This window comes from Helianthus annuus, chromosome 14, assembly GCF_002127325.2.
Source record: "Helianthus annuus cultivar XRQ/B chromosome 14, HanXRQr2.0-SUNRISE, whole genome shotgun sequence".
In the NCBI taxonomy this organism is placed as follows: domain Eukaryota; kingdom Viridiplantae; phylum Streptophyta; class Magnoliopsida; order Asterales; family Asteraceae; genus Helianthus; species Helianthus annuus.
In genome coordinates this window covers 17,152,226-17,224,314 of record NC_035446.2, presented here as the reverse complement: position 1 = coordinate 17,224,314, position 72,089 = coordinate 17,152,226, and the positions used below count along the sequence as shown (strand labels likewise).

The following is a 72,089-nucleotide window of genomic DNA, read 5'->3' as shown; positions in this document are numbered from 1 at the left end:
TCTCTTCAGATTCAATTGGCGTCTGATCTGTTGGTGGCACATACCCCATTTTTCGTCTACCCAGCTCAGCAGCTCTCTTTGCTATCTCCTTTGATCTTTGACATCGCTTGTACCTCTTCAAGAACTCATCAATTTCAATGTTTCTCTATTTGCTCTTCCAATATCTACCAGAATTGATGTCTTGAGCGAAGCAAACATCCACTATCGATTGATACTGCATTGCTTGAGCTTTGTCTATCTTCTCATAAACAATCTTGTTAAGAAATAAACAATCATTGTCTTTCTTTGAGCAATTAACAAGCCACATAGGATCCAATATACTGATTCTTCTAGATTCTCCAGTGGACTTGTCAAAAAGAGATATCACTGCCTCAACCGTTGTTTCATTGTAAAACCAACCTTGAAATATATCGTGAAAATCTTGCTCGATGGCTCTAAGAGGCATATTCTTCAAACACTTGGGCAACTTTACATCCAGAGTTATATCCTTTTCTCGTTTTCCAAGATTATACAATCTGCTTCGGATACTGTGGTTTCCAATCAGGATAACCATTATTTGCTTGCAACTTGATGTAGTTCCACAAATCTTGATCATGTAAACGAACTTCAGGACCAAAGTAGAACTGTTTGATATTCTTAGTCTTTACCAATTCATCCACATCCCACAAAGGTAGAGAAGCAATATCAGATAAGAACTCAAAGTATTGAACTCCTTCTTCTCTCCTGATTGCATACACTTTCAGATCTTCAAGATATCCTCATGATAAAATATCTCCCCATGACAGATTTTTGCTGTGAGTAAAGTACTGGAGAGCTCTGAGCGTCTTTCTTTCCTTAGGCATATTCTTGAACCATTTCTTTCTTTCTTCTGCAGAAATTTCTCTCGGATCAGGAACACCTTCAGTAGAGATCTTTTCAACAATCTTTCTTTTGATCTCATCTTCATTTCTGTCTTTGAACATCTCAGCAAATGAAGGAAACGTCTCATCAATCCCAGCATAATGAAAATCAATATCTGAAGCATCTTCAATAATCACATCATCATAATGATCTGCTTCAAATGCATATCAAGGCTCGAAGTCTTTAGCTGGTGACTGAGGAATTTCATCCTCAATATCAAACTTGAACTTTCCTTCTTCTAATCCCAACTCCTCTAACATTTCAGCTCTTGTTCTTCTCACCTCTACCTCTCCTTCTTGTGGAACATTCAGATAAATAACAGTTGAGTTTGAGAGAAGTACCTGATCATCATGTTGTTTTCCAGATGATGATGCTTCATTCTGTACGTCATCCTCTTGCTCATTGATCTCGTCATTCAATAGCTCTTCTATTCTTTCTTGAACAATTGGATCTTTGACTAATAACCCAGAAGCACCTTGATCATTGTCATCATCTCCTCTGTCATCTTTATCATTATCATCATCAGGCTTATCATCTATTTTATCATCAACATTATCTTCATCTTCCTCAATTTGCTTAAGCCTGGGAGGTTTCGATTTATTCTGATGGTAAATTGCTTTCTTGTAGTAATCTTCTCGGAACGGATTAGCAGAATCGTCAGCATAATCATTTCTGCACTCGCGTTTAAAGTGACCTTTCTGTTTACATTTGAAGCATGTCACCTTTGATTTATCAAAACCTAACTTGGTAGAAGGTCCACCAATAGATTTTCTCCCAGTTATTTCCATGAAACGCTGTGCCCTTCTTACAGCACTGGCCATACACCACCTTATGTCGATCAATTCCATCTCCTCTGGATCTAACTGATCATAGTCTTCTTTTGTAAGGTTGGTGTTGCCTATCTTCCCTGCTACAAGACTTTCATATGACTCCAATACAGAGGCTAGGAAAACCATCTGTTGTTTTGCTGACTCCTCACTGAAATTTTGACCATTTTTCAAATCCGCAACGATATTGCATTGAAATACATTCTTTGGTGTTGATTGCTTTTGGCTTGAAGTACTAGAAGATGGTCCTTGACTTGAGGTATTAGAAGACATTCCTCCATGAAAACCACTGTGTAAGGTCTCTTGATTCTTTGGTTGTGAACTTTCTGCTGTGAAGGCCGTTTTGGGAGATGTTGTCTTTGGAATCATGCTCTTTGGATAATAGAGTTCCACATTTTGCTGATATAATGAGTGATTGACTTTATGAGTTTTCTTTATTTCCAGCTCATGACTTTCTAGTCTCTCTATCAGCAAATCAACCGCTAACTCTTCTGGCTTGATTGTATTCTTGATCATCAATGCAAAATATTGCCAATACATTTCGTCTGGCAAAGAGTCAAATAACTTGTCAACTAGCTCTTCTTGAGAATAGATGACCCCATGTCTTGCTAACTCCAGCTTTAGATGCCCAAATCGTTCAATCATTTTAGGAACAGACTCATTTTTTAGACATCCGAACAAATCAAATTCCTTTCTTAGTAATTTCTTTTTGTTTTTGATGATTTCGGCAGTACCAACACATTTAACTTTTAACTTCTCCCAAAGATCTTTTGCGTTTTCATATCAATGAGATTATGTCTTCTCTCACTGACTGGTTTATCAATGCTATGCACTTCTGCTCAGCCACGAAAGTTTCTATTTCTTCAGTTTCTGACAAGTTTTCAAAGTCTGCTCTTCCATGGTTGAAACCGTTCTTTAAGCTTTTCCAGCTCGGGTACGCGAAAGCTCTCAGCCATTCATCGAATCTTTTGGCCCACCTGTTATACTCTTTGATTGCCATCAGCTTTGGTGGTTTATTATACGTTCCATACGCACTTTCTACGCTTAAGGCATTGGACAATGTCTTCTTTGCACTTAGAGAGTTTTCATTCGTTCGGCTTGATGTATCATCTCCAGAATTTCCAGCGAATGCATAGATCTCACTAAAAGGATTCATGAATTCTTCCATTTTCAAAGTACCTGAAACAGTTAAGAAACACTTAGAAAATTTTTTGTGATTTTCAAAAATCTAACACAAATGCACTTGGATCGAATGGCTTGTTCGATCGATCAGCACACCCTTAATCGGTTGTCTCGTTCGATCGGTTAGCTAGTTCGATCGAATGACAAACAGAAGAATATAATCAGCAATCAATTACTGTCCGATCGATTGGCTTATTTAATCGGCTAGCAATATGACGTCAGCAAAAGATATCAAATATCAACAATGCTGTCCGATCGATTTGCTCGTTCGATCGGCTAACACTGATGATGTCAGCAACACTTTCTGAATGCAATATTATCTGAAGGTTATACACCCAAGTTGATGATGTCAGCAAGTCTAAGAACAGCTAGGTCGTTCGAACGGCTGACATCAGCGAACAAGAACAATTTTCATAGTTTTTAATTAATTTGAACAAGTTTTAAGTTGAATTTAGTTATGAAAACTTGAAGGATTGTACTTCTGATGATTGCGAGTCAATCTGTAGCAGATTTATCAAATTTTAACCGTAAAATCACTCTGAATTTTAAGTTTTTCCGATTTTATGGTGACAAATTGAAAAATAAAGCTAGATCTGAGTAGAAAGTAGAAGAATCTGTCAAATTTCCAGTGAAATTTGAGTCGAATCGGCAGAAATAACAAATTTCCGGCAAAATTTGTCTCTGAAACAGCAAACACGTCTTGAATTCCGATGAATTCATCTCTAAATCAACAAGCACGGCTCGAATTCCGGTGAATTCGTCTTCGTAGATCTCGATTCAGCTTCCTGATGCTCTGATACCACTTGTTGGTCCCTCGGATGGGATCTTCTTCTTCGGAAACTAAGTTGAATCGGATATGATTAATGCGCGGAATTCATGTAATCACACAACAGATATACGAGAACAAATTCTACTCTGAATCACTGTCTGATCTTCTATTGATAGAATATGAAAATGTACAGGCTCCTTAGAGAGTTCAGACGGACATGAGTTTGCTAGAAAGTGAAAGTGTCAGAAGGTTCCAAATGAGGTGATCGAGTAGATATATATAGGCACAGTCAGGATAGACTGAATGCTGGCCGATCGGCTGGGCTAGCCGATCGGCAGACCTGCTGTTCGATCGAACATGCTGTTCGATCGGTTGGCCTGTTCGATCGGCTGGGCTAGCCAATCGGTTAGCATGGTCAACAAAAGTCAGCACTTAACAAAATAACGCGCCATATCATGACTTGCTTTACAAACATACAAACAAACATAAACTATTCACAAATATACAAAACATGACTACACGCTGACGGAAGCTACAGACGTTATTGTACTAACAAAAATTCAGATGATGGTTTTCGAAGTCGTATAAATGTTCCATAAAATCTACCAATCTAATACTAATAAAAATTCAATTGTAGTGATGTGGGTGCTCTAAGCCCTTTGGTGTTTAAAATAATCATTAATCAAACATAGGCAAGTGCCAAGTCACTCCAGCCCTTTCTTCCCAAATCCCTAATTCCCCCCCTAATTCGGTCCCAAAACCCTTACCTACTCCCATTTTCCCTATCAGCTGCCATTCCAAAACCACCAACCATCCCCACCATAATAATGAACTGAATATATAAATGATTTGTAAAAATAGCAACAAACCTGTGGAACACTTGCTGCTTCAATTTAAGGCTCCGTTTTTTCGGTGAGAGGACACATTGGAAGGTCGATCATTTGGAAACCGCTGTAACTGATGAAGGCTCTATTTTTTTCAGCGAAAAGAACATTGGAAGGTCGATGATTTGGAAGCCAGTTACACTGATGAATGTCATTGAAACAGTACACGCGGCAACCATAGGAAGAGAACAACACAAAAGGTAAGAGATACGTAAGCTAATAGTTAAAAAAGTTAGATCTGAGATTTATATTAATATGTATAAAGTGAGCTCATTAAATTAAAAGCCCGTTAAAACCCAAGAAAATAGTAATTGTGAAAACTGTTCATGAGCAATTTGTATTGATATGTATAATAATTTTGAAAAATGATAAAAAAAGTCTAATTCAACTATTTTCGTAAAAGGCAACTTAAGAAAAGTCACACAAATAATAAAAATCAAAAGTAGACATGAGAGTACAATTACATAAATTGAATTAATACTAATTTGTAAGTTTTGTCCTTTATCTATATAGCAAATTTCAGATGGTATTCTTTGTCTTTAAAATTGATGAGCTTTGTATTCATCGTTTTAAAATCTTGCACGATATGTTCTTTGGTACTAACTTAGTTATTTTTTTTCTGTTAAATCAAGTAACACAAGAGTATTTTAGTCTTTTTACCCATTTAATTAAAAAGATTTTAATAAATAAAACCAAATTAATATAGTATTATATATATATATATATACCACTCTCTCTCTCTCTCTCTCTCTCTCTCTCTCTCAAGCCCACCAACACCGCCACCACCACCATCATCATAATCCTTAAATAAAGGTCATCCAGTTACCAATCCCAATCTATATAACTCCATCACCCTCTGGAATTCACGTAATGCGAGTACTCCACTATTTATTCAATAAACGCTTCTTATTCTATTTGTAACAGTCACACATTAATTGAGTGTACGTTTTTTGATGTGCGTGTAGTGTAATATATTTTTAATGTATATTTTAAGCCCTTTTTACACTTTTAGCCAAGTTTTAAATTTATAAAACACGATATTTACTAACACTAAACACACATATGGGCAAGTGCACCCATCGTGGACGTAGTATAGTGTTGGTAAGATACCGAGGTCGTCCAAGGACACAAGAGCTTTTAGTACCGGTTTATCCTCAACGTCTAATCAAATAAAAAAGTTAGAAAAGGTTTTTAAACTAAGAAAATAAAAACTAACTAAATGCTGAAAAATAAAATAAAAATAATAACAGATAGACAAGATGAATCACTTGGATCCGACTCGTGTATTAGTATAACCTTTGATTATTTTCGCACTTTTGCACTTGTTTAAGAGATTATCTTAGTTATTGTAGTAGGCCCCTCTTTTGAAGGCGACGTTACCCTCAACCCAGTAGTTTGAGTCAGCAAGGATACAATCCTAAAGGGTCGGATTATTGAAAGATAATGAATTAAGTTATTAATGCAAATTATGGTAGGCCCCGCTTTTGGCGGTGACGTTACCCTCGACTAAATAGTCTGAGTCAGCAGGGATACAGTCCTAAATAGCCGGGTTATAGTATTAATAGTAGTTAACTTATGAGGGGGTCAAAGAGTTTGGATCCCCGCCATCCAATACCTATGGGCATTGAAGGAGATCCTACTAAATTTGACCCAGGTCCCTTGCAGGACCTCTAAACGCTGAACAAGGGCAAGACCCTTACCAAACCGTTCCCTTAACCCCCGACCAGGTAGCCAACATACCTCCATATAGACCGTGGAGATATGAATGATGAAAATCTTTTATTTTATATAGACAGTAAAATAATGCCAAGACACCACGGACAAACGATAAGGAAAGATCACCTTCAACATAAGCAACTAGTTATTAAAGTCATTAATACAAAACCAAATAAAAAGTGCAAAAGATTGAAAATAAAAAAGTATTATACTAAACACTTGTCTTCACCAAGTGATGTAAGAGACTTAGGCAAACATGGCCTTGATTGTCAAGAACTCTTACGATCAATCTTGGATCCCGAGACGACTCACACACTCTATGATGGACAATGGATGATGGTGGTGGATGATGGTGTTGTGATGGTGGTGGGTGGTGGATGAAGTGTGAGAGAGGTGGTGTGCTAAGGGATGAGTTGAAATGAAACCAAGCACTCCTATTTATAGGCTGAACAGAAGGCTGGGCACGGCCCCGTGTCCGCTGGACACGGCCCAGTGCCCGTCTGACACTCTCTCTCTTCATTAATTGTAATTCGCAATTACAATTAATGCGCCTGCTGTACTTTTGCCACGCCCCCGTGCTCACTGGACATGGCCCCGTGGTGGGCAATAGAAGCTTCTATAGGTTTGTCTTTTCTGCTGCTTCTTGGGCACGGCCCCATGCTGGCTGAGCACGGGGCGTGTTCAGTCTTCTGACTTCTCTTTTCTGCCTGGGAGGATGCTGTTGAGGGGTCGGGCAATCCACTTTTGTTCCTTTTCTTGTATTTATGTTAGATGTAGCTGTCTTTTGGCTTCTTTTGTGAATTTGAGCTCATTTCATCCTAAAAATACAAAAGGAAGACAAAAACACTTTTTTTCCAACATTAGTACTTAAAAAGGGTTAGTTTTATGCCTCATTTGATGTAATTTATATGTTGCATTTTACACACATCAAATACCCCCACACTTGAACTTTTGCTTGTCCTCAAGCAAAACTCTTTAATATGTGGCTTACACTCCCAAATGGAATGGGTAGAAGAGAAGGTTTTTGGCTTGTCATAGAGTGTCGGGAATCCAAGATCTTTTTTTTGGTTTTATTTTTATTTATTTACAATCCTATTCGTTATGATTTATTTAGAACGTTTCATAAGAGAAATTACTTATTTGGGCATAACATGTCTCTTTAAAATTTCATTTATATACAAGTTCACATACCTCACGGGAGAAATCACTCACACTCGGCCGAAGGTGTATTTTTAGTGAATCACTCGAGAGCGGCACGGAACTTATTCCTACCATAAGCTTGCCAAGCAATCAATCCTCCTCCTTTTTAACTATATACCTTTGTAAATATCAAGAGGACTTTTTGGGTGAAGGGTTAGGCTTGGGCTAAAGGTGGGTGGTTGGGTTAGTGGTTAGTAAAAGGGCGAAAAACGTAAAAAGCGTCGGTTTTCGTAAAACACTTTGTTTTAGTGACTTTTTATTTCGAAGTATTTCTCCAAACAAGATTTTGTTTTAATAGCTTTGTTTGTTTATTTCTTACTTCATCATCATCATTTTTTTTAGTCACACGAAAAACCGAGCTTGTTACTAAAATAAAGGGTGAAAAATAAAAAGGTTTTTTTTTTTGGTGGGTGAAAAGGTTTTAGGGTAAAGAAATGAAAGGTTTAGGCTCAAAGGGGTTAACTAGGGGGATTTTGGGTAGGTGGTAAAAAAAAAATAATGGTGTAGAAAGAAAAATGGTTAGTCCTAATGTCTCAATCATTTACTTACTTGGGTTTAAGTTGGTAAGGATCGGGAATGAGTCGTCGTGGCAAGTTTTAGAGTCGTAAGAACCAAGCGGCTATTCACACAAGAAACGAAAAATGAGCATTTAGTCTAAAGATGTAAATTTGTATGCTCAATAAAGGCTCAAAACTCACTTTTGTGGGAATGGGTTTTTATGTGATCAAGTATATATAATCAAATTTTAACTAAGCTTGTCATGCCGTTTCATAATTTTCTTATGTTGGTTCTTGTTATCACGACGCTATCGGTTGTAAATTTGTAAAAATATAACCTTATTAAAACTTGTTATTCCCAAATTAAACCAAGACAAGTAAAAAAAAAACGAAAAGTTTTTGAAAAAAATTGGGGTGATTAGCGGTTCCAAATAGAGTTTTGTGTAAGGCTTGTTAATAGGACTTGCAAAATTTCAAGGTTTTAGCTTCCCCCCCACACTTAAATTACATATTGTCCTCAATGTGTCCCAAAATAAATTTTTAGGTTGATTGGATGTGTAATGTGGTGTTAAAAAGCAAAGATTTATGTTACTGGCAGTCTGGACACGGCCCCGTGGGGACCGGACACGGCCCCGTGTTCAGGTGCCAGTAACAAAAATTAAAGAAATGAGACAGAAGCCTGGACACGGGGGCGTGTCTGGTGAACACGGCCCGTGTCCAGTTACCTGAACTGGGCGTTTTTCTGCAGGGGTTCAGCACGGGGCCGTGTTGGTTGGACACGACCCGTGTTGAACCTTCTGTAATGGAGAAATTTATGTCGGGTTGCCTTGTTCTTGTGCATGGGGCCATTTGTCTCATTCCCCTTTTCATCCTTTACCACCATGAGTGTGTTTTATTTGTTATGAACCATCACATTTTAAAAACCATCATTTCATTGAGTCATAGAGAGATACATATAATTCCTAAAAAAAAAACTTAACTAGCTAGGTCAGGAGGTACACGAGGTTATCATAAAGGGTTCTACTTCTTAAGAAAATTTCGAGAATAGTTTCCCGATATAGTAGGACCTTTGGCCGATGGTTCCCTTGACGTCGTTCAAAGCCATTCTTCTATCTCCCTTGGAAGGAAGAAGGCGGCTTCATTTTCCTCAGTGGCTTGTGGCTGAGGGGGAACATTCACCGGGACTCCTTGCACCACCCTTTGCGGAGGCACTTGGTGCATGGCATACCATTCGGCCGGAATGATGACCTCGGGCACTACGTTCCACGCTCTTTGGGTTATTATGGGTACCAAAGGCGGGGAAGCGAGAAGGTTTAACCTCTGGTGCAAGAGGTTCACCTCTCGAAGACAACCCTCCAGTCCCACCGTCAGATGGTTGATACGGTCGACCAACGCTTCCTCCACTCCCGTCATTTCGTCAATAGCCTCCCTTAAGGCGTAAACATAGTTCACAAGGGAGTCTTCTGCTGTTGACGATCTCCTCCCCTGTCGGTTATTTCTTGAAGATGTTCCGCTTGTTCTGCTTGCCATTTTCTGAGAAAGAAACCGAAGAGAGATAAATTTTTACAAAACAGTGCCTCGGACACGGCCCCGTGCTTGCTGAGCACGGCCCCGTGTCCATTTGTCTGCAGGATTTTGAGCTAAGGAGTCTTGGAGTTTTAAATTATTTTTATGATTTTTAGTTGGGTTTTAAGCTTAGATAATTTAAAACAAAGTTATACAACTAACTTTAAACAAGAATCCTTAACAAATGATCTTACAAACTTCACATAGAGGGTTGGAATCATGGAGTTTCCAAGCTTCCATGGAGGAAATGTTGAAAAAATTTTGAAAGAAAAGGAAATGAATAAAAGTGGAAGGGACAAGATGGTCCTTGGGAACCTTCTTTTAGCACTTACCTAGGGTGGTATAAGTGAAGATCCCAAGAATCTCTGTCTAGTGAAGTGGTCAAAAATGAGCAGGAATCAGGCTGCACTTAAAGAAAACGACAGCGCACTGGACACGGCCCCGTGTTTGCTGGACACGGCCCCGTGTGCAGAGGAAATCCTGACACATTTTGTCCGTATTCTGACAAAATCAGCAGAGAATATTTTAGGTGAGCACGAGGGCGTGTTGACCTGGACACGGCCCCGTGTCTGGAAGCTGTCTTATGGAGTTTTGTTACTCCTAAGGATCTCGTTGTTATCGGGTGGTTCCTTACTGGATGGAACAACCCCAAAGTGCCTAAGATACCTTAATTGTCCTAGACTAAGGCGAGAACGCAAGAGGTTGTCGGTGAGCGTAATTCCTATTTTCATTCTAGGTGGACAAGTCCAACCCTTTCCCGGGCTCTCGTTAAAGAAGGTGTATGCCGAATCGCTCAGGTCTATGTATGCACCGAACGAAGTCGATGGAGAGTCCTTCACGGCACAATCGGCACAGGGACGACTATCGTCCAAGTCTTTGCTAGGTATGAAGGTATTTTTGGGAGCAATGAGGTTGTCGGAATGCGGTTCCAACATTTCTTCATGGTCATCGTCTTGGGGCGGATCGATAAAATCCTTCCTAAGTTCTTTTGACCAATTTAGAATTAGCTCTTCTAGTTGAAATAACTCGTCAAGGAGCATTTCCCCTAGAATATCTGGCTGGGCGCATTCGAGGGAGAGATAGTGCTTATTTTTACTTTCGCCCCTCTTAAGGTTATAAGGAATTGGTGGGTCTATGTAGTGGGGCCTATAATTTAGAAAGTAACATTTTAATTCTTCATGTTCGCCTCCACATAATTGACACCACATACCATAAGAGTGCCGAAAGTAAAAAGAATTACTATCACTCATGTTTATGTCAGAAATTACCAACCGCCGGGATCTAACGGTTCTGTTTTCAGTAAGTGAATCTTGGGCACGGGGGCGTGTTGAGTGAGCACGGCCCCGTGTTCAGCTTACTGTCTGACTTAAAGCAGGATTGCCAGTTCCAATGATTAAGCACGGGGGCGTGTTCAGCGGGCACGGCCCGTGCTGAGCTCTGCAGAAGCTGAAAAACTAAGAAAATCCTAAAAAATTAAAATGAAAAAATAAAAATATGATTAGGCCGTTGATTCCTAACTTTCTTAAAATCCTTGTGTCCCCGGCAACGGCGCCAAAAACTTGATGTGCGTGTAGTGTAATATATTTTTAATGTATATTTTAAGCCCTTTTTACACTTTTAGCCAAGTTTTAAATTTATAAAACACGATATTTACTAACACTAAACACACATATGGGCAAGTGCACCCATCGTGGACGTAGTATAGAGTTGGTAAGATACCAAGGTCGTCCAAGGACACAAGAGCTTTTAGTACCGGTTTATCCTCAACGTCTAATCAAATCAAAAAGTTAGAAAAGGTTTTTAAACTAAGAAAATAAAAACTAACTAAATGCTGAAAAATAAAATAAAAACAGATAGACAAGATGAATCACTTGGATCCGACTCGTGTATTAGTATAACCTTTGATTATTTTCGTACTTTTGCACTTGTTTAAGAGATTATCTTAGTTATTGTAGTAGGCCCCTCTTTTGAAGGCGACGTTACCCTCAACCCAGTAGTTTGAGTCAGCAAGGATACAATCCTAAAGGGTCGGATTATTGAAAGATAATGAATTAAGTTATTAATGCAAATTATGGTAGGCCCCGCTTTTGGCGGTGACGTTACCCTCGACTAAATAGTCTGAGTCAGCAGGGATACAGTCCTAAATAGCCGGGTTATAGTATTAATAGTAGTTAACTTATGAGGGGGTCAAAGAGTTTGGATCCCCGCCATCCAATACCTATGGGCATTGAAGGAGATCCTACTAAATTTGACCCAGGTCCCTTGCAGGACCTCTAAACGCTGAACAAGGGCAAGACCCTTACCAAACCGTTCCCTTAACCCCCGACCAGGTAGCCAACATACCTCCATATAGACCGTGGAGATATGAATGATGAAAATCTTTTATTTTATATAGACAGTAAAATAATGCCAAGACACCACGGACAAACGATAAGGAAAGATCACCTTCAACATAAGCAACTAGTTATTAAAGTCATTAATACAAAACCAAATAAAAAGTGCAAAAGATTGAAAATAAAAAGTATTATACTAAACACTTGTCTTCACCAAGTGATGTAAGAGACTTAGGCAAACATGGCCTTGAATGTCAAGAACTCTTACGATCAATCTTGGATCCCGAGACGACTCACACACTCTATGATGGACAATGGATGATGGTGGTGGATGATGGTGTTGTGATGGTGGTGGGTGGTGGATGAAGTGTGAGAGAGGTGGTGTGCTAAGGGATGAGTTGAAATGAAACCAAGCACTCCTACTTATAGGCTGAACAGAAGGCTGGGCACGGCCCGTGTCCGCTGGACACGGCCCCGTGCCCGTCTGACACTCTCTCTCTTCATTAATTGTAATTCGCAATTACAATTAATGCGCCTGCTGTACTTTCGCCACGCCCCCGTGCTCACTGGACACGGCCCCGTGGAGGGCAATAGAAGCTTCTATAGGTTTGTCTTTTCTGCTGCTTCTTGGGCACGGCCCCGTGCTGGCTGAGCACGGGGCGTGTTCAGTCTTCTGACTTCCCTTTTCTGCCTGGGAGGATGCTGTTGAGGGGTCGGGCAATCCACTTTTGTTCCTTTTCTTGTATTTATGTTAGATTTAGCTGTCTTTTTGCTTCTTTTGTGAATTTGAGCTCATTTCATCCTGAAAATACAAAAGGAAGACAAAAACACTCTTTTTCCAACATTAGTACTTAAAAAGGGTTAGTTTTATGCCTCATTTGATGTAATTTATATGTTGCATTTTACACACATCATTTTTATAACAACCATTCTAAAAATATTTCCGACACCCCTAAAATATTTTGAACACCCCAATACGTCCTAAAATACACCCCATATACGTAAAATGGCCCTAAATATCTTTATTTTTACAAAAATTAAATAAAAATCAAGATCTAATGGGCGCTCGCGGGCCGCGAAGACTATGTCATCGGCTTATGCGGGCCGCGACAGATCAACATCAGGCCGACACCTGGTGCCGCCACGTGTCAGCAGCGTGTGGAGCCTAGTGGCCGAATCAGCGCGCGACAAGGTGGACGACCAGAATTATAAATAGAGGCCATCGGCTCTCATTTTCAGTCGCTCACAATTCGATCTTTCTCTCTCAATTTCTACATAGAAATTATAATACTCGGATATTATACCCACTAAATTAGCGAAGCTCTGCCTCGTTGTAAGTATTTTAACCCCCGGTTACGTATTAGATACGCCGCCCGATTGATCTAGTACTCCGTAACGGCTGTCGAGGCTCTACCCGACGTAGTCGTTAGAGTTCTGTCTCGGGAAGGGTATAACTAATGTAAATTTTGGGTTAATATACTAACACGTGTGCATTGTTTAATTATTAGATAATAACCAGGAAATCACGAAGAAAAACCCTAAAGTAGCAATGTGAGTAATCTCCTTTTTGTAAACCTTTTTGCAAACTATTTTTACAAAACCTTTATTTATTTTAAATTATAATTAGCAGTGATTGAGTCTTTGTAATTCTTCAATTACTGCCGGTATGTTGGGGTTTTGTATACAAAATGTGGAACACGTTACCATTGGACAACGAGATAGCCAATGTGTAATATGACCCACCAGTTAGGATTGACAGTACTGAATGATTAATTGTGTAGATATAAACATTGTAATCGCTCTCAATACTGTAAAATGATAAAACTTTTCTTGATGAAATTGGGATTCACTCGCTAGTATTTCCCACTGACAAAATGTTTTTAAATGCGTTCCAGGTAACAAAATGTGAAAGCCAAATAGAAGCCAGCTAGACAACACTGAAGGCTTGGAAAAAGTGGCTATAAAAGTTACCTAAATAAAGAAGATGTTTTATTTCAATAAAATAGGGTTTATCCCTATAATCCTGTTTGTAATGAAAACTTGGGTTTTATCCCAATATAATTATTATTATAAAATATGGTGCTTTACTCTGATAAAATATTTCCTAACTATGGTCCTGATGAAATTTCCGCTGCCAAATAATGATAAACACCGATACCACCATCTCTGAGTAGGCCGCGGCCGCCCGTCTCCCGAGGTAGGGGTCGGGGGTTGCGACAGAAGGTGGTATCAGAGCCACAACCACTAATTTCAGCCACAGAAGTGTTCTGCTCACACCAAAATTTTATTTGTTATGTTAGGAAATTATCTACGAAACTACGTGCATATATTATTGTTTTATGTTATTTGACAATTTGTTAGTTCACAGTATGAGTGACCTAGGAACTTCAGACGCTTACTGTCAACTATCTATTTCACCTAAGGACGAAGGAACTTCTTCCCAGCCTACTCCCTCGGGGTATTCGGCTGACACCGAACAAGGGATTTTCGTATTCAAAGCACAATCTGAAGAGCCATTCCCTCCCAAGAAGAGAGGATGGTTCAGTAGAGGAGCTCACGAGCGTAGAAAAAGGATGAGAAAGTTACAGCAACAGCGGACCTTAGCAGCGGCCAATAGAGACTAGCAAATTTTCATATCTTAGCCACCACAGCTGCATACCCAAATCTAGAACAACTCATAGCACCCCAACCATTACCACTATTTCCCACATAACCTATGGAAATTGAGCCAAACCCAGTAGACCAAATTCTAGTGCCTGCTTTTGACCCAGCTGAAATCCCTAGAGTCCCAGCACCCCATCCCCCAGATTATGACCCATGGTTTGATGACCACAGAGATTATTAGGAACTTTACCCAATAGAGGAACCCATGCAAAACCCAGTAGCACCCTATCCCAACCTAGACCCTCTGGATCCATATCGGGATAATAACCAGTATATCAGGGAAATCCTAGAGAACCCTTACCCACACGAAGAACCGATGCCCTAGTTTCCTGACCCAATACCAGCACCAGCCCCATTCATGAGTACTGAGAATGTGCAAGAACTCAGAATCTTTGGTGAGGAGATATTAGAAGGAAGTGAGAGAATGAGACAGATAGGTGAAAGGCTCGTTTGGAAATATGACGAGCATAACTTGCAGTTTTGGATGAACCCGTATCATTGGTAGTAATAATATATATATATATATATATAATATAGATAATAGCTACGGATACATAATAGTATTGTACTTTAGATTTCCGTTACGGTTTGTACTAGACGCATATATATATAAAATAGAGTAAAGGTCGCAATGTTCGACGATTTTGATCAATATGTTTGTTGTGTGATTGTTTGCATTGGATATTGTCTTATGATACTAATACGTGGTAAATGTTTATAATCCAGATGGACAACGGAGTGAATCAAGAAAATCCAAATAACAATAATAACGGAAACCAAGTAGATAACAATGCCATCCAACACATAGTGGCACAAGGGATTATAGACGCAAGGTCATATATTATCAAAACGATTAAGGAAATGGAAAATAATAAAAGTAACACTGGAAGTAAACGACCACCTACTGAACCTGATCACAGCGTAAACAATGGACCCTTACTTCAACTGCCAATTCCAAAAAGAAGAAGAACCATGTCTTATGGTTGTTCTTACAAGGAATTCTGGTCCTGTTAACCAATAGAATACTCTGGCAATGAAGGAGCCATTGCAGCTCTATGCTGGATAGAAAAAAGACTGAGGCAATTTTAAAAATAAGCAAGTGCGCGAAAGAGGATAAGATAATGTTTTCTTCCAATCTGTTTAAGAACTCATCTTTAGAATGGTGGAACACTATCCTTCAGTCTAAGGGAAGTGATAGAACCTATAATATGGAGTGGAATGAATTTAAGAATATGGTGGAAAGAAAATTTTGTCCTCCCAATGAAAAGGAACAAATAGCTAATAAATTCTTAAACCTTAGAATGACTGGAGTAGACAACAAGGGTTACACTACTACATTCTTTGAATATGCTAGAATAGTGCTAACCCTAGCATCACCAGAACCAGCATTAATCTCCCGTTACATCTGGGGATTAATCAGTGAGATTAGACATGTAGTCAATGCAGCTAGAGCACAAACCATAGAAGAAGCTGTAGAACACCAGAACTAGCAAATACCTTGACTGATGAACTGGTACGTACACAAGAAGAAAACCAGAGGAAGAACCTAGCTCAAAAGCTTACCCAATAATTTCGCTATGGAAATTCCAATCGTGGGAAAAATGTAGGTTCTACTTCTGCACCTTACTGCAAGTATTGCAAAAGGAAGCATTCTGGAAGATGCTCTATATACTGTAATTTCTGCAAAATATCTGGACACAAGGAAGAATACTGCAGGAAGAAACCTAACAATAGGATATGCTACAATTGTGGATAACAAGGTCATATCAAGCCGAACTATCTGAAACTAACTCCAGCCGTGAACAACAAGACTACTAAAAATGCTAGAGCATTTGTTCTGACTGCAGAAGAAGCTAAAATGATCCCGGACGTGATTGCCGGTACGTTTTTAGTTAATGATGTTTTTGCTAAAGAATTATTTGACTCTGGTGCCAACCAAAGTTTCATTAATACTTCATTTTGCAAACTTCTCAATCAACCATTAACAAAACTTCAACAAGAATGTCTAGTAGAAACAGCAAACGTGGAATCTATTAAGATTACTGAAATCTTGCAGGAAGCAAGAATAGAATTTTTGATTGAGTAAACTGCCATTTTGGTCCCTGTGGTTTGGGCACTTTTGCCATTTTAGTCCAAATCTCAAACTTTTTAAATCTGGGTCCCTGTGGTTTCACTTTTGTTGCCATTTTAGTCCAAAAGTTAAATTTGACCAGATTCCTCAACTAAAATCCTGATATTTTGTCTTCATCCTGAGGGGTATTTTAGTCATTTTTGTTTTATTATAATTCAATATTGATTAAAAATAATGAAACTAAATAAATCTTTGACCCTATTTAATCACATCATCTTCCCCATTTCACCCAAACCACTGCCACTCTCTCCCCATTCTCACCACCGCCACCTCCTCCCCCCTCCATTAACACCACCACTGCACCACCAGTTCTTGTTGCTCCACTCATATCTGAGTCGACACAACCGGAAGATCGTTGAGCGGATAGGGATGGTGATGACGATAATGAAAGTGTGGTGGTGCTTGATGGTCGTTGGTGTGGGTTTGAGAGAATGAAACATCAACAGTAGTAGTGTTTTGGTAGGCCAACAATGGTGTAGGGGATTGGAGATCGTGGTTGTTTGGTGGGGTGAGGGTGGTTCAGTGGTGGTTTGGTAGGACAGTGGTGGTGCAGGGGGTTGGAGATGGTGGTGGTTCTGTGGGTGTAAGTGTGGTTCAGTAGTGGTGCGACGATGGTGGTTTGGTAGGGCAGCGGTGGTGTAGGGGGTGGACTGTGGTGGTGGATGTTATCCGGTGAACATAAGGTGAGATATTAGGGTTTCGAATTGAGTGTTGTCCAAGCCGAGGATGGTTGTGATTTGAGCGAGGAGGGGGTTATCGGAGGAGGCGACGGTGGTTGTTGGAAGATGGTGGCGGCGGCAGTTTTGATAAGAGAGGGGTGAAGAGAGGGGTGAAGAGAGGGGTGCGAGATTGGAGTAGAGGTAGAGAAACATCGGTGACAGAACCCTAGAACTGTGGCTTTCTGAACATCATCTTCTTCTTCCAACAGTTGTGATGGTGGGGTTTGGTTTAGGTTAGAGAGAAACAAATGATATTGAGAGAGAGAAACAGTTGTGATGGTGGGGTTTGGTTTATGCATCTGGGGAAGATGATGTGTTGGTCAAACTGATTTATTTAGGTTTATTATTTTTAATTAATAATGAGTACAATAAAACAAAAATGACTAAAATACCCCTGAGGAAAAGACAAAATTTATGGGTTTAATTAGGGGAATCTGGTCTGATTTCTTTTTTGGACTAAAATGGCAACAAAAGTGAAACCATAGGGACCCAGATTTAAAAAGTTTGAGATTTGGACTAAAATGGCAAAAGTGCCCAAACCACAGGGACCAAAATGGCAGTTTACTCATTTTTAAATCAAAAGTTTATTTCAAATCTTTACCTAATGAATCTGGCAGGATTTGATGTTGTATTAGGAATGGATTGGTTAATAGCCAATAAAGCCAGTATTCTATGTGATCAAAAGTCAATACAAGTAAATTCACCAAAGGGTGAAAAGATTACAATTAAAGGAGATAAGCCATCTAGATCCACGAAATTCATCTCTGTAATGAAAACAGCAAGTTGTGCAAGAAAAGGATCACTAGTGTATATGATTTCCATAATCATTAACACTAAAGGAAAAGAATTAAAAGATATTCCCGTAGTATCTCAATTTTCAGACGTATTCCCAGAAGAATTACCAGGATTACCGCCAAATAGAGAAGTCGAATTCAGAATTCATCTGCTACTAGGAACAGCACCAATTGCCAAAGCCCCTTACCATTTGGCACCCGCAGAAATGCGAGAGCTAAAGAAACAATTGGATGAACTTCTGAAAAAAGGATTCATACAGCCAAGCTCATCGCCATGGGGAGCACCGATCTTATTTGTCAAAAAGAAAGACGGGTCAATGCGAATGTGCATTGATTACCGTGAATTGAATAAAGTCACGATTAAAAATCGGTACCCATTACCTAGAATCAGTGATTTGTTTGATCAGTTACAAGGAGCTCGATTCTTTTCTAAAATCGATTTACGCTCAGGATATCATCAATTAAAAGTACAGGAAGATGACATTCCTAAGACCGCTTTCAGAACAAGGTATGGCCATTATGAATTTACTGTCATGCCATTTGGTTTAACCAATGCCTCAGCCGCATTTATGGACATGATGAATCGAATATGTAAGCCATATTTGGATAAATTCATAATTGTCTTTATAGATGATATTCTCATTTACTCTAAGAGTAAAGAAGAACATGCAAGGCATCTACATGCACTCCTAAGTCTATTAAGAAAAGAAAAGCTTTATGCTGAATTTTCAAAGTGTGAGTTTTGGTTAGAAGAAGTACAGTTTCTTGGACATTTAGTCAATCATGAAGGAATTCATGTAGATCCCACAAAGATCAAGGCAATTACTAAATGGAAAACCCCTTAATCACCAACATAGGTTAGAAGTTTTCTAGGACTGGCCGGTTATTATAGACGGTTTATTAGAGATTTTTCTAGAATAACCATTCCCTTAACTAAGCTAACCAGTAAATCTGTTAAGTTTGAATGGGGACCAAAACAAGAAGAAGCCTTTAGAATTCTTAAGCAAAGACTAACCAACGCACCTATACTAGCATTACCAGAAGGAACTGAAGACTTTGTAGTCTATTGTGACGCTTCTAAGTTAGGTTATGGATATGTGTTAATGCAACGTCAAAAGGTTATAGCCTATGCTTCTATACAACTTAAGAATCATGAAGAGAATTATACAACTCATGATCTAGAATTAGGAGCCATAATTTTTGCCCTTAAAATTTGGAGACATTACCTTTACGGTAGTAAGTTTACCATTTTCACCGATCATATGAGTTTAAGATATGTTTTTGGGCAAAAGGAGTTAAATACGAGACAAAGGCGATGGATGGAAATTCTTAGTGATTATGATTGTAACATCCAGTATCATGCAGGAAGCTAATGTAGTAGCCGATTCTTTAAGTCAAAAGTATTATGAAAAGCCATAAAGAATACGTTCTCTTAAGTTAATTCTGCAGATAGATTTAAATGAACAGATTAGAGAAGCAAAAGAATCAGTAATCAAGGATGATACTGAAAAACTGAAAGGAATGATTAAGGAATTAGAAAAAGGAACATATAGAATTTGGAGATTCCATAAGGAAAGGATTTGGATACCTAAACGAGGAAACCTACGCCACCGAATTTTAGAAGAAGCCCATAAGTCTAAGTATACGATACACCCTGGAAGTGATAAGATGTACCAAGACTTAAGAAAGAATTTTTGGTGGATAGGAATGAAAAAGGATATAGCAGCCTATGTTGCTAAGTGTTTAACATGTTCGCAAGTTAAAGCTGAACATCAGAAACCCTCAGGTTTGTTGCAACAGTTAGAAATGCCAGTGTGGAAGTGGGAATTGATAACAATGGATTTTGTTACGAAACTACCCAAGACAAGAAAAGGTAACGATACAATCTGGGTGATTGTAGATAGATTAACTAAGTCTCCTCATTTCTTGCCAATGAAGGAAACTTTTAGTATGGAACAGTTAGCCAAGTTGTATGTAAATGAAATAGTTTCATTACATGGAATTCCTTTATCAATTGTTTCTGATAGAGATAGCCGTTTTACCTCTCATTTTTGGACTAGTTTCCAAAAAGCAATGGGAACCAAGTTAAATCTAAGCACCGTTTATCATCCTCAAACAGACGGACAAAGCGAAAGGACAATTCAGACGATGGAAGATATGCTTAGAGCTTGTGTAATTGATTTCGAAGGAAGTTGGGACGAACATCTACCATTGATAGAATTTTCTTACAATAACAGCTATCATACCAGTATTAATGCTGCACCATTCGAAACACTTTATGGAAGAAAGTGCCAAACTCCATTTTGTTGGGCAGAAATTAGAGAAAACCAACTTTCTGGACCCGAGATAGTGCAAGAAATAACAGACAAGATTATCCAAGTCAAGGAAAGACTGAAAGCAGCACGTGATAGACAAAAGAGTTATGCTGACAACAAGCGAAAACCGTTGGAATTTTAGGTGGGAGATAAGGCCTTATTAAAGATTTCTCCTTGGAAAGGAGTGGTAAGATTCATCAAGAGAGGAAAGCTAAGCCCCAGGTATGTTGGATCTTTTGAGATTATCAGAAGGATAGGACCAGTAGTTTATCAGCTACAACTGCCAGAAGAAATGGCAGGAATACATGATGTATTTCATGTATGCAATCTCAAAAAGTGTTTAGCCGGTGAATCATTAGTAGTACCTCTTAAGTACATAGAGGTAAATGAAAAGCTTAAGTTTGTAGAAAAGCCTCTACAAATTGAAGACAGAAAAGTCAAGAATCTCAAACACAAGAGACTAGTTCTAGTCAAAATAAAATGGGATTCCAAGAGAGGACCAGAATACACATGGGAGCTTGAATCAAAAATGCAGCGGAAATGCCCACACCTATTCCAGTAGATCTCGAGGACGAGTTCTAAAACAAGGTGGGGAGGATATAACAACCCTCCTAAAAATATTTCTGACACCCCTAAAATATTTAGAACACCCCAATACGTCCAAAAATACACCCTGTATACGTAAAATGGCCCTAAATACCTTTATGTGTTCAGATATGAATAGACTTTTCTTTCCAGATTTACTATTTGCTCATCTGTTCTTGTTGCTCCACTCATATCTGAGTCGACACAACCGGAAGATCGTTGAGCAGATAGGGATGGTGATGACGGTAATGAAAGTGTGGTGGTGCTTGATGGTCGTTGGTGTGGGTTTGAGAGAATGAAACATCAACAGTAGTAGTGTTTTGGTAGGCCAACAATGGTGTAGGGATTGGAGATCGTGGTTGTTCGGTGGGGTGAGGGTGGTTCAGTGGTGGTTTGGTAGGATAGCGGTGGTGCAGGGGGTTGGAGATGGTGGTGGTTCTGTGGGTGTAAGTGTGGTTCAGTAGTGGTGCGGCGGTGGTGGTTTGGTAGGGCAACAGTGGTGTAGGGGGTGGACTGTGGTGGTGGATGTTATCCAGTGAACATAAGGTGAGATATTAGGGTTTCGAATTGAGTGTTGTCCAAGCCGAGGATGGTGGTGATTTGAGCGAGAAGGGGGTTATCGGAGGAGGCGACGGTGGTTGTTGGAAGATGGTGGCGGCGGCAGTTTTGATAAGAGAGGGGTGAAGAGAGGGGTGCGAGATTGGAGTAGAGATAGAGAAACATCGGTGACAGAACCCTAGAACTGTGGCTTTCCGAGCATCATCTTCTTCTTCCAACAGTTGTGATGGTGGGGTTTGGTTTAGGTTAGAGAGAAACAAATGATATTGAGAGAGAGAAACAATTGTGATGGTGGGGTTTGGTTTATGCATCTGGGGAAGATGATGTGTTGGTCAAACTGATTTATTTAGGTTTATTATTTTTAATTAATAATGAGTACAATAATACAAAAATTACTAAAATACCCCTGAGGAAAAGACAAAATTTAAGGGTTTAATTAGGGGAATCTGGTCTGATTTCACTTTTGGACTAAAATGGCAACAAAAGTGAAACCATAGGGACCCAGATTTAAAAAGTTTGAGATTTGGACTAAAATGGCAAAAGTGCCCAAACCACAGGGACCAAAATGGCAGTTTACTCATTTTTAAATCAAAAGTTTATTTCAAATCTTTACCTAATGAATCTGGCAGGATTTGATGTTGTATTAGGAATGGATTGGTTAATAGCCAATAAAGCCAGTATTCTATGTGATCAAAAGTCAATACAAGTAAATTCACCAAAGGGTGAAAAGATCACAATTAAAGGAGATAAGCCATCTAGATCCACAAAATTCATCTCTGTAATGAAAACAGCAAGCTGTGCAAGAAAAGGATCACTAGTGTATATGATTTCCATAATCATTAACACTAAAGGAAAAGAATTAAAAGATATTCCCGTAGTATCTCAATTTTCAGACGTATTCCCAGAAGAATTACCAGGATTACCGCCATACAGAGAAGTCGAATTCAGAATTCATCTGCTACTAGGAACAGCACCAATTGCCAAAGCCCCTTACCATTTGGCACCCGCAGAAATGCAAGAGCTAAAGAAACAATTGGATGAACTTCTGAAAAAAGGATTCATACAGCCAAGCTCATCGCCATGGGGAGCACCGATCTTATTTGTCAAAAAGAAAGACGGGTCAATGTGAATGTGCATTGATTACCGTGAATTGAATAAAGTCACGATTAAAAATCGGTACCCATTACCGAGAATCAATGATTTGTTTGATCAGTTACAAGGAGCTCGATTCTTTTCTAAAATCGATTTACGCTCAGGATATCATCAATTAAAAGTACAGGAAGAGGACATTCCTAAGACCGCTTTCAGAACAAGGTATGGCCATTATGAATTTACTGTCATGCCATTTGGTTTAACCAATGCCCCAGCTGCATTTATGGACATGATGAATCGAATATGTAAGCCATATTTAGATAAATTCATAATTGTCTTTATAGATGATATTCTCATTTACTCTAAGAGTAACGGAGAACATGCAACGCATCTACATGCACTCCTAAGTCTATTAAGAAAAGAAAAGCTTTATGCTAAATTTTCAAAGTGTGAGTTTTGGTTAGAAGAAGTACAGTTTCTTGGACATTTAGTCAGTTATGAAGGAATTCATGTAGATCCCACAAAGATCAAGGCAATTACTAAATGGAAAACCCCTGAATCACCAACAGAGGTTAGAAGTTTTCTAGGACTGGCCGATTATTATAGACGGTTTATTAGAGATTTTTCTAGAATAACCATTCCCTTAACTAAGCTAACCTGTAAATCTGTTTAGTTTGAATGGGGACCAAAACAAGAAGAAGCCTTTAGAATTCTTAAGCAAAGACTAACCAACACACCTATACTAGCATTACCAGAAGGAACTGAAGACTTTGTAGTCTATTGTGACGCTTCTAAGTTAGGTTATGGATGTGTGTTAATGCAACGTCAAAAGGTTATAGCCTATGCTTCTATACAACTTAAGAATCATGAAGAGAATTATACAACTCATGATCTAGAATTAGGAGCCATAATTTTTGCCCTTAAAATTTGGAGACATTACCTTTACGGTAGTAAGTATAGCATTTTCACCGATCATAAGAGTTTAAGATATGTTTTTGGGCAAAAGGAGTTAAATACGAGACAAAGGCGATGGATGGAAATTCTTAGTGATTATGATTGTAACATCAAGTATCATGCAGGAAAGGCTAATGTAGTAGCCGATTCTTTAAGTCGAAAGTATCATGAAAAGCCATAAAGAATACGTTCCCTTAAGTTAATTCTGCAGATAGATTTAAATGAACAGATTAGAGAAGCAAAAGAATCAGTAATCAAGGATGATAGTGAAAAAGTGAAAGGAATGATTAAGGAATTAGAAAAAGGAACATATAGAATTTGGAGATTCCATAAGGAAAGGATTTGGATACCTAAACGAGGAAACCTACGCCACCGAATTTTAGAAGAAGCCCATAAGTCTAAGTATACGATACACCCTGGAAGTGATAAGATGTACCAAGACTTAAGAAAGAATTTTTGGTGGATAGGAATGAAAAAGGATATAGCAGCCTATGTTGCTAAGTGTTTAACATGTTCGCAAGTTAAAGCTGAACATCAGAAACCCTCAGGTTTGTTGCAACAGTTAGAAATGCCAGTGTGGAAGTGGGAATTGATAACAATGGATTTTGTTACCAAACTATCCAAGACAAGAAAAGGTAACAATACAATCTGGGTGATTGTAGATAGATTAACTAAGTCTGCTCATTTCTTGCCAATGAAGGAAACTTTTAGTATGGAACAGTTAGCCAAGTTGTATGTAAATGAAATAGTTTCATTACATGGAATTCCTTTATCAATTGTTTCTGATAGAGATAGCCGTTTTACCTCTCATTTTTGGACTAGTTTCCAAAAAGCAATGGGAACCAAGCTAAATCTAAGCACCGTTTATCATCCTCAAACAGACGGACAAAGCGAAAGAACAATTCAGACAATGGAAGATATGCTTAGAGCTTGTGTAATTGATTTCGAAGGAAGTTGGGACGAACATCTACCATTGATAGAATTTTCTTACAATAACAGCTATCATACCAGTATTAATGCTGCACCATTCGAAGCACTTTATGGAAGAAAGTGCCGAACTCCAGTTTGTTGGGCAGAAATTGGAGAAAACCAACTATCTGGACCCGAGATAGTGCAAGAAATAACAGACAAGATTATCCAAGTCAAGGAAAGACTGAAAGCAGCACGTGATAGACAAAAGAGTTATGCTGACAACAAGCGAAAATCGTTGGAATTTCAGGTGGGAGATAAGGCCTTATTAAAGATTTCTCCTTGGAAAGGAGTGGTAAGATTCATCAAGAGAGGAAAGCTAAGCCCCAGGTATGTTGGATCTTTTGAGATTATCAGAAGGATAGGACCAGCAGTTTATCAGCTACAACTGCCAAAAGAAATGGCAGGAACACATGATGTATTTCATGTATGCAATCTCAAAAAGTGTTTAGCCAGTGAATCATTAGTAGTACCTCTTAAGGACATAGAGGTAAATGAAAAGCTTAAGTTTGTAGAAAAGCCTCTACAAATTGAAGACAGAAAAGTCAAGAATCTCAAACACAAGAGACTAGTTCTAGTCAAAATAAAATGGGATTCCAAGAGAGGACCAGAATACACATGGGAGCTTGAATCAGAAATGCAGTGGAAATGCCCACACCTATTCCAGTAGATCTCGAGGACGAGTTCTAAAACAAGGCGGGGAGGATATAACAACCCTCCTAAAATTATTTTTGACACCCCTAAAATATTTAGAACACCCCAATACGTCCAAAAATACACCCTGTATACGTAAAATGGCCCTAAATACCTTTATTTTTACAAAAATTAAATAAAATCAAGATTTAATGGGCGCTCGCGGGCCGCGAAGACTATGTCTTTGGCTTACGTGGGCCACGACAGATCAACATCAGGCTGACACCTGGTGCCGCCACGTGTCAGTAGCGTGTCGAGCCTAGTGGCCGAATCAGCAACCCTAGGGCCTACCCTAATTGGCCTCGCGGGCCGTGAAGCCCTCCTTTGTTTCCTTCGTGGGGTGCGAACCCCTCCTTTGTTTCCTTCGCGGGGCGCGACAAGGTGGACGATCAGAATTATAAATAGAGGCCATCGGCTCTCATTTTCAGTTGCTCACAATTCGATCTTTCTCTCTCAATTTCTACATAGCAATTATAATACTCGGGTATCATACCCACTAAATTAGCGAAGCTCTGCCTCGTTGTAAGTATTTTAACCCCCGGTTACGTATTAGATACGCTGCCCGATTGATCTAGTGCTCCGTAACGGATGTCGAGGCTCTGCCCGACGTAGTCATTGGAGTTCTGTCTCGGGGAGGGTATAATTAATGTAAATTTTGGGTTAATATACTAACGTGTGTGCGTTGTTTAATTATTAGATAATAACCAGGAAATCACAAAGGAAAACCCTAAAGTAGCAATGTGAGTAATCTCCTTTTCGTAAACCTTTTTGCAAACTATTTTTACAAAACCTTTATTTATTTTAAATTATAATTAGCAGTGATTGAGTCTTTGTAATTCTTCAATTACTGCCAGTATGTTGGGGTTTTGTATACAAAATGTGGAACACGTTACCATTGGACAACGAGATAGCCAATGTGTAATATGACCCACCAGTCAGGATTGACAGTCCTGAATGAGTAATTGTGTAGATATAAACATTGTAATCGCTCTCAATACAGTAAAATGATAAAACTTTTCTTGATTAAATTGGGATTCACTCACCAATATTTCCCACTGACAAAATGTTTTTAAACGCATTTCAGGTAATAAAATGTGAAAGCCAAATAGAAGCCAGCTGGACAGCACTGAAGGCATGGAAAAAGTGGCAATAAAAGTTACCTAAATAAAGTAGATGTTTTATTTCAATAAAATAGGGTTTATCCCTATAATCCTGTTTGTAACGAAAACTTGGGTTTTATCCCAATATAATTATTATTATAAAAATCTGGTGTTTTACTCTGATAAAATATTTCCTAACTACGGTCCTGATGAAATTTCCGTTGCCAAATAATGATAAACACCGATACCACCATCTCTGAGTAGGTCGCAGCCGTCCGCCTCCCGAGGCAGGGGTCGGGGGTTGCGACAATTTTTTTCTTAAACCACCTAATTCAGGTTGCTAAAGGAAAGAAGCCATATCAACAACAAAATTATATTAACCACTACTTTATTATAACAATCATGGGTTTATTATAATAAAAAGTTAAAAACCATGTCAACAACAAAATTATATCTATTTAAGTAATTAATTGGTTAACTAGTAATACATGTTAGAGTAAATTGCCAAATTCGTCCCTGAGGTTTGGACATGTTTGCCAGTTTCACCTAAAACAATTTTTTTGTACCATATTGTTCTTCACTTTTGAGATTTTTTTTTACCATTTTCATCCAAATTTCTAACTTAGGTTATTTTTAAGTCATATATTTGGATGAAAATGACAAAAAATCACAAACCTTAGGGACGATTTTAGCAAAAAAAGCTAGACGTTTGGATGAAAATGACAAAAAATCTAAAAGTGAAAGGCAATATGGTAAAAAAAATTGTTTCGGATGAAACTGGTAAACATAACCAAACCTTAGGGACGATTTTGGCAATTTACTCTATATATTATAACAATCATGGGTTTCTTTCGTAATCTTCGAGATGAAGCCATATCCTTCTGTACAATAAACTCTCCTTTTATTCAATAAACTCTCCTCCTACTATATACCGTTATCTTAACAAATTAGGGATCTATCCTCATACAAAATCCCCAAATCCCAAAACCCCAACCATCTTTCTAACCATTACTTAATGAAGAAATTAGGCCGCCAGATGCCCGCAAACGTGAAAGAGACGTCGCTCGCCTTCGACGCCATGCTTGTATCCTCTCCTTTCTTGTCTTCAAATTTCAGATCTGAAAAACCTAGGTATGGCGGATTGGGGAAATTGAACGAAACCAACTTTTGGAGGTACTTGTTAACTTTCGGACGAAGAGTTTGGTGGTCGGTGGTGTTGGGGATGGTGGCGACGGTGAGAACAGGTGGTATGGTGTGGTCGTGGTGGCGGGAGAGAGAATGAGAGATGAGAGAGAAAAAAATGAGAGAGAGTAAGAGAGTAGTGTTTTATTTATTTAGATATACAACTTTTTTAATTTTTAAAAATTCTTTTTTACATTATAGTCTCTAGAATAGTGAAATGACAAAAATGTCCTTATGTTCAAGTCACATGACTAGATTTAACAGAAAACATTAATTAGGTTAGGCCTAAAGGGCATAGCATGTTACAGTTTAAAACATTATGTACAAAACTAATCAATTTTAAAGATAAAAGACACCAACTGAAATTTGCTGCATAGATAAAGCACAAAATTTGTAATTCACTCTTAATTCAATTTATGTGATTGTACTCTCATATATACTTTTGATTTTTATTATTTGGTGGTTTTTTTTATCTCAAATATGTCATTCACATATCTATAGCTTGGGAAAAACTAGAATGAAAACTTATTTATGTTGAGAAAACTTTAAAAAACCTATGTAACTCTTGTGTAATACTATCTAAAATTACATATATTTTTTTTGTAAAATTTTTAGAGCATGTAACAAACATATTTTTAAGCGTTTTGAGAAAAAAATGAAAAAAAAGAGCCAAGTTGGTATTTAAAAATAAATAAATTAAGTTTCATATGTTACATACGTAATAACACTCCGGTTTATAAAGATGATGTTACACATTTTTTAGGTAGGAATTTTATATATTTAAAAAATTCCTTCGGTGCTCTTTTTAATTTTTTTTTTTCTAAAACGCTTGAAAATGTTTATATCACATGCCCTAATTTTTTTTTAAAATACATTATTTTTTATGATGATACGCAAGAGTTACATAAAGTTTTTAAGGCATTCTGATGCTGAGAGGATTTTCAAAACAACCTTTTTGTAACATTTCATCAATTTGTTTGAAAATATTGATCTTTTATGTACTTTCTAATCACCAACATGTCTCCAAAAACACAACTGTTTAAATGTTGTCATGTTCTCCTCTCAAGCCACATACGTTGGATCCTTTATATATTTATGCATGTGATGTATATACTATGTAAATTGTTTAAATGTTGTCGCGTTCTCCTCTCAAGCCACATACGTTGGATCCTTTATATATTTATGCATTTGATGTAAAGATCAAATAGGAAGTTTATTTTGGCTAGCAAGTATAGGAAGCAATCTTAGCCGTTCATCTTCTTTTTTAAAATTTTGGACGCGTGGGCTTTTTCGTCTTTTTACATTATCATATCTTCGTTCTAATTCGATTATTGATTCTGTTACCTCTCTTCTTAGTTCATCACTCTCATAACAGAATTGAAGATACTATAACCCTAAATCGCAATCGATCGCAAATTCACCTCTTTTCAAACATTAATCTTGTTTCGTTCGTCAATTCGATAATCTCAATGTCTTCTTCAGACTCTGCTGGTATATTTAGCTTCAATTTTGAGTAAATTTTTGTTATTTTTTCCGAAATTCATTGTTTTGCGTTTTATAATTCGTGTTTCTGTTATTAATATTTGATTTTTCATAAGTTTAATTGTTATTGTTGTATAATTTAACATAATTTGTTCGTTTTGTTTCTTCATCATTTATTGCGTTTTAGTGAAGAGTTGCGTTATATGATATTAATCAAATTATATGCATACAAACTTTTAATTTAAGACTGATGTAATATAAAGCTATAACTGTCATTGTTGTACAATTTTAGAGTTTTGTTCGTTTCATACATTGTTTTGTTTGTTCATCATTTGATGCGTTTTACTGAACGTATTGCGTTTTATTCTTTTATCCATAATAGTTCATATACAAACTTTAAAGGTCTGTATTTCTAAATTTTTATTAACATATTTTGGGATTTAACACTAAAAACATTATTATTTAAGTTGTATTGCGTTTTATGGTTATTTGATAAGTGTTTCAGATCACATGATGCGTTTTACTGAACGTATTGCGTTTTATTCTTTTATCCACATTAGTTCATATAAAAACTTTAAAGGTCTGTATTTCTCAATTTTTATTAACATATTTTTAGATTTATCAATAAAAACATTATTATATAAGAGGTATTGCGTTTTATAGTTATTTGTTAATTGTTTCAGATAACATTTTCAAGTGGGAGGAACGTGTATGCTTAATCAGTGGAAGAAAGTTTTTCAAACCTAAAGTCAGTGGATCCATTACACCTGCTGTTGGAATGTTTTTTAAATCATTTGAAGAGTCTTTTGCGTTTTATCAGAGATATGCACTTGCTGCAGGTTTTTCTGCAAGAAAAAATACCTCTTGGAAAAATGGTGGTGGTTTAGTGAAAATAAGATATATTGTCTGCTCAAAAGAAGGATTTCATGTTAGCAAAGAGATAGATTCTGGTTCAGTTGATGAGAACAGTAAAAAGATTGTTAGACGTAATAGAGGTTCAAAAAGAGTTGGATGCAATGTTCATGTGAAATTAATATTAGAGAACAATAATATGTTTAAAATCTACTACTTTGAAGAAGAACATAATCATATCTTTGTTGAAGATGAAGATATTCATTTCTTGCCGGCTGCCAGAAGTATCGATTATGTTAAAGAAAGTTTTATATCTGGATTGTCTGCAATCAATATTGGACCTGTTAAAACATTCAATATTATGAAAACAATGTATGGTGGTTTTGCTGAAGTTGGTGCTAGTAAAGTTGATTGTAAGAATTATAGAAGGGATTTGAATCTTTACATAGGAGAGTATGATGCAGAAATGGTAGTTAGGCGTCTTATTAGGAAGAAAGAATGATGTCCTGGTTTCACATGTGATTATGTTATTGGTGAAGATAGAAGATTGAAAGGGCTATTCTGGGCTGATGAGCAATCAAAAATAAATTATACAGTGTTTAGTGACATAGTTGGTTTTGATGCTACTTATAAATCAAACAAGTAAGTTTTTTTCATTTATTGCGTTATATATTCTATTGCGTTATATATCCTGTTCTAGTTTTTCTAATGCTTTTTTTAATTTGTTTTTATGTAGGTATGATTTGGTTTTTGTACCATTTACTGGGATTGATAATCATTTTAGGAATGTCACATTTGGTGGTGCGTTACTTGGTTCTGAGATTGAAGATTCTTATAGATGGCTTTTAAGGTGCTTTGTTAATGCTTTGGGAAGTGAGCCTAAAGTTGTTGTTACTGATCAAGATGCTGCAATGAAGAGAGCTATTAAGGATGTACTTTCAAGAAGTAGGCATAGGTTATGTATGTGGCATATATGGGAGAAATTGAAGACAAAGGTATTTACTGCGTTTTATGATATAACAAACTGCATTTTTATATAGTTTTATTATTGCGTTTTATGTATTATACAATAAGATCCCCAAACACTTTTATCAATAGAATTACAAAACAATTGCATTTTACCATCAATGCATTATGTTTATCATTTTCAATATATTGCGTTTTAAATTATTGCGTTTTATGTTTAATAATTTTATTACGTTTTATACAGGTTGGTCCTGTTTTGTCAGCAAACATTGATTTTAATACAAGAATGACTCATGTTGTTTGGAATGATACTATTATTCCAGAAGATTTTGAAACTGAGTGGCATTCAATAATGTCTACTTTTGGATTGGAAAATCATGAGTGGTTAAAAGATATGTACGATCTTCGATTTGATTGGATTCCCGCTTATTACCATGGAGAGGATTTGGCTGGTCTTATGCGTACTACGTCTAGATGTGAAAGCGAGAATTACTTCTTTGGTCAGATTTGCAATCCAAGATGTACACTTGTTGAATTTTTCAGTCATTTTGAGACTGCAATGGATATTCAAAGGCATGAGCATAGGAGGAATGATCATGATACAAGGTATATTCAGTGTAAGACCTGGAGTGTCACACCCCCAAAATCCACCTGCGGAGTACTACCGCTTGGAGGAGTGACTGACCAGGATCCAACCACCAATCATATTGAACAGGCATATAAGTAGTTATAAAATCCAACCAATACAATTGGTGTTCAAACAAAACATAGTTTAAGTTGCAAGCAGAAGCATAAGATTTAAAACCAAAACATAAGTTCAATTATTTCCAAGTTTAACATGGCACGCAGCTATCCATGTCCCACAACGACTCTCCCCCGTGCAAGCTCCAGCTAAGTACCTATGGTCCTGCAAAGCATGTAGTAACGAGTCAACAACAAGTTGAGTGAGTTCACAGTTGGGTGTTCGTTTTAATTTGTTTCGAAAACAGTTTCCTTTATCTGGCATCCTGCCGTGGGGGTTACCCCATAGTTGAAAACGTGACTTGTTTATTCCCAGTTACTCTGGCATTCCAGCCGTGGGGGCTACCCCGTGTTAGTTATCTGGCACTTCGGCCGTGTGGGCTACCCCATGTATACACTAGACTCGTTACCATATCGACTACTGACTGTAGTCATGTTTATGTGCCCTGAAACTGTCAATGTCTATCATCATTGACGTGCCCTAGATCCATTAGTTCACGCCCGTCCTCTGCGGCACGGTGTGAGGTTTGTCAGACCTAAATAGCGCTATCTAACTAATGACCCGCTCGCCATTGGCCCGGCGATTAAGTCGATATAAAAGGAGGGACTTCGTGATAGAGTTTTGGTCTAGTACGAGTTATCTGTCCGTGAGGACGAGGAATTACATTCCTGAACCATTGCTGTCCTACCCAAGGAGGACGAGGAATCTATGTTCCTTAACCCCATTCCCAACCCAGGGAATCCCATGCTTTGTAGAGGGTGTGAACTCACCTTGGTTTGCTCGGTAGATACACAGAAAAGTCAATCAAGTTGTAAGTGGTCAACTACGTCCTAACATAGATACCATTCAAGTCAGGTTCGTATCCAAGTAGTGCACGTATGTTCTACACGTATACTAGCAAGTAACAATCATGGCATACATATCTAGCATGGCAGTTCAACAACAGTTCGTAACAGGTTCCATAGTAATGTTCATGTAACAACCAAAGTCTAAGTGTGGCCCAAACAGTTGGACTCGTAATAGCACGCAAGCCCAAAACACGCATTCAACAGTAACACAAGAAGCCCATAAGTCCGGCCCAAATATCCAAGCCCGTAGCAGTGTGGAAGTCCAAACAGTGTGTACATGTATATGGTCTCGAGTCGAGACTGTGCGGTCTCGAGTGTAGCTTACAAGATCTCGAGTTGCAACCGAGGTGGTTTCGGGTCATGCATGTATTGGTCTCGAGTCGCAATCGGACTCGCAAGCAGGGTCTCGGGTCATGATGTTTGTGTGATGATCATGTGTGGTCTCGAGTCGAGACTAGGGGTTCTCGACTCGCAACCTGTGTCGCAATCTATGTTCTCGAGTTATCATGTTCATGGTCTCGAGTCGGAACCGGGGGTCTCGACCCCCCAGCAACTGCTGATTCTGCACAGTTGTACTATCCAATAGAGTTTTGATTTCATGCAACAATTGTGTACTATCCACTAAACATGTTTTCTTGTCTAATTATTAACCAAAATGGATCAAACAATCAGATTTCAAATATTCATAACATATTCATATCATACTCAACAAGTTCTTCATATATTCAAGTCATGTTCATGTTGATCATCAAACTTGTTCATCATGTTTTAGGGTTTTTAGCATTAATCATGGTCATAATCATGAACAACAATCAAAACACTTAAACATACTCATCTAATGGTTTCAATCATCACATAACACCGATTACATGACATTATCTAGTATATATGCAAGCCGGTTTCATGAACATTAACAATAAGTGGTTTAAACCTCATTTAAACACAAGATATCATGAGCTCATTGTGCAATATATCCGAATCAAAGCATGTTAGCCGAATACATCATATACGTAACATCATCATACAAAATAAATACCTAGCATGCATCACTAACCTACATCATTACACATCCACACCTTTAATCATGGATAAACTTAGCAAGCAAACATATTATCATAATCATCAACCCAAACACAAAACACAACATGAATCACTAACCGGTTAGGGGATAGGAAGGGTGAACTCCAAATGCCGATTCCAAGCTTGAATCGAAGACTCAAGTGTTAATCGATTGGATCCGAGAATGAGGGAGTGGAGGTTTGTGCTTCTAGGGTTTTAGTGAGAGAGAAAGTAGGAGAGTGTTTATGGTTTGCCCAAGAAAATGGCAAAGATGGCTAGGAGTGTAATATATATACTAGTTCTACATGGTGCACCCTAATGGGTTTCGGGTGTGATTAAACGGCCCAACCGGCCCAACTGTTACTGTTCACTCGAGACCGCATGGTCTCGAGTCGGGTTCTTGGTTCTCGGCCCACTTACACATATATATACATACTATTCATACAAGCACACACATAATCACATAAAAGGTTCACTTATATCATTTACTAAATTGATAAGTTAACTAGTCACGTAACGTTCAAGCAAGTTACATCAAGATACAACGAAAGGTTCTAAGTTTCGAGTTGTCACATCATCCCCAAGTTGAAAGAAATTTCGTCCCGAAATTTGGTGGCACTCACTGAGGAAGCTAGTTAAGTTGTATGGTTTTCCCGGTTATCCTGGGGTGTCACATCCTCCCCCCGTTGATCTGGAATTTCATCCCAAAATTCCGTAGCTTCAGCCTTAGTAGTGGTCGTACTGTTTGCGAACAGTTGGGGATACTTTTGTTTCATCTGATCTTCGCGTTCCCAGGTGAACTCTGGGCCGCGACGTGAGTTCCAACGAACTCGAACGAGAGGTATTCTAGTGCTCTTGAGGACCTTAACATCCTGGTCCGTGATTTCAACTGGTTGCTCGACGAATCGTAACTGCTCGTCGATAGTGAGTTCCTTCAGAGGAACTATGTGGGTCTCGTCTGACAGACACTTCTTCAGATTCGACACGTGAAAAACGTTGTGAACTGCACCGAGTTCTGCTGGTAAGTTTAGTCTGTAGGCCACCCTGTCTATCTTCTCAATGATTTCAAATGGTCCAACGTATCGTGGGTTAAGTTTGCCTCGTTTACCAAAACGAACCACACCCTTCCAGGGTGAAACTTTGAGTAGTACCCGCTCCCCAACCTGGAGCTCAAGTGGTTTCCTGCCCTTATCGGCGTAGGCTTTCTGACGGTCACGAGTGGCCGCCATGCGTTGTCGTATTTGAGCAATCCGTTCAGTAGTGTCCACCACATGTTCCGGACCAGTGATTTGACTATCCCCCACCTCTGCCCAACAAAGAGGTGACCGACATTTACGTACGTACAATGCCTCAAACGGAGCAGCTTTAATGCGGGTGTGGTAGCTGTTATTGTACGAGAATTCCACAAGTGGTAGATGTTTTTCCCAGCTGTTGCCAAAGTCGATTACACATGCACGAAGCATGTCTTCTAAGGTCTGAATAGTGCGCTCGGACTGCCCGTCCGTCTGAGGGTGATACGCTGTGCTCATATCTAAACGTGAGCCAAAGGACTTGTGCATTGCTTGCCACAACTCTGAAGTAAAACGTGCATCCCGATCGGAGATAATAGAGGTGGGCACCCCGTGCCTCGAAACAACTTCCTTGGGGTATATTTCCGCTAGAGTGGAGAATTTATCCGTTTCCTTAATCGCCAAGAAGTGTGCGGATTTTGTGAGTCGATCCACGATCACCCAAATAGTATCGTTTCCGCGCTGAGATGTAGGTAGGCCAGTAACGAAATCCATGGAAATTTGCTCCCATTTCCATTGTGGTATCTCTGGTTGCTGGAGTAGGCCTGAGGGTTTCTGATATTCTGCCTTGACTCGCGCACAAGTCAAACACTTGCTGACGTAAGTTGCTATGTAGGCCTTCATGCTAGGCCACCAATACGTAGTTTTAATATCGTGGTACATCTTATCCGAACCAGGGTGTACCGAGTAGCGGGACTTGTGTGCCTCATCCATCACAAGCTCTCGTAGGTTGCCATAGAGTGGAACCCAAATGCGTCCTGTTACGTAGTAAGCACCGTCTTCCTTCTGTTCTAAGCGTTGTCTTGACCCGCGTTGGGCTTCAGCCCTGACGTTTTCTGGTTTTAGTGCTTCCATCTAAGCAGCTCGTATTTGGGAAGGTAGACTAGAATGGATCGTGAGTTGTAAAGCTCTCACGCGCTTAGGTGCGGTGTCCTTTCGACTAAGGGCGTCTGCCACGACATTGGCCTTGCCCGGGTGATACCTGATGGAGCACTCGTAGTCATTCAGCAGCTCGACCTATCGTCGTTGCCGCATATTCAGTTCCTTCTGCTTGAATATGTGCTCTAGGCTCCTGTGGTCGGTGTAGATGGCGCACTTGGTACCGTACAGGTAATGTCGCCATAACTTAAGTGCGAAAATTACAGCTCCCAGCTCTAAATTGTGTGTAGTGTAGTTCTTCTCGTGAACTTTGAGTTGGCGCGAGGCGTAGGCTATAACTTTATCTCGTTGCATCAATACACAACCAAGGCCTTGAATTGATGCGTCGTAGTAAACCACAAAATCGTCTGTGCCCTCTGGCAGTGAAAGAATAGGTGCACTACAAAGTCTATCCTTTAGGTGCTGAAAGGCTAACTCCTGTGCATTTCCCCAGCGGTAAACAACACCTTTTTGCGTTAGCGAGGTGAGAGGCTGTGCGATCTTAGAAAAATCCTTAATGAACCTCCTGTAGTAACCTGCCAATCCCAAGAATTGGCGAATTTCCTTTGGTGTGCGAGGTGCAGGCCAGTTCTTAATAGAGTCTACCTTGGATGGATCAATGTGAATCCCATCCTTGTTTACCACGTGGCCTAGGAAATGGACTTCTCGAAGCCAGAAGTCGCATTTCGAGAACTTTGCGTAAAGCTGTTCGGTTCGAAGGAGTTCCAGAATAAGCCGTAGATGCTGCTCGTGTTCCTCCTGACTCTTAGAATAGATCAGGATGTCGTCGATGAAGACTATAACGAATTTGTCCAGATAAGGCTTGCACACTCGGTTCATCAAGTCCATGAAAACTGCAGGTGCGTTTGTCAGCCCAAACGGCATGACCAAAAACTCATAATGCCCATAACGAGTTCTAAAGGCTGTCTTAGAGACATCCTCTTCTCGAACTCTCAGCTGGTGATATCCCGATCTCAGATCGATCTTTGAATAGTAGCTCGACCCCTGTAACTGGTCGAACAAGTCGTCAATACGCGGTAGAGGATAACGATTCTTCACAGTCACCTTGTTGAGTTCACGATAGTCGATACACATTCTGAAGGTACCGTCCTTCTTCTTCACAAATAGCACTGGAGCTCCCCAGGGCGATGAGCTTGGACGAATAAAACCCTTATCCAAGAGTTCTTGTAGTTGCGTAGAGAGTTCTTCCAACTCTGATGGAGCTAAACGATAAGGTGCACGAGCTATAGGCGCAGCTCCAGGAGCTAGTTCAATCTGAAACTCGACTTGGCGATGGGGTGGAAGACCAGGTAATTCCTCAGGGAATACCTTAGGATAGTCACGTACAACTGGAAAATCTTCTAGCTTCTTCTCTTTCTCCGAGGTGTCAGTAACAAGAGCCAAAACGGCAGTGTGGCCCTTTCACAAGCACTTCTGGGCCTTACGGAAAGAGATAACATTTTCAACAGCACTCCTCTTGTCGCCACGAATCATGAGAGGTTCACTACCGGAACCAGGAATACGAACGATCTTCTCGTTGCAAAGAATCTCTGCTCGGTGTTGGGATAACCAATCCATCCCAATGACAACGTTGAAACTACCCAAGACGATAGGAATAAGGTCAATAGAGAAGGTCTGGTTAGCGAGGACAAGTTTGCAATCTTTGACTACGTGTGAGGCCTCCAAACTCTTACCATTAGCTAGCTCTACAGTGTGTTTGTTGTTCAAGGGTGTTGGAATACGCTTAAGCATTTGACTAACTTCTAGTGACACATAGCTAGTATCGGAACCCGAATCAAATAAAACTGTAACATAAAAGTCGTCGAGGAGGAACTTACCCGTCACCACGTTGGGGTCATTCCTTGCTTCACCTTGGCCAATCACGAACACCCGCCCCCTGGCACCATTGTTGTTGTTGTGGTTCCCATTGTTACCATTCCCCTGATTGTTGTTGTTGTTGTTGTTCTGGTTCTGGTTCAGTTGGGGACAATCTTTCTTGAAGTGGCCTTCAGCTCCACACTGAAAGCACCCTTTGTTGTTACCCTGTTGCTGCCGCTGATTCTGTGGGGCCTGCTGACGATTCTGATTGGCGGGGTATAAGCTCCTGCAATCCTTTGCAGCGTGACCAGGCTTGTTGCACCGATGACAGTTGCCCTTGGTGCATGGCCCACTGTGGTGTAGGTTGCAGCGATTGCATTTGGGGTGATTCCCCTTGTACCCACCATGACTTTGACCACCAGATGATTGCTGACTGGGGCTCTTGTAGTCATCAGTCTTTCTCTGCTGAGACTGAGATTGCACAGAAGTTGAACCCTTGCTTGAAGCTCCATCCCATTTCCGTTTGTTGTCATTAGAGGTACCAGAAGTAGTTGCAGCACCTATGCGCTTTGGTAACTTGTTCTGCTCCACCGCCTGATCAGTAAGACGGTGAGCCAACTGAACAACCTGCTGGATAGTGGCCAGGTTTGCTGAAGTCACATGACTTTGGATTTCTGGCACCAAGCCCTTGAGAAAGAGTTCAATTCGCTTAAACGGAGGGTCCACCATAGTAGGACACAATAAGGCAAGCTCATGCGATCTCTTAGTATACGCCTCAATTTCTGACCCCGTCATCTTGAGGTTGTAGAACTCGTCTTCCAGCTTATGAATGTCATCACGACTGCAGTATTCCTCCCTGATCATTTCCTTGAAAGTTTCCCATGGGGTGGCGTTGGCAGCAACCAACCCCAGCATTTGAACTTGAGCGTTCCACCACGTGAGGGCTAAACCCTCGAGAGTACCGGTAGCATACTTCACCCTGCGCGCCTCAGGGCATTCACACATTTCGAAGACAGATTCTAGTTTCTCAAACCAGTGGAGGAGACCTACTGCTCCTTCAGTTCCGCTAAAAGTAGTCGGTCGGCAGTCCATAAAGGTCTTAAAGGTGCACACCAGTGGCTGAGCATGTTGACCTAAGGTAGGTGAAAGAAAGACAGAGTTTAACACAAAGGTTGGTTCACGAGAGTAGGATTCTAAAGATCCTAGGATGAGTTCGGACTGCAGGATATACCTCCTGCGTATGCAGCTGCAAGTGCTGCGGCAACTCGTTCGTTAATCAGAGCCGTCAACTGGGCTTGTGTCATGTTAACGCGTCCACTCATGATCTTCATACAAGAGGGAAACATGAGTGAGAGAGGTTCGCGAAAGTGCGACGGTAGAAGGGAGTAAGCACACATGTGTTCAAGCAACAGTAGTTATACTAATCAAGCATACCATGAGCAATGTACTATGTAACTATCAAGTAGGCAATACACATAGATCATATCACCTAGAATGTCGAGCCTTGCATGTGGAGTGAAGCGTCGTTGTGGACTGTTGAGCACTGTACAGGTTATAGTCTGGTTTTAACAAAAACGTTTCTCCTTTATTAAAACCAAGTTCACTATAACCAATGGCTCTGATACCAATCTGTCACACCCCCAAAATCCACCTGCGGAGTACTACCGCTTGGAGGAGTGACTGACCAGGATCCAACCACCAATCATATTGAACAGGCATATAAGTAGTTATAAAATCCAACCAATACAATTGGTGTTCAAACAAAACATAGTTTAAGTTGCAAGCGGAAGCATAAGATTTAAAACCAAAACATAAGTTCAATTGTTTCCAAGTTTAACATGGCACGCAGCTATCCATGTCCCACAACGACTCTCCCCCGTGCAAGCTCCAGCTAAGTACCTATGGTCCTGCAAAGCATGTAGTAACGAGTCAACAACAAGTTGAGTGAGTTCACAGTTGGGTGTTCGTTTTAATTTGTTTCGAAAACAGCTTCCTTTATCTGGCATCCTGCCGTGGGGGTTACCCCATAGTTGAAAACGTGACTTGTTTATTCCCAGTTACTCTGGCATTCCAGCCGTGGGGGCTACCCCGTGTTAGTTATCTGGCACTTCGGCCGTGGGGGCTACCCCATGTATACACTAGACTCGTTACCATATCGACTGCTGACTGTAGTCATGTTTATGTGCCCTGAAACTGTCAATGTCTATCATCATTGACGTGCCCCAGATCCATTAGTTCACGCCCTCCTCTGCGGAACGGTGTGAGGTTTGTCAGACCTAAATAGCGCTATCTAACTAATGACCCGCTCGCCATTGGCCCGGCGATTAAGTCGATATAAAAGGAGGGACTTCGTGATAGAGTTTTGGTCTAGTACGAGTTATCTGTCCGTGAGGACGAGGAATTACATTCCTGAACCATTGCTGTCCTACCCAAGGAGGACGAGGAATCTACGTTCCTTAACCCCATTCCCAACCCAGGGAATCCCATGCTTTGTAGAGGGTGTGAACTCACCTTGGTTTGCTCGGCAGATACACAGAAAAGTCAATCAAGTTGTAAGTGGTCAACTACGTCCTAACATAGATACCATTCAAGTCAGGTTCGTATCCAAGTAGTGCACGTATGTCCTACACGTATACTAGCAAGTAACAATCATGGCATACATATCTAGCATGGCAGTTCAACAACAGTTCGTAACAGGTTCCATAGTAATGTTCATGTAACAACCAAAGTCTAAGTGTGGCCCAAACAGTTGGACTCGTAATAGCACGCAAGCCCAAAACACGCATTCAACAGTAACACAAGAAGCCCATAAGTCCGGCCCAAATATCCAAGCCCGTAGCAGTGTGGAAGTCCAAATAGTGTGTACATGTATATGGTCTTGAGTCGAGACTGTGTGGTCTCGAGTGTAGCTTACAAGATCTCGAGTCGCAACCGAGGTGGTTTCGGGTCATGCATGTATTGGTCTCGAGTCGCAATCGGACTCGCAAGCAGGGTCTCGGGTCATGATGTTTGTGTGATGATCATGTGTGGTCTCGAGTCGAGACTAGGGGTTCTCGACTCGCAACCTGTGTCGCAATCTATGTTCTCGAGTTATCATGTTCATGGTCTCGAGTCGGAACCGGGGGTCTCGACCCCCCAGCAACTGCTGATTCTGCACAGTTGTACTATCCAATAGAGTTTTGATTTCATGCAACAATTGTGTACTATCCACTAAACATGTTTTCTTGTCTAATTATTAACCAAAATGGATCAAACAATCAGATTTTAAATATTCATAACACATTCATATCATACTCAACAAGTTCTTCATATATTCAAGTCATGTTCATGTTGATCATCAAACTTGTTCATCATGTTTTAGGGTTTTTAGCATTAATCATGGTCATAATCATGAACAACAATCAAAACACTTAAACATACTCATCTAATGGTTTCAATCATCACATAACACCGATTACATGACATTATCTAGTATATATGCAAGCCGGTTTCATGAACATTAACAATAAGTGGTTTAAACCTCATTTAAACACAAGATATCATGAGCTCATTGTGCAATATATCCGAATCAAAGCATGTTAGCCGAATACATCATATACGTAACATCATCATACAAAATAAATACCTAGCATGCATCACTAACCTACATCATTACACATCCACACCTTTAATCATGTATAAACTTAGCAAGCAAACATATTATCATAATCATCAACCCAAACACAAAACACAACATGAATCACTAACCGGTTAGGGGATAGGAAGGGTGAACTCCAAATGCCGATTCCAAGCTTGAACCGAAGACTCAAGTGTTAATCGATTGGATCCGAGAATGAGGGAGTGGAGGTTTGTGCTTCTAGGGTTTTAGTGAGAGAGAAAGTAGGAGAGTGTGTATGGTTTGCCCAAGAAAATGGCAAAGATGGCTAGGAGTGTAATATATATACTAGTTCTACATGGTGCACCCTAATGGGTTTCGGGTGTGATTAAACGGCCCAACCGGCCCAACTGTTACTGTTCACTCGAGACTGCATGGTCTCGAGTCGGGTTCTTGGTTCTCGGCCCACTTACACATATATATACATACTATTCATACAAGCACACACATAATCACATAAAAGGTTCACTTATATCATTTACTAAATTGACAAGTTAACTAGTCACGTAACGTTCAAGCAAGTTACATCAAGATACAACGAAAGGTTCTAAGTTTCGAGTTGTCACATGGAGTGACTTTGTATTGGAGAAACAAGCATCAGAAATATATACCAAAACAATTTTTAAGGATATTTAGATTGAAATTGATGCTGCCATTACAAAGTGTATGTCAAAGTCTCTTGATACTGTGGGTGATGTTCAATATTATGAAATAAAGGATTTCAAACAGCCATGCACATCTTTATTCAAGGTATTTTTTAAATTTATATTGTTTTAAATATCTATTGCATTTTATTTTTTCCATCTTTTGTTGCGTTTTATCATTATATGATCATATACTTATTTCTGTATTATATTTATTATTCATTGCGTTTTATATTACATTTCACTAATTTTATATAGCTTATCTTATTTACAGGTGCAATACAGCAAACAAGAAGATGGTTTAAGTATAAGTTATTCTTGCAAACGTTTTGAACAATTTGGTATATTGTGCCGCCATATATTTTATGTTCTACGGTATGATGATATAACTGAGTTTCCTAGAAGATATGTTAATAGAAGATGGATGAGAGATGTTGTTTCAAATGGTTCAAATCATTGCAATATTCGGTTTGATGAAATTGGTAGGAATAGTGAAATTGTTAAAGTTTATAGAGAAATCATTGTTGCAAATGAGTATGTGGTTAATAGGCTGGTTGGGGATTTAGATGAGCTGTGTCGTTACAGGGATCATATTAAAAGTTATATTGATAAAGCGGATGAGGTTATGGTTGCTGCGACGCCTCCTAGTCGCAAAGAAAGATTTGCTGATATTGGAGGGAACTTAGAAAAATCAGATTCTATGATTCGTGTCCCGATCAAAATAAGGACCAAAGGATGCGGTGTACAAAAAAGGATCAAGTCTAATCGTGAGATTGCAATTCAGAAATCATCAAAGATCCAGAAATCGTGCCGTGTATGTGGTGGAAAAGGACATAACAGTCGCACATGTAAAGATAAGGTTTCTTCTAATGCTATAGGTTCTAGCAATGCAATGTAAGTATGTATACAAATTCTGTCAAATTCTGATATCAGTAAGAAAAAAAAATTTTGTCATTGCGTTTTATGATGTATAGGTTTCATCTATTTTTGTTACTGCGTTTTGTGATATCCTTCATAAATATCAGCTTTTTTTGGTTAATTGCGTTTTATGATAACAACAGTATATTGTTATGGCGTTTTATACATAGAACAATATACTTTAAATGGAATTTTTTGATTATTGCGTTTTATTATAACACAGATCATAGATCAAATTAAACAAGAAATGCAAGTGGATACATAAACATTGCGTTATATAGATGATGATAGTTTTAAACAAAGATGATTTCAAACTACAAAATAAAATAAAAATTACTAGCATGATCAGCATCATGGATCAAAGTTTGTTTCTTCTTCGGATGAGAACCCTAAGCTTCCATCAGGGATCTCCTCATCACTTTCAGATTCAACCCAAAGTTCAACCTGTGAGACTACTGCCTTTTGAAGCTTCTCTGCAAATTTACAAGCAGAGTTGTTGGTGATTGGTATTTGAGATAACTGCTTCAAAAACTTTATATACTCACTACTAGATATGTCCTTTGGGTCATACATCTCCACATCACCATCGTTCCAAGTCACTGAAACTTTGAAAGTTTCTTCAATGAACTCCCAAGAAGTAACCTGGGCATCTTCAGTTGCAGTTTGATTCGGATTTCCAAATCTTTTGTGTAGAATTCTGAACAGTGCGGCTGTCTGATCTGTGTAACAAGCAGGTGGTATACCTATTTCATTCATCCTTCTCAAAACATTATAATTGCAGTTTTGAAGAACAGAAGCAACGGAATGGTATTTTATTTTTTTTCCATCAAGGAATTGAAGAACGAAATTGCTTCTTTTAACCCACCAAACTGATAGTTGTTGATTAGCCATTTTAGGGTTTGTGTGTGTCGGGTATTGGTGTATTTGGTGTATGATGAGAGGAATGTGAAAATAGTTTAGGTTTTTTGTTCTTATATAATGGATTGGTAGAGGGATTTGAATCAAGTGTGTTAATAATAAAAATGATTATATTATATTTTTTTTTCTTTGAATTGATTGTTCAATCATACAGTATTTTATCAGGAATCCAAAAGGCTTTTTAAGTCTTTTTAAGACTTTTTATCTAATCAATTTCCTTGTCATTAAGCTATTAGTTTTTTCTTTGTTTTATCTATTATTCATTTATTATTATTTTTTTATAACATTGCGTTTTAGAAGATTATAATATATCAGTTTTATGATTGTCATTATTGTAATTAAGCTATTAATTTGTGTTTTGTGTTATAAAAATAGTAAAAAAAAATTCACTGCGTTATAAAGGTATATTGCGTTATATGTTTGGAAATGAATAATTAGGAAACACTTTGTAATGCGTTTTAGAGTAAATAACTTATGTCAAACAACAAATAAATAGACAATGTTGAGTTATAGCATACTATTAAAATGTTGCGTTTTATATTAATAACATTTCACTATATATGTATCCTTTTTATAAATTTTAAATATATTATATAAAATTTTTATCAAAATAATGTTTAAAAGAAAGGATACATATTGCATTTTAAAATAACAAACAAATAAGAGCATTTTAAATATGTCAACAAAATATTGTGTTATATGAAAATTATCCAAAAAGTAAAAAACATTGCGTTTTATAATAAGTAAAAATGTTGCGTTTTATATTAATAGCATTTCACTATATATGTATCCTTTTTATAAATTTTAAATATATTATATAAAATTTTATCAAAATAATGTTTAATTAAAAGAAAGGATACATATTGCGTTTTAAAATAAAAAACAAATAAGAGTATTTTAAATATATCAACAAAATATTGCGTTATATGAAAATTATCCAAAGTAACCAGCAAGATCAAGAAAATACTGCGTTATATTAAAATTATGATAAAAGAAAAACATTGCGTTTTATAATAAGTAGCATTTCTAAATCAAAGTAAACCAGCAAGATCAAGAAAATAATGAGTTATATTAAAACCATGCTAAAAGAAAAAACATTGCGTTTTATAATAAGTAGCATTTCTAAATCAAAGTAAACCAACAAGAGTAAGCCTGTCTTTAATCCTATCTAAACCAGTGTCATAAGATTGTTTTTTAAGTTTCGTGAGGTCTCGAAACTTCTTTGAGTCCTCAATAACATAATCTTTTTGTTCGTTGATTTCGTGCAATAATATCTTCGCGATGAACTTTCTTCTTAAATCATCAAGTTGTGCGGTCTGCTTGTTGACTGGTTTTTTGTTTTTACCCTTCTTGATAATTGCAGGTTCTTCATATTCCACGTTAAACCCACAATCCCATTTTTCGACCACTTCACCATGATAACATTCCATATGACGCAACAGAATATACCACAGTCAATGTCGTTATCTTTTGTCCTCCATTTCATCTCCATTCTAACAGGGGTTATTCCCTTTATATCATCTGCTTTTTCATGTCCAACAGATTTATGGTAAGTTGCCAAAGCATTCCTCTTCAGGAAAAAAAAAACAAAAAGATTAGGTGGTTTATATTTGTGTTTTAAAAGCATAAGTAAGAATACTTAATGTATTTTCAGGCACATCACCATATTTATCTTTATTTGTGGCTTCTTTCGCACCGTTGTCAATGATGAATATTTGTTTCTCTTCAAGATTGAAGGAGATCAGAAAGAAGTGCTCTGAAAGGAGAATCAGGACAAGGATAATTTTAAAATCTTTTATGCCTTTTAGCTTTGCACATTGAAGAATTTTTTCAATGTTCTTTGTGAATGCTTCTATCATCTTTTCTTCATTTTCAGTTTCTTCCTTATCACTCGATGTTAAAGCCTGCATAACATTAATCAAATTAACATATTATTGCGTTTTATGAAGCTAATAAAACATACAGCTGCGTTATATAAAACTTCATTCAAACAAAGTAAGCAATGCGTTTTATAAAAGAAATAAAACCAATTGCGTTTTATAAAACTTTATTCAATCAAACATCAAAATACTTCATTATACAAATATTATTTCTATAATACAGAAAAATTGCGTTTTATATATCTTACCAGCATTCGAATAGTACAGAAAAATCTTGGAGTTTTGTTGTCTTTTGATCTTCTTTTTTCTTTTTCATTCAAAATATATGTCCAACAATTGATTATTTCTCCAGTGATTTCCAATCCTGGCCTCATTGTTTCAACAACATATCTATACAGAAATACATGATCTCTAATTTCAAAGAGAAGGTCCCTGCAAAAAAAAAAATTAAATTATAATATTTTGATTTTTGTTTTGTGTTAGTGTATATAAATGATTTTTTACATCATTTCTCCTTCTGCATGGAAAGCATATCCCGATATGTTGTTTTCGTGTGCCGTTCTTGCTTCCTTCATTGCTACTTGTCTTAGATAGTATGGTGAACAAAATACTTCTGGTACATTTTTCTGTCGATCTGGTCGTACCATTTTTGTGATTATTTGTTCTGTTTTGGTTATATCACTTGTTGGTTGTTCTTGATGAACTGATTTTGCAGGTGTTTTATACGGATCTTCTTGTGGGTTGAGGAATGATGTGTTTTGAATTAGATCACTGATTTCCTTTTCAGTATCCTGTTCTTCAATTCTATCAAACAATGTTTGTATTCCAGTAATTTGAACTTTTTTTTCGATTGTTTTATTTTCAGATTCCGCTTGAATTTCGGTTGGTGCAGCGTGGCCAGTAGCATCAACTTCAACTTCATTTTCATCAACATTTGAAGACAGCTGAGAAATTTTCAAATCAAAGGATGGTACCTCATCATCTTGAATTGTTTTTTGATTTGATTTTTTTCTGCTTCATCTGTCTTTTTGATTATCTCCAACAATAATGATGGAGTTTCTTCGCTAAATGATGATTGTACCATTGAAGGGTTTTCAATGTGTGTTTGCATAATCGATGCAGGTTCATTCTCACTGATTTTTTCTGGATTGGTGGACTGGACTACAGCTGTTTTATCTTCATTGCGTTTTGTAGCATCATCATTGCGTTTTACAATAGGTGTAGTTGAAATGATTTGATTTTCGGTGTCTTCATTTTGGCTCAAATTTAGAAATCTTGATGGTGTTTCCATCAGAGTTGAATCAATATTAACTTTCTTGTGCTTTTTAGCTTGATGGTTGAATTTTTCAATCAATGACACCCATTCGTTTACTTTGTTATAAACAGTTTCACTGTTTGGATATTCTTCAATGAGCTCATCTATTCGTGATTGGATGCTTTCGAAAACTTCTTCAAATCCTTTAAAATGAATATCCAAGGCATTCACAATATATTCTTCATTTGATTTTTTATCTTCAATGTTCTTCATATTTTTATCGCCACTTTTTGTTGAATGAATGTCAGAAAGACCTTCACTTTGATTTTGTGATGGCATGAAATTACGCAATCGGCATTGACTGTCTACCCATAGTTTATCTTTATTTCCTATTGATGGTTTAATGAAGAATTGCCCCCATGATCCTCCACTTTCTGTATGTGTTTTCTCAGTTTCATTGGTTTTAAGTGGGCTGTTTTGAACATCCTGTTGATTCTCTTGTTCAATCCAATCTGTTGCAGCTTTAAGTAAGGTGTTTCCATATTTTATCTCTTCTGAGTTTATATTGATGTTTGGGTGTTCCTCAGCATCGTCTTCGTCTTTTTCTTCATATTCATCTTCAAAAATTTCTTCGTTTTCATTCTCGGATTCAGTTGGATAAACATAAAATTCATCCTCCTCATCTTTCTTTTTTTGTTTATTCTTTCTGACTTTTTTCTCTTTATCCATTACAAGACATCTCCCCTCATTTTGCGCAGTAATTTCCAATTCATCTTCAAATTCTTGTAATGTTGTAGAGTCAATTTTATCATGAGAGAACTCTTCAGTGTTTTCAGCATCGTCAAATCCTTTTTTTTGTAAGCATATAGTATCTGTATGAATCATTGCGTTTTAGAAAAATAATCAATTCAAATTTTGTTGTGTTTTAATATATAAATCATTGTAAACAACTTACACAACTAATTTTTTGTAACTTTAAATAAATTGCGTTTTACCAAAACATTGCGTTTTAATAAAGTATAGTTTTAAATCAACAAACAAAAAATATAAACAAGTCATTGCGTTTTGTAACTTTATAAACATTGCGTTTTAAACAAACATATTTTAAACAAAGAATATAAACAAGCAGCCTAAACAAGCATTCAGCAAATATGTAGCAATAATGAAAGATCAGATTTCATACCGCTAACAATGCAATAGGTCCATTGAAGAGCTTGTCATTTCCAGGCCATTGTCTTCTTGTACGCCTTAAAACAGTCAGAATATATTCACACCAATTAAAATCCTGGGTTTTTTTGTCACTTTTCATGGATGGCAAGAATCTTTGATTAACGTTACTACTTTGCATTGCCTCTGCCATAAACGTAAAAAATATAACCAAGAAGTTTAGTTTGAACAATCTTCCAAGCCCATTTCTTGATTTTAAATATTTAATCAAGTTGGCCGCATACATTCTCTTCAATAAATCTTTGCTGAATTGACCGCGCCAGAATTTAATTATAAGATCAGTTTCTTTTGGCCTCAATTTTTCCTCAATCTCTGTTTTTCCATTTGGTATTTGAAATACCTTTTGGATCAATTCAGCTGTGATCTTAATCTTCTCATCTCCTCTATTTGTTTGATCATTTTCAGCATCAAAGTTTTTTACCAACCAATATCCGAATTTGCGTGGAACTGAATGCAGCTTGAATGATAGTATGCTCTCAAACCCTATTTCTCTAACAACTTTCCTTTGCTCTTTTGACAAACTTTCAATATAATCTTTTAGATTATTGACTGCACATCTTATGTTTATTTTTTTTCCGTCGTAATCATAATATGGTTGTTGTTCTGGTTGTTCTTCTCTTTTATCTTTCCTCAATAATCTTTTTGGTTTTGATTCTGCCTTTTCCTTCTTTTGATTTTTTGTCTGTTTCACTCTTGGTGGTGGATCAACAAAATCATCATCTGATACATTGAAGTGTTTTAGAAACATATATTTTTTCATGAAATTTGTTAAATGCGTTTTATGTTACCTGAATTTACTTGTTGTAGTTCGGAAGTATGCAGAACTATAGCTCGACTAGAATTTTCATCCTTTGGATCAGAAATTGTATCTTCTGAAGATTCTATCACCACTTTCTTTCTTCTCCTTTTTTGTTTTTCCTCTTGTTTTTTAACTTTAAACAGAATAATGAAACAATGGCAATTAACAAATTTATGATAAAACGCATTAGCTAACACTATAAAGATAAAAAGAAGTAATTCACAGTTTTAAGATAAAACGCAATACTTTACATCATATTATTTAACACACCAAATTAACATTACATAATCTCATTTTGTTTTTTATGATATTTTAATATAAAACGCATTAGTCAAGTAAAAAAAAGCATTTGATAGCATTTAATATAAAACGCAATAGGTAACAACACATGTATCTCAGCAAATTCAAAGCTAAAACGCAATGTTTTAAAATTCGATTACAATTATCATAATAATAATCTCTTTGTTTCTTCAAATTTATTAAGGTAAAACGCATTAGTTCAAAATACATAAATCCCATAAAAAGCATTAGCACCTTAGGTCATAGTTTTAACATAAAACGCAATGTAGTCTCTAATAACAAAAATGTTAAGATAGGGATAAGATATCACTCATTAACAATATTTGGGAAGGGATATGATATATTAGGTCATTGCACTTCATAAAACGTAACTTGAATTCAGTTAAAAAGCAAAAATACATAAAATTACCATTGTCTGAAATCTCTTTGCGTTTTCTACTTCTTTGTTGTTTCATTGTTGATTTTTTGCTAATATTTACTTGTTGATCTATGTTCTCTTCAGCTGATGATGTTTTAGGCTTCTTTGATGATATAGGGTTTTCAGAGACGGATTTCTTTTCAGTAACTCGAAGGTAAACCTTCAGATTATCTCTCGACGACGCCATGAACTTCAATGGAGTATGATTTTCTCAAATTTCTGTATGTGTTTGATCGTTCAATGGAAGTGTAAAACGTAATGCACTTTTGTTTGAAGCGTTTCTGTGTATATTCTATGACGGTTATTTTGGAATTTGACGATAATACCCTTGAAAGCCCGGAGAGCGTGTTTAAATGACAGTTTTTAATTTGATTTTGATCTAGACCGTAGATTGTGCAATTGGACGGTTATGATTGCTTCCTATCCTTCCTAACGAAATAAACTTCCTATTGTATCTCCACCCTTGATGTATATATACTATGTAAATTATTATATATAACATTTGAGGGTGTTTTAGTAACACTAACTAAGACATACCTTTTTTTAAGTTGTTTTAATTTTTACAACATCTACAAGAATGCCATCAAGTAGTTTTTTTCTACTATATAGTTTTCATTTACATTTACACCCTTTGATATTTCATAAATTTATCATGTGGTCCATCAAAGATGTAGTGTGACCATGACCGTGGAATGATGGATTTATTTATGTTGACAACAGTATCTAGTCATCACATTTAAATGGTTAGCATCGACCGATGCAAAGGCTAGGGAATAGACTTGCTTATGAAATTAAACGTATAGCACATGTAAGGGGTAAGATTATTGTGTAGGCCGTTGATCTGGGTGTTGATTAACTTGTATCTCCGTCTTCCAATGTTCCTGAGATGATGGAACCGTTTTGTCGAAATATGTTCGTAGAGTTAGGTACGTGGGGATAAACCAGGTTAGGCTAAGAATTAGTCACAAGACACAGAGTAACAGAGTCAGAGGCGACGCAAGGCCAAGAACCATGGCGACAACACCTCCTCGACGGCGGCGGCACGACTAGGAGTTTTGCCAACCACTACGACAGTGGCAACGACGTCTGAAGGATTCCAACGGGGTGCAACCCCCTAGTCGACTTCCGGTGAGTCCTTTTCTTGTATTTTTGTTTTGTTTCAGTTTTAACTTGATGAACCGGGTAAGATCTTTGTAAAAGTCTCTCAATTTCATGCCTTGTTCTTATCAAATCGGTCATGTAGGGTTGCTTTGGATCAGATCTGTTATTTTTAGTGGCGGTTTGGTAATGGTGTCCGGCAGCGGAGGTGACGTCCGACCACCGGAAAGTGACGAATGGTGGTGACTGACGAAGATGGTTGGTCGAGTGATGGTTTAGGAAGTGTTGGGATTCATGGTGGGTGGTGATGGGTTGACTGGTCAACTCAATCAAAACGAGTCAGACCTGGTCAACGTCGGTTCTCGATCAACATAAGACAACACGGTAACTCAGAGTTGACTAGTCAAAGCTCGAGTCAACAGTCGGCGGGCCAGACTTTGTCAATGCGTAGCTCAAGGATTTGTGTGTCGATTTTGTTTGTATCTCGATTTACTAGCGGGGTGGTGGAAGGTATATATACACGCGTTTGTTTTTCTATATTTGTATATTGATCGATGTCGTTTTGTCGGTCAAAAAAATATAAATAAGTAGTAAGTGGATAGTCGAGTCGTCTCCACGAGGAATTGGTGGTCAGTTCAGTTGTAATTAAATTTCTAATTGCTAAAAGAAACAAATTGATTTTTAGTGGAATTGGTTTAAAAGAAGCAAACTTTAACTTTTGATTTAAAACAACTGTGAGAAAACAATCTTCTCCAAGTTTCAGGTTTAGTGAAAACAAATAATTTATTTAACTAGTGGGAAGCCATTAAGGGTGACTATGTGCATGATTAATCCAATGACAATTGAAGATCTAAATTTAAAAGGTTCGATGCAACAACTATCAATTTAATAACATGAGCAAATCAACAAAATTAAATCTTTGATGCGAAAAACCACAAATGGATTTTATATAACTTAAAAGGTTAACAAATACACCCTCAAAAATCTAGTTAATACAAAATATAAAATATAAAATATAAAAGTTCTCTGAAAGAAACCCTACATCAGAAAAAATTATAGATGAGTTAGCCTAGCATCTTCTTGATTAATCTTGCTTCTTGATACCCGTGCATACAAAGATTATGTGTTCCACTCTCAATTGCCGTCAAAAGAATATCCAAGTCAAATTCTTTTTTTTTTCGTTCCGCGTGTGTATATCCCCCAAAAATGCCGCCTGCCAAAAAAATCTCCCCCTTTCAATCCTGTCGAAACCCTTTTATTCACATAATATCCACCAACTTCTCTCATGGACCCTAGTATGCAATTAGTGGGCTGCCAAGTTTATTAATTCCATATGATCTCAAATAGAAGCTTATCAAAATTCCCCACTAAATTGGTTTAGCCTTAAATTTCAGCACGCCAAGATTCAAAAGAGGCCCACTTAAATTGAGTTGCACATTTTTTTGCTGGGACTGTTCGAACATATTCTTTTTTTCCTTGGATGACAACCATAAGCTCCAAAAGATTACATATCTTTTTCTTGTTCTTTCTTTTCTGCCAAAATAGTAAACACAAAAATAACTACAATTTCATTTTCTTTTCTTTTAATCCAACAAGATATCACAAAGAATGTCACTATTTATTTTGTTTAAATCATTAACTGTTTTAAGTAAACATCATCTTGCTAATGACCTCTAGCTCAAGTGGTAGGAGGACTTGAGTTCTTTTTTGAAGACTCAAGTTCAATTCTCATTTGATACAAAAAAAAAAAAAGAGTGAGGCACTAGTTGGCAGTGATAGGAGACCCAGGGAAACCTAGGTTCGATCCTTGAGCCAAACGGGTTTTACTGGTAATTTACCGTCGTGCCTACGGGCGGTTGGGTTATCGGGTTTTCCCCGGAATTGGTGGTGGACGACTCGGGTTACTCTCGGAGTACTCCGTTTATCCAGTGGGTGCCCCAAGAGTGCTCGGGATTGATTTGTTGGCCGTTAAAAAAAAGTTAACATCATCTTTAGTAATTTGCACCATGTTTGACTATTAAATATCATTTTATCTCAACCTTAGATTAATATATTCGTTTTAGCTCGTTAGATCCGTGACCCACAAAATATAAAAGCCAATTAAATTAATAGATTTCATACTATAATCAATGCATTTAGGTTATAAAATATATTAAATAAAGTGTACCTAAAATGCACCAATCATATACGTGTAATATTTGTAGGGGAATTGGCCTGTAATAATCATAACTAGACGTTATTGGCCACTGACAGTCCCACCTTTAAATATTCCCCATATCAGTCCCACCTTTCACTTATTTTTCCTCCACCGGTTCTCGATTAAAAAAACTTAACAGAGTTAAGTTTTTTTTTTTTTTTTTTTCTGAATTACAAGCTGACGTATTAGGGCTTTTGATTAGAACGAGGATCCGAGTCTATTGATGTAAAACCTACCTCAAAACGGTGCTCCAAACGATGAAAACGGTGCTTCAATTCGGGTGTTTAAACATCCAATTAATAAAAAATCAAGTCGTTTGTAGCACCGTTTCGAGGTAAGTTTTACATCAATAGACTCGTATCCCCGTTCTGATCAAAATCCCTAATACGTCAGTTTGTAATTTGGAAAAAAAAAAACTCAACTCCGTTAAGTTTTTTTTAACTGAGGATCGGTGGAGGAAAAATAGGTGAAAGAACGGTGCTCCAAACGATGAAATCGGTGCTTCAATTCAGGTGTTTAAACTTCCAGTTAAGTTTCGAGGTAAGTTTTACATCAATAGACTCTATCCTCGTTCTGATCAAAAGCCCTAATACGTCAGTTTGTAATTCAGAAAAAAAAACTCAACTCCATTAAGTTTTTTTAACTAAGGACCGGTGGAGGAAAATAGGTGAAAGGTGGGACTGGCATGGCGAATATTAAAAGGTGGGACTGGCAATGACCAATGACGTCTAGTTGGAATTATTATAGGCCAATTCCCCATATTTGTAATAATAGAACATGAAACGAGCTCTAGCGAATCCAACCCAACTAGTAGGATGGTAGAATAAAAATATATTAATTGTACAAGAGATATCCAGATCGAATTGGACTTGTACGCGTCTATATGTAAACATATGGGTAATTATGAATACGTTATATTGCTTGGACACTTGGTTATTGGGATTGGACGATAACTTGTGTTATGGGGTTGTTACAAAAACAGAGGAAACTCTACCCGATTTTCGTAAGAATCTATAGTATTACTTAGGTATTTTAAAAACAAACGAAAGCATGTCGGGATTCTTATAATTTTGTAAAGATAAATATAAAGTATACCTTTATTTTGGATGACGCCTACGACCCACGAAACAAGTTTCTAATACTAAACTTGGCATTTAATTTTTTATCGTGGATGTTTTATCAAAATAAATATAATCATCTATATTTGTTTCAAATGTCTAAACGGGATACAAAACATAACAAATGGTTATATTAAACGAACATAAGCATTCGAAACATTATAGTATCGAATGGGCAACTTAAAATAAGTATGGGTATATATTCATTTTGACAAAAATAAACAAGTTATGAGTATAATCTTGGCTTATCGTTCGACTACATGTACTAACATTTAACGTAGAAAAAGTATATCGTACATTACGGCTTAACGTACTTCACGTAAAACAACGTGCGTTATTTGTTCTATAACATGTGTGATTAATGTTTTCAATATGCGTGATTATTGTGTTTCAACATGCATGATTTTGGATTTTTGAGTTATAACGTGCGTGATTTTAAAATGAACGTGCGTAATTACCTGTCGTACGTGATGTACGTTAAGTCGTAATGTACGTTAACCTTCCTCTCTCTCTCTCTCTCTCTATATATATATATATATATATCCATGCATATTAAATTACATGCATGTTGTTGTATTAATATATGTATATTTTTATACATGCCTAGGAGGGTACCTTAACTTACTCGTGGTAACAAGTACACCACTGGGTCATAGGCTTAGTGTATCGATAGAGCTTGAACACACGTGAAACTACTTTACCCTAGTATTGGTTACTTACGATGTGCTAATATTATTATGATTGTCTTGGTGATTATTGGGTGGATAGCGGGGGGAATTTTGAGTGGTACTACTGGGTCTGACAAGCCCCACTCGAGCTAGTCGCGCTAGCTAGCCCAGTGAGGGTCAACAGGTGTAGAATTGGCTTAACTTATCGCCATGGTCAGTGATAGACCTGGCACTCAGATGCAACAACAGTCAGCTTCGGTTTCGAACTCTTTCGTGATGTTACTTAGGTTAGCTACCTACAAATATAACAAGTAACGACTAAACACTTCAATTTACTGTTCGGGTTTGAAACAGTGGAAAACTCTTGAGAAACAACTTACATTATAACTGTAAGATAAAACCTGTGAACCCACTCATCATTATGTGTTGACACTTGTTCTTGCATGTTGTTCTCAGGTTGCTAAGGTATCGCATATCAGGAGTAGGATGCATCATGGAGTCGCATTGATTTCAACAAATATTTAGACACAACTTTAAATTACATTAGCTATTTTGGTTTTTGTAATTGTTTACGCTTCCGCAACACAATTATATAAATAGTATTTTCTCATGAATGAGCAAACAGGGAAATTTTTAAACTCATATAGTGGTCGTTCAATATGACTAATGACTGTGATCTTGGTTTACCACATGCCACGCGGTAGAACTCCGCATGCGGAATTCGAGGATGTGACAAGAAGTACCAAGATGATCTGAGAAAAGAAGGGATTAGATGTGAACTAATGTATGCACATCCAGATCAAGATCCAGATGACCTGATTGGCCAAATTTTGGGAAGACCTGTCTCACCAAACTCATTTGCAATAAATCTGGTCCCAGCAAACCCTCATGGTCAATATCTTCTAAAATGAAAGTCTAACAAATCAACCCATGATTTGACTCTGCTCAGTGCCAGTGGGGAAGTGCAAAAGATCTCTATGAATAGTGCCTTTGTGCTTAAAGTTGCTGATTTGCAAGACTTAATAAGTCTTTCGCTTGAAAGGGATCCAGAAGATGACTACTCCATGAACTTTGAATTACAGTTTAAGGGCCAAAAAAGGGAGAAGCTGATGAGAAATAAAAGTTGGTCAAATAAGGCTATGTTTTTGCATCATCTGTTCTCGGGGAGATTATTGGACCCACAAAAGAACAGATATTTTTGAAAGCCAAAACATACCAATCAGATCAAGAAATAAATAGTGGATTGAACACATTCCCCCCAAAGATAGTGAATCTTGAACACTAAATAAAACATTTGTTGAAGACATTTAAAGATCTGTTCAAAACCTTGGAACCATTGTTGAAGAAGAAGCAACCACTGTTCAATGGCCAAAGCCCAATTGAAGCAAAACGGTAATCATGAAGACCACACATCTATTTTAGCCAAACAGATGTTTGAAACAAAGAACCAGAGGTTTGAAGAACAAAGGTTTATTCAATGTAACACTATTTATCTTAGAACAGTTAACATATGAGGAATCTTTTCTATTAGGAATGTTAGATGCTACTATCAAGGTGACGTCGGCTATTGTCAATTGAGCTTTAGTACTTGTATAAATAGATATCACCTGTTAGAGATCTATTCCATCAAATCACTACATTCCTTTTGTACGGACAACAAAGTTGAGTGATCAGACTTAGGGGTAGTTAGTATAATCTCTCTGTATTTGTAATCTTTTAATTATCAATGGAAAATAGTTTGATAGAACTTTCCACTCTTGTATGCTCATTTATTTCCACAAATTTCCATTGTTTATACAAAAGTCATTCATACTTGTTTATCAAAGCATACAAAGAGCATCTCATATCCTAACATTGGCCAAAAACACGAATAAATGGTAATAAATTGGAAAACAGACAAGTGTCAGGTTCTTAACCGACAAGCCCCAAAGATTGTCTTATTTTTAAAAGACATTACTCAACACAACAGGTCTCATTTGGTGTCACAATTATTTGGAAATCTTTAAGTATAAAAGATAACCTTGTTGGAAGACCAGTAGCGCACGTACATTATTTCAAAGTCTTAACGAAGAAGCACCAACTGAACGATGAGTAAAGCGGCCCCATTTTAAATTGTTTTGTTTGGGGAAAGCATACTATTTGCATCACTCATGGTTTTTCATACTTGTACATACATACATATATGCATACACACACAGACATGCATACACACATACATACATACATACATACATACATACATACATACATACATACATACATACATACATACATACATACATACATACATACATACATACATACATACATACATACATACATACATACATACATACATACATACATACATACATACATACATACATACCTACGTACGTACCTACGTACGTACATACGTACGTACGTACGTACATACATACATACATACATACATACATACATACATACATACATACATACATACATACATACATACATACATACATACATACATACATACATACATACATACATACATACATACATACATACATACATACATACATACATACATACATACATACATACATACATACATACATACATACATACATACATACATACATACATACATACATACATACATACATACATACATACATACATACATACATACATACATACATACATACATACATACATACATACATACATACATACATACATACATACATACATACATACATACATACATACATACATACATACATACATACATACATACATACATACATACATACATACATACATACATACATACATACATACATACATACGTACATACATACGTACATACATACATACATACATACGTACATACATACATACATACATACGTACATACCTACGTACATACATACATACATACATACATACGTACATACATACATACATACATACATACATACATACATACGTACGTACATACGTACGTACGTACATACATACATACATACATACATACATACATACATACATACATACATACATACATACATACATACATACATACATACATACATACATACATACATACATACATACATACATACATACATACATACATACATACATACATACATACATACATACATACATACATACATACATACATACATACATACATACATACATACATACATACATACATACATACATACATACATACATACATACATACATACATACATACATACATACATACATACATACATACATACATACATACATACATACATACATACATACATACATACATACATACATACATACATACATACATACATACATACATACATACATACATACATACATACATACATACATACATACATACATACATACATACATACATACATACATACATACATACATACATACATACATACATACATACATACATACATACATACATACATACATACATACATACATACATACATACATACATACATACATACATACATACATACATACATACATACATACATACATACATACATACATACATACATACATACATACATACATACATACATACATACATGTCACACCCCGATATTTCCACGTATTACCGGTGGGCCCGGTGGGGAGTATCGTGACGTAGTTGATATCATCATAGTCAAATAATCACAGTTCAATGCACAGCGGAAGTCTAAAGTATTAATTATACAAACCAAATTGAAAGTAACATAAAATATTACACAACGGATTGTAAGTGGATCCACAGGCGGATCTAAAATAAAAAGAAATATTGTTCAACAGATTTAAGCATCAAAAGCTTGCAAGACTCTTTCTTTGATACTAGGAGTAGCCAGCCTATTTCGCGTAGTACCTGCACTTAACCTTTTTTGAAAAATACGTCAGTTTACACTGGTAAATACAATTAACTGACTCTTTTTGAAAAGTGTTTATAAAATTGATTTAAATGCACAAGGCACAAAAGTTCTTTTATAACTTGGGACAATTATTTAAAATAATCTTGTATATAAATTTATATGTTTGTCGTCCAGTTGGGACCCGGTTAGAAGAGCCGGATTAGATTAATAGACACGCCACAAGTATATGCCCACAAGAGAGTAAGATACCGTTTATACATACGCAACTGTCAGGTGTATTCCTACACCCCGTGCTTAAGCCATGGCCATTTCTTAATAAATGAGCCGAGGATATCCAGGACATGGTCATTAACCCCCCAAAGGCATTGCATCAAACAAAACAGATTAAAACGGGTTATCTCAATGATTTAATCACTAATCGATTAAATATTCAATACCCGACCAAGCGGTATTATTATAATACCGTATCCCAAGCCCGTATAACGAAAAATAAGTTAAAAGAATTTACCTGAGCAAAAATATAAATTTATCCTCAGCCGTATATCAATCAGCAAGTACAAGTATCTTTTACTGGGCTCGTAATCTGGAACGAAGGTTTTAATAACCTATTAGATTCCTAACGGGTCTTATTTAAGTTATAACTTAGACCGGTTAGTTTTAAAGAAAGGTATACGGTTCAAAACGCAAGATTAAGCGAAGACAGGAATAGAATGTGATTTAGACCCAACAAGTATGGGGACTTGTGTAAGATGGGTAAACTAAATACATTCTGGATTTTGAAGTAAATATGATTAGGTTTGACCTGTTTTGGTTAATTTATGCAAACTAGTTACAAAAACCGTACCGAACGCTAAAAATGCATAACGGGTAACCAAATGAGTCGTGTACATGTTCCACAAGTTAATATGCTTTAAATATGTTATGATATCAGTAGGATACCTTCCGTTATGCCCAAAACGAATTTAAAATCAATTTAAGCCCCGTAGGGTATTTTGGTCATTTTAAGGTTTATAAAAGAGGTTAAATAATAATATGAGGTTCTGGTCTAAAATGATCAGTAAAAATATTTGTTTTTACAAGTTATATCAGTAATATATATGAAATTTATCATTTATGGCCAAACTATGAACCGTAGGGGCATTTTGGTCATTTCACATAAGCTTTAAGGGTCAAAATTGGAAATCTGAGTTCAAAACTTTTACTTACTATTAAAGTATAAAAATTTTCTTAAAATATCAGTAGGTAATGAGTCTTAAATTTCAAATATAGTTTTAACCCATACTAAGCGTTTAAAAAGCGTAAAAGTCGGTATTTGACGATTTTCGGGTTGTTTAATGAAATCTGAGATTTTGATCAGTCTCTAAAGCTTAAAATGTTTTATTTATCATATGAAATCAATAGGAAAAGGTTTGATATCAAAATGTTATGTAAAACTCATTTTATCAAAGAAAAGGGCAATTTTGTCAATACCAAATTTACATTAAAACTCTATAATATAATCAGTTTAAAATTTGGCAAACATTTTCAAAAATCCCTAAATATTATATTATATCAGTGGGTAGAAAGTTTGGTGCCAAAATTTGGTTTTAAATATGATTTATACTAAAAATGCCATTTAATTAATAAAAGCCTTCAATTTACGATATTGAGCATAACTCTTATTCCAGACCATAAACTGATGCCAAATTTTAGGACATGCTTATAAATCAGTAATAAAGGTTTTTGTCCTCTCACATTTTCAAAAATCTTGTTTTTATAACAAAAGGGCGTAATGGTCAACAATTAAGCATTTAACGGAAACATGTAAATGATTCAGATTTAAAAGGGACCATATAGTATAATCTCAGAGGGTTATACTAACATGTAATGTGGTCCCAAAGGAACCCTAAGGCATAACTAAACTAAGCTAAATCGGGTCAGAACTGAAAGTCAAAGCAAAAGTCTACTTTTGCGACTTTCGGTTGCGAACCGAGTCTAATCTTAGAATTGTCGGGTTGAACATGCCTAAACATTTTCTTATATTATTTACCAAGTTATTTTAGTGTTAAAGCATGTTCCATAACATCTGCATTATCAGTTGTGAGTTAATTTGTAAAAAACTGATTCTGTTGACTTTTTATTAATAAGTTTGACCCGACTTTAGACTGAGATAATGTGATAATTAGGAGGTGCCCTTTTAAGTGTTTATTACCTACATAATTACCAACACATAGCCACTTTCAATTCGAATAATGGCTGGACAGTTTGTGATTAATCACAAAGTCAAAGCTTAATTACGACAACTTTGACTTTCGGTCATTAAGCTAATAAAACTTAAACTTAGGAATCTAAGAACACTTACTAGAGTCCTTAGCACGAATTTGAAACTTGAGAAAACTTCCTTTAGCTCCAGGAGGCTTCAAGGAGTGAGCTTAGAGTGAAAAACCAAATGTGCAAGTTCTAAGTGATCAAAATGGGGGCTGTATATAGGAGATTTGAAGATGTTAAGATCATTACACCTGTTTAGGGAAGCTCCTAGATGTTCACAGGTGTTGTGGTGGCAGAAGAAACCATCAAACAAGCCCCTAGGATCGAGAAATTGCATGCAAAGGTGGTGGAACTGGTTGAACCTGCAGCTGTGCAGGTCTGCTATTACTGGCACTCTTACGCGACCCGCGTAAGAGTTGAAGACTGTCTACGCGGCCGCGACGATGGGCTGATTCTGTAAAAACTTTCCAAACTTTGCAATTTCAGTCCCTGGTCCATATTAAGTTTATATAGCTTTCATTTATTGCACTTATGACCCCTATAGTTAACTATTAGGGTCCTTGGGTCACATATTAACTACGTTAAGCTCCCGGTTAGTTGTAGGATCACCCGAAAAGTCTTGTTTTCATCGAAACTCCATAAAATCACTAGCCAATATTCTTGAGAGCAAAATATACAATTATTACAATGCTTTTGGGATCGTTAAAAGGTCACTCAGAGGTAACTTTTAACATGTTGACACTTTTAACCCCTATGCTTTATAAGATCCTTATTTTAAGCACAAACGACTTTCCATGTCCGACAATTTATTCGTTAAAGAATTCGATCGTCGTGTGGGGTCAATCGGAAGCATAAGAATGGCATGTTGACAATTTGGATCCTTTTACTTAAATATTTACATTGTTTGACAATTATAGTCCATCGAAATCAATTCATTAGACATTTAAAGTCCATGACACATGTCGTCACTGTATTGATCATGATTTTGCGAGGTGTTACATCCTCACCCCCTTAAAAGAAATCTCGACCTCGAGATTTACTGAAATAAATGAGGGTATTTCTGTTTCATTGTGGATTCAACCTCCCACGTGTATTCGGGGCCTCTACGGGCATCCCATTTTACCTTCACAATCGGCACATGCTTTTTTCGAAGCTTTTTAACCTGTCGATCCTCGATCGACAAAGGTTTTTCAACAAACTTCAAGCTCTCATCTAGCTGCACGTCCTTATGTGACATGGCTAGCGATTCATCGGCCAGACATTTCTTCAAATTGAAGATGTGGAACACATTATGAATTCCACTGAGCTCTTCAGGCAGATTTAGCTTGTAAACTACAGTTCCGACACATTCGATGATCTCGAATGGTCCTGTGTACCTTGGGCTCAGCTTGCCCTTCTTACCAAAATGCATCACCCCTTTCCAGGGTGATACCTTAAGTAGCACTTTATCTCCTACCTCGAATTTCAGAGGTTTACGTCTTTTATATGCGTAGCTTTTCTGCCTATCCCTGGCAGCTTTGAGACAATTGCGGATCTGTACAATATTATCTGTCGTCTCCAGGACTATATCAGGTCCTGACAGTTGGACATCTCCAACTTCCGCCCAACAAACTGGCGTCCTACACTTTCTTCCGTACAAAGCTTCGTAAGGCGCGGCTTGGATACTTGAATGATAGCTATTATTATATGAAAATTCAATCAACGGAAGATGGTCATCCCAACTTCCACCGAAATCAATAACACTAGCCCTTAACATATCCTCAAGTGTTTGAATTTTACGTTCGCTTTGCCCATCCGTCTGAGGATAATAAGCAATGCTGAAGTTTAATTGAGTGCCTAAAGATTGCTGAAAGCTTTTCCAAAAATGAGACATGTATCTAGTATCCCTATCGGAGATAATAGATACTGGCACTCCGTGGAGAGATACTATCTTATCCACGTACAGCTGAGCTAGCTTATCTGAGCTGTGTGTTTCTTTAAAAGTTAAGAAGTGAGCTGACTTGGTCAGTCTATCTACTATAACCCAAATAGTATCATTCCCATGCTTTGTCCTTGGTAACTTAGTGATAAAATCCATAGTTACCATTTCCCACTTCCAAGTGGGAAGTTCAGGCTGTTGCAGTAAACCTGACGGCTTTTGATGTTCGGCTTTAACCTGAGCACACGTCAGACATTTAGCCACATAAGTGGCTATAGATTTCTTCAAACCTATCCACCAATAATTTGCCTTTAAATCCTAGTACATCTTATCACTGCCAGGATGGACTGAGTATTTCGAACTGTGGGCTTCCTAGAGGATCACGTCTCTAAGTCCTGCATGGATAGGGACCCAGATTCGACCATTTAATCTTAGGATCCCATCCTTGCCATACAACAATTGGTCAGTAGTGACGCCTAACTTTTCATTTGGATAGTTAGTGTCCAAAATAGCTTCCTTTTGAGCAGCTAATAACCTTTCATTCAAGCTATTCTTTAACTCGATGCTTTTGGCATTGATTCTTATAGGCTTAACCCTTTCCTTCCTGCTTAGAGCGTCAGCAACAACATTCGCTTTGCCTGGATGGTAGCGAATTTCACAATCATAATCATTTAAAGTCTCCATCCATCGACGCTGTCTCATGTTAAGATCCTTCTGATTGAACAAGTGTTGAAGGCTTTTATGATCAGAATAAATCACACACTTGGTTCCATAAAGATAATGCCTCCAAAGTTTTAGTGCAAATACAACGGCACCCAATTCTAATTCGTAGGTGGTGTAGTTCTTTTCGTGCACCTTTAATTGTCGTAAGGCATAGGCAATGACCGTGCCTCTCTGCATGAGCACACAACCTATACCAATGTGCGAGGCGTCGCAGTACAAAACTAACTCCTCAATCCCTTCTGGCAATGTCAACACTAGAGCATTGCTCAACTTTTGTTTAAGAATTTCAAAGGATTCTTGTTGCTTGGGACCCCAATCGAACATTATATTCTTGCGAGTCAATGAAGTTAGGGGTGCAGCAATCCTTGAGAAACTTTCAATGAGACGCCTATAGTATCCTGCTAGACCCAAAAAGCTGCAAATCTCTGTAGGTGTTTTCGGTGCTTGCCAGTTCATAATAGCTTCAATCTTAGTGGGATCCACCTGGATACCACGCTCACTCACCATATGTCCAAGAAATTGGACTTCACGAAGCCAAAACTCATATTTTGAAAACTTGGCGTAGAGCTTCTGTTGCTGAAGAAGTTTAAGGATACATCGAAGATGTTTTTCATGATCGGTTTGATTCCTTGATTAAATAAGCATGTCATCAATAAAAATAATGACAAACTTGTCCAAATATGGCTTGCAAACATGATTCATGAGATCCATGAACGCTGCTGGTGCATTAGTGAGCCTGAACAACATCACTAAGAACTCGTAGTGACCATACCAAGTTCTGAATGCAGTCTTATGCACATCTTCATTTCTGACCTTCAGCTGATGGTAACCTAACCTTAAATCAATCTTGGAGAAATAACTTGCCCCTTGTAGTTGATCGAACAGAACGTTGATCCTGGGCAATGGATATCTGTTCTTGATTGTAACCTTGTTCAGCTCGCGATAATCAATGCATAAACGCATTGATCCATCCTTCTTTTTCACAAACAGAATCGGTGCTCCCCAAGGGGATGAGCTAGGCCGAATAAAACCCTTTGCCAACAAATCATCTAACTGAGTCCTTAACTCTTTCATCTTAGTCAGTGCCAACCGATAAAGTGCTCTTGCAACTGGTGCTGCTCTAGGAATGATGTCAATTCTGAACTCCACTTGCCTATCTGGAGGTAAGCCAGGTAGTTCTTCAGGGAATACATTTGGATATTCAGAAATAACAGGGATGTCTTCGATCTTGGGCTTTGGTTCATCAATAGTCACTTATGCCATGTAAATGACACAACCCTTTTTCAAACACTTCGATGCCTTAAGCATAGACACATGTTTAGGCAACCCATCCTGAGTATCTCCTTGTATTGTAAGTGGTTCACCATAAGGAGTCTTAATAACCACTTGCTTCTTATCACAAACAATCTGAGCTTGATTAGAAGATAACCAATCCATGCCTATTACTATGTCGATTCCCGCCAATTTCAAAGGAAGTAAAGACAGTGGAAAAGAGTGGTTCCTAATGGATATAAAACATCCATCTAATACGGTTGAAGCAGTCTCTATGGTACCGTCGGCCAATTCTACTTCATATTTTATGCTTAGGGTTTTAACAGGCAGATTTAACAGTTTACAAAATTGGTAATCTACAAACGACTTGTCTGCACCGGAATCAAACAATACCCTAGCATAAACATCATTAATAAGAAAAGTACCTGTTATCACATTGTCGTATTGAACCGCTTCTTGTGCATTCATTTGAAAGACCTGAGCATTGGTCTTTTTAGCCTCCTCAGGCTTCTTTGCAAATTTGGGGCAGTTAGTCGTGATATGCCCCTTTTCGTTACAACCATAGCAGTTTGCATCTTTCAGCTTCTTGCAATCCAAAGTCTTGTGTTCTTTGGATTTGCAGATCCCACATCCAAAAGTCTTTGATTGCGATTGCGATTTCAATTCCAACCTGCACTTCCCAAAGTGATGCTTTTGGCATGTTTTACATTTGGGTTTCTCACCCGTCTGCTGGCTATCCTTTTTAAATCCCGAACTCTTTTTGTGATCCGAGTTCCCTTTATTTTTCTTGTCGGAGCGATGAGAATTCTCATCCTCCCGCTTTCGCTTCCTATCATCAGAAACCTTGACTGTCTTGTTTCTGATAGCATCCAATGTGAGGGATAGAGACAGATCTGCTACTGACCTAAATGTAGTAGGGCTGGATGCTTTTACGTTTCCTTTGATCTCTAGAGCTAAACCTCCAATAAATCGAGCTATGCGCTTTGATTCCAGTGTAACCAGATAAGGAACCAATCGAGACATGGTGTTGAAGCTCGTAAGATACGCCTGACAATCCAAGTTCTTCATGACCAATGTCAAGAAGTCAGTCTCAATCTTCTCAACTTCATGTTGAGGACAGAAATTTTCTTTGATTAGAGCAACAAACTGATCCCAGGTCAGGTTATACAACGGGATCTTCCCTGTAGCTTGGATTAGTGACCTCCACCAGGCTAAAGCTTCACCTTTAAATGATTGTGACACAAACTTCACAATGTCCTGTTCTGCACAACCACTAATATCAACCACTGTATCCATCTCGTCGAGCCAAGTCATACAATCAATGGCTCCTTTCTCCCCTGTGAAGTCTCTGGGCTTGCAGGAGACGAAATACTTATAAGAACAGGTCTTAACACACGGATCTTGATTGAGCATGATTTGTTTGGATGGAACACTCCTCTGATTTGATGAATGATGAGATTTGTCCTTATGTGATACATAAGTCTTGGAGGGTGGTTTTGTAGGTGGTACAGATTGAGTTCCGCTACGTGTACCACTTGATTCCCTAAACTGCCAGTCCATGGCTTTAGTAACAGCATTGTCAATCAATGCTTGAAGATCCGCACCAGTTACGTTAATTCTGGTAGTATCATTTCTCTCTCGAGGGAGACTGTTAACCTCTTCTGAATTGGACATGCTGAATCTTGATTGCTATAAAACAATTGACAATATTTTGTTCAGAGGTAATTATGGAACCATCATTTTTGATGATTCATTAACCATGGTAAATATAAACCATATTGGTTAATTTGTTAGTCATATTTATTTAGGATTTTCATTATAATTTATCCTTAGTTATTTAATCATTAAAGATTTTAGAGTGGCACAAAAGGCCTAGTCACAAGGACAGTTTTAAATTATAAGCCATGATCTTATAGGATCAAGGCAATAAGGCTTGAACATAGTTCATCACCTTTTCTTAACAGGGAGCCGTAGACTACAACTGTCTTTTGTCTCAAAGGACAATAAGTATGGCCCGTAGGCACTTCATCACTAATGGATGTCTTGAATTAGGTAAGGAATTTGAAAGATTCCAATACAAGGATGACTAGTGTGATTTTATCAAATCACATTTTGCAAGGAGTGCTAACATGTTTTCAGATATTAACAAGGATTTGAATCTTAAAAAGGTTGTTCCATCTGGTCCATGTCTAAAATGACATATAGGCTAGGTTATACCTTCAAGATTTTCTTTTAATATCTAATGGCAGATCAATTATAAAATGAAATGTTAATTAGATTTATTTCATATAATATTTTTATATATAATGACAAATGAAATTTTAAATTAAAACATTCCATTAAACAGAAGGAGTATATAGACGCCCTAAATGGGACTTTTACATAAATAATTTGCCCACGCAGGGGCTAAAATAAAGAAAATACAAGTCCACGCAGAGACCAGGTACATAAATAAATGTCCACACAGGGACTTAATTGAAATGTAAAATTACAAAACAAATATAATCCCTTTTCTTCTTTCCCTTTATCAGGTCTGCCAAACCCTCAAGTAGACCCCAGCGGCTTCTACGCTCTTCCTCTACCTCTCGTTCCACCTGGTTCAACCTCTGAAGGATCTCCTGCTGCTGCGGTGGTTGGATCAGTGGCGGCTGTGGCTGCTGCTGGGACTGAGGTTGAAGAGGTGGCGGGTATTGATACCTATATGCTGGGTACCCAGTTGGGTACGCAGCTTGAAAGGGCCCTTCAGGGTGAAGAGCATTGTAGTTTGCCGCCTCGAGGTACGGGTTGACATTAGGGGCATTGTAGTAGTTGTAGCCAGAATAAGATGGCTGCTCAAAAGGGTTATACGCCGTTGCACTAGCGTAAGAAGGAATTGGGTTATCATAACCCATGTGTGGTGGTGGTGCGACTGGTGGTGAGTCGACTTCAGACACTAGGTTTGAAGGCCAACCCATCTGCGGGTCTTCGTACAACGGCAAGTAATGGCTGTTGCTTGAGTGTTGGGGGTTGCTGAAGTGGAAACCCCCTCGCACGGACATCCGTGCACCTGATCTTCTTCGCCTCGGTGGTTCTGGAGGCGGTTGTTGTTCTGGCCGTGGCGGTGGCGGTGGCGTAACCGCCTGGAAACGCGAATCCTCAGAGGGATCCTGCTGCAATTGATGTTGTGGGTTGAAAGGGGGAGTGTACTCCCAGTTGTATGTGGCCCACCTTTCAGCAAAACTGTCTGGGCCCATGTATGGCGAACCATGAAAAGATGATCCGTCAGAAATCTCGATGCGATGCTTCGACGTCCCAATCGGTGGCATCTCCGGATCGGGGTCATCATCCATCTCCAGATGCTGCATCTCAAGATAGTGAACAGCTGGCCCCAAAGCATTTGGACCCTCTGGTTCTTGAACCAGGTTTACCGGATTGAACTGGCTTTGGAAGTATGGAGTCGGGTCCTGAAAGGCGCGGTGATAACCCGAACGCTGCAACGGGAGGTAGGAGTGGTGCGAGTGGTTGGACTCGTTGTTCTGGAGGAGTCCGAAGGAATCGTGGTATGATGGTGAAGATCTAAGCGAGACAGAGCGTCTTGCAGGCTCTAGGTAGGTCCTCCAGTCTTCGTGAGGACTCGATCCGATTGATGCGGATGGTGTGCGCCTGTGTGATGGCCCAACTTCGTGATCATTTCTGGTTAGCACTGGAGCCTTACCGCCTCTACCTCTTCCTCTGACACGTGGCGGCATGATTTCTTGTTCCTGTCAAAACAAACACAAGAAACAACAAGGAAAACAATAAAGGACAAAAGTAAATAAGATTAGGATTAGTCCTAAGTCCTTTGCCTAGACTCGGAAGTCAAGGAATGTGCAACTGTGTCAATGAGATTAAACACAAAAGGCTAGTGTTTAATTCACTCAATGTTGGCTCTGATACCAACCTGTCACACCCCAATATTTTCACGTATTACCGGTGGGCCCGGTGGGGAGTATCGTGACGTAGTTGATATCATCATAGACAAATAATCAAAGTTCAATGCACAACGGAAGTCAAAAGTCTTAATTATACAAACCGAATTGAAAGTAACATAAAATATTACACAACGGATTGTAAGTGGATCCACATGCGGATCTAAAATAAAAAGAAATAATGTTCAACAGATTTAAGCATCAAAAGCTTGCAAGACTCTTTATTTGATACTAGGAGTAGGCAGCCCATTTCGAGTAGTACCTGCACTTAACCTTTTTTGAAAAATACGTCAGTTTACACTGGTAAATACAATTAACTGACTCTTTTTGAAAAGTGTTTATAAAATTGATTTAAATGCACAAGGCACAAAAGTTCTTTTATAACTTGGGACAATTATTTAAAATAATCTTGTATACAGATTTATATGTTTGGCGTCCATTCGGGACCCGGTTAGAAGAGCCGGATTAGATTAATAGACATGCCACAAGTATATGCCCACAAGAGAGTGAGATACCGTTTATACATACGCAACTGTCAGGTGTATGCCTACACCCCGTGCTTAAGTCGTGGCCATTTCTTAATAAATGAGTCGAGGATATCCAGGACATGGTCATTAACCCTCCAAAGGCATTGCATCAAACAAAACAGATTAAAAGGGTTATCTCAATAATTTAATCACTAATCGATTAAATATTCAATACCCGACCAAGCGGTATTATTATAATACCGTATCCCAAGCCCGTATAACAGAAAATAAGTTAAAAGCATTTACCTGAGCAAAAATTTAAATTTAGCCTCAGCCGTATATCAATCAGCAAGTACAAGTATATTTTACTGGGCTCCTAATCTGGAACGAAGGTTTTAATAACCTATTAGATTCCTAACGGGTCTTATTTATAAGTTATAACTTAGACTGGTTAGTTTTAAAGAAAGGTATACGGTTCAAAACGCAAGATTAAGCGAAGACCGGAATAGAATGTGATTTAGACCCAACAAGTATGGGGACTTGTATAAGATGGGTAAACTAAATGCATTCTGGATTTTGAAGTAAAAATGATAAGGTTTGACCCGTTTCGGTTAATATATGCAAACTAGTTACATAAACCGTACCGAACGCTAAAAATGCATAATGGGTAACCAAATGAGTCATGTACATGTTCCACAAGTTAATATGCTTTAAATATGTTATGATATCAGTAGGATACCTTCCATTATGCCCAAAACGAATTTAAAATCAATTTAAGCCCCGTAGGGGTATTTTGGTCATTTTAAGGTTTATAAAATAGGTTAAATAATAATCTGAGGTTCTGATGTAAAATGATCAGTAAAAATATTTATTTTTACAGGTTATATCAGTAAGATATTGTATATATGTGAAATTTATCATTTATGGCCAAACTATGTACCGTATGGGCATTTTGGTCATTTCACATAAGCTTTAAGGGTCAAATTTGGAAATCTGAGTTCAAAAATTTTACTTACTGTTAAAGTATAAATATTTGCTTAAAATATCAGTAGGTAATGAGTCTTAAATGTCAAATATAGTTTTAACCCATACTATGCGTTTAAAAAGCGTAAAAGTCGGTATTTGACGATTTTCGGGTTGTTTAAGGAAATCCGAGATTTTGATCAGTCTCTAAAGCTTAAAATGTTTTATTTATCATATGATATCAGTAGGAAAAGGTTTGGTATCAAAATGTTATGTAAAACTCATTTTATCAAAGAAAAGGGCAATTTTGTCAATACCGAATTTACATTAAAACTCTATAATATAATCAGTTTAAAATTTGGAAAAAATTTCCAAAAATCCCTAAATGTTATATTATATCAGTGGGTAGAAATTTTGGTGCCAAAATTTGGTTTTAAATACGATTTATACTAAAAATGCCATTTAATTAATAAAAAGACTTCAATTTACGATATTGAGCATAACTCTTATTCCAGACCGTAAACTAATGCCAAATCTTTTGGACATGCTTATAAATCAGTAATAAAGGTTTTTGTCCTCTCACATTTTCAAAAATCTCGATTTTATAACAAAAGGGCGTAATGGTCAACAATTAAGCATTTAACGGAAACATGTAAATGATTCAGATTTAAAAAGGGACCATATAGTATAATCTCAGAGGGTTATACTAACATGTAATGTGGTCCCAAAGGAACCCTAAGGCATAACTAAACTAAGCTAAATCAGGTCAGAATTGAAAGTCAAAGCAAAAATCTACTTTTGCGACTTTCGGTTGCGAACCGAGTCTAATCTCAGAATTGTCGGGTTGAACATGCCTAAACATGTTCTTACATTATTTACCAAGTTATTTTAGTGTTAAAACATGTTCCATAACCTCTGCATTATCAGTTGTGAGTTAATTTGTAAAAAAACTGATTTTGTTGACTTTTTATTAATAAGTTTGACCCGACATTAGACTGAGATAACGTGATAATTAGGAGGTGCCCTTTTTAAGGGTTTATTACCTACATAATTACCAACACATAGCCACTTTCAATTCGAATAATGGCTGGACCGTTTGTGATTAATCACAAAGTCAAAGCTTAATTATGACAACTTTGACTTTCGGTCATTAAGCTAATAAAACTTAAACTTAGGAAGCTAAGAACACTTACTAGAGTCCTAAGCACGAATTTGAAACTTGAGAAAAATTCCTTTAGCTCCAGGAGGCTTCAAGGAGTGAGCTTAGAGTGAAAAACCAAATGTGCAAGTTCTAAGGATCAAAATGGGGGCTATATATAGGAGATTTGAAGATGCTAAGATCATTACGCCAGTTTAGGGAAGCTCCCAGATGTTCACAGGTGTTGTGGTGGCAGAAGAAACCATCAAACAAGCCCCTAGGATCGAGAAATTGCATGCAAAGGCGGTGGAACTGGTTGAACCTGCAGCTGTGCAGGTCTACTGTTACTGGCACTCTTACGCGGCCCGCGTAAGAGTTGAAGACTGTCTACGCGGCCCGCGACGATGGGCTGATTCGGTAAAAACTTTCCAAACTTTGCAATTTCAGTCCCTGGTCCATATTAAGTTTATATAACTTTCATTTATTGCACTTATGACCCCCATAGTTAAATATTAGGGTCCTTGGGTCACATATTGACTCCGTTAAGCTCCCGGTTAGTTGTAAGATCACCCGAAAAGTCTTGTTTTCATCGAAACTCCATAAAATCATTATCCAATATTCTTGAGAGCAAAATATACAATTATTACAATGCTTTTGGGATCGTTAAAAGGTCACTCCGAGGTAACTTTTAACATGTTGACACTTTTAACCCCTATGGTTCGTAAGATCCTTATTTTAAGCACAAACAACTTTCCATGTCCGACAATTTATTTGTTAAAGAATACGATCATCGTGTGGGGTCAATCAGAGGCATAAGAATGGCATGTTGACAATTTG

At 37.6% G+C, this 72,089-nt stretch overlaps 2 protein-coding genes across 2 annotated transcripts; one reads left to right on the top strand and one right to left on the bottom strand.

Moving 5' to 3' along the window:
• Positions 1-1,067: 1,067 nt before the first annotated feature.
• Positions 1,068-2,372, bottom strand: LOC110906467 (phosphopantothenoylcysteine decarboxylase subunit VHS3-like). The gene is made up of 2 exons (XM_022151597.1): positions 2,148-2,372; positions 1,068-1,598 (listed from the first exon to the last, which is right to left on the bottom strand). Exons 1-2 carry the CDS (start codon positions 2,370-2,372, stop codon positions 1,068-1,070), a joined length of 756 nt encoding a protein of 251 aa, XP_022007289.1.
• Positions 2,373-29,099: 26,727 nt separating this feature from the next.
• On the top strand, positions 29,100-42,801 carry LOC110906466 (protein FAR1-RELATED SEQUENCE 5-like). The gene is made up of 6 exons (XM_022151596.1): positions 29,100-29,121; positions 29,796-30,443; positions 30,504-30,606; positions 30,701-30,959; positions 31,175-31,536; positions 42,162-42,801. Exons 1-6 carry the CDS (start codon positions 29,100-29,102, stop codon positions 42,799-42,801), a joined length of 2,034 nt encoding a protein of 677 aa, XP_022007288.1.
• Positions 42,802-72,089: the final 29,288 nt, after the last annotated feature.

Excerpts from the sequence above, each read along its gene's own strand:
- LOC110906467 (XM_022151597.1), bottom strand. The coding sequence starts at position 2,372 with ATGATTGAACGATTTGGGCATCTAAAGCTGGAGTTAGCAAGACATGGG. Across the intron at positions 1,599-2,147 it reads AAATAAAGAAAACTCATAAA|AAAGGTCACTTTAAACGCGA; the intron begins GTCAATCACTCA and ends AAATGTAAACAG.
- LOC110906466 (XM_022151596.1), top strand. The coding sequence starts at position 29,100 with ATGTCTTCTTCAGACTCTGCTG. Across the intron at positions 30,960-31,174 it reads GGGAGAAATTGAAGACAAAG|GTTGGTCCTGTTTTGTCAGC; the intron begins GTATTTACTGCG and ends CGTTTTATACAG. Across the intron at positions 31,537-42,161 it reads AGGAATGATCATGATACAAG|CTTATCTTATTTACAGGTGC; the intron begins GTATATTCAGTG and ends AATTTTATATAG.